The sequence below is a fragment of the Glycine soja genome, chromosome 2 (assembly GCF_004193775.1).
Source record: "Glycine soja cultivar W05 chromosome 2, ASM419377v2, whole genome shotgun sequence".
NCBI lineage: Eukaryota > Viridiplantae > Streptophyta > Magnoliopsida > Fabales > Fabaceae > Glycine > Glycine soja.
Window position 1 is genome coordinate 20,541,075 of NC_041003.1, and position 72,089 is coordinate 20,613,163.

Sequence of the window (72,089 nt, forward strand, 5' to 3'; positions counted from 1 at the left end):
GGCAAACCTTAGTCCACGTAAGCATCCCAATGTGGCAAGTTTGAGTCCAAGTCAGCAATCCTATGTGGCAAGGCAAGGACTGAATTGAAAAATTAGGTTAAAAAGAAATAAAAAATGAAGTAAACCCATTTTCCCTTTCACTGTCTTACTGCTTGTAGGGTTTTTTAACTGTTTGCGGTATGCTCTTCCCTCCCCTGCATTCTCGTGATTGTGAGGGTTCGCGTTTTTTGTCAGGTTGGTGGTTTTTTTGCGTTCATTTTGTTTGCATTGTTTTGGTGGTTTGAGTTGGGGTTTTATATGTTCAAGGGGTTTCATTTGCATTGTCTTCGCGCTTCGTAGGGAGGTTTATGATCCTTTATTATTTTCGTTTATGATGCTTTGTTTTTATAGATGACATTGCATGTTGTTGTGTGATGTGCCTATGTTTGAGTTTGCGGTAGGCTTTTTATTTCCTAATATATGACAATGTTTGTGGTTTCTGATTGTGTAGAATGAATGACAATATAACTTTAGTATTGCACCATGGAGGAAGACTCACTCCACGTGCCAGTGATGGAAAGGTTGAATATATAGGCGGAGAATTTGATGTTTAGGAGGATATATCTGCAGATTGCCTGAATGCATTTATCTTATATGATCTGGTGCAAGCTTGTAAGAAGTATAGCAATATAGGAGAATGTTTTTGGTTGACTGATAAGGACTAAGATTTTAATCATGGGTTAAGGAGTTGTACAACTGATGGAGATATATTACACTTAGTTAGGGATGCTTTTGAAAATGAGAATGAGATAAATGTTTATTTTCATCATGAAGTAGATCCAATTTTAGAAGAAGTCCCACAGATGTTGTACTTGGAATGTGATCCAATTCCAAAAGCTATTGAGAATGAGGATGATTTAGATGATGTACCTGTTGCTGGCCATGAGGAAGGTAAGTTTTAATTCATCTGTACTTGGTCCGACATGGTTACCATAATTAATTAATATGATTAATTTTTACTTGATCACCATTGATGCAGATGTTGGTGTTGGTGAGCATGTTGGTGCTGGAGAGCAGAGAGATGCTGGTGAGCAGAGGGATACTGATGCTGGTGAGCAAAGAGATGGTAGTCAGCAGAGGGATGATGATGCTGGTGAGCAGAGAGATGCTGGTGGTGAAGAGAGAGATGTTGCTGATAGTGAGGAGGAAAAGGAAGTTGACAGTGATGAGTGGTTTATAAATTTCTCTTGTATGATGAATGAAGTTGAAGCTGAAGTTGAGACAAATGGTTATCATTCAGAGGAGCTTAATATCCCCATTAGTAGTGATGATGAAGATGAGGATGTTGAAGTTTATCCTCAATATAGTCAAAGTAGCGGAGTTGGCGAACAAAAGTTGGAATTAGGGATGGAGTTTGGTACTCTAGATGAATTTAAATCTGCCTTGAGGGAGTATGCCATATTGATGGGCAGGGAGTTCAAGTGGAAGAAGAATGATAAACAGAAGGCTAGGGCAAAATGCAAGAAGGCATTTTGTGATGGGGAAATCTACTGTGCAAAGAATGAAGTTAGAAACTCTTTTCAAATAAAGACATTTAAGCATAACCATTATTGTTGCAGAGAAGTGAACAACAAACAAACAAATAGACAATGGGTGGTCAGTAAACTTGAGGGAAAACTCAGAATGCAGCCAACCCTTAAATGTGTTGAAGCTTTGGAATATTTCAAGCAAGAGTTTGGAGTGCACATTGAAGTTACAAAGATGTGGAGAGCCATGAAAGAAGCAAAGCAACTAGTGGAAGGGAATGAGAGGAAACAATATGCCAAAGTATTTGATTATGCACATGAATTGTTGAGGAGCAATCTTGGATCAACAGTTAAGATCAACACAGTGCCAAGTCCAGAAGGTCCACCATAATTTCAGAGGCTATATATTTGTCTTGCTGGCTGTAAGAAGGGGTTTGTTGCTGGATGTAGACCATTCATAGGTCTAGATGGATGTTTCCTAAAGAGTGCATTTGGAGGAAACTTGCTCTCTGCTGTTGGGCTTGATGGCAATAACCACGTCTTTGTTATTGCTTATGCTATTGTGGACATTGAGAACAAAGACAATTGGAAATGGTTTTTAACTTTGTTGCATGAAGATCTTGGGGATTACATACAGAATGGGTGGAATTTCATGTCAGACATGCAAAAGGTATGACATGGTGTGATTTGCAATTGTTATCATAAGTTAGGTATTTAATTGAAGTTAATGACATAAGTTAGGGACTAGTCCAGAAGTATTTACTACTTTGCTGCAATTTTTTAGGGACTTATTCCAGCTTTACAGGAAGTCATGCCTGGTGCACCTCATAGATTCTGTGTCTTGCATCTTTGGAAAAATTTTACAAAGCAATGGAAAAGCAAGGAACTTAAAGGAATTGTGTGGCAATGTGCAAAATCCACTATTGTTGCTGAGTTTGAAGGCCATATGGCCCATTTGAAGACAATCAACTGCCAGGCTTAGGAGTATTTGAATAAATGGCCCAAACAAGCATGGACAAAAGCCCACTTCAGTACAATACCCAAGGTGGACAATATATGCAACAACACTTGTGAGGTATTCAATTCCAGAATTCTGCATTATAGATGCAAGCCTATTATCACTGTTAGTGTTTAGCTCTACTGAGCTTTAAAAGATTGGCTAAGATTTTGTTAAAACATAAGCACTTAGACAATGAAGGAAAGCTGGAGTTGCTGCACATGATGTCCAACGTTATGTCAAGGAATAAGATCGGGCTGCACAATGCACAAGGCAAGATAAAATGTCAAATGAAGAATTGAAGTTGCAGGATCCACGATGTCGGATACAATGTCCTGACATCCTGCCCGAGAATATTGGAGTTGCTGTACAATGCAAGATAAAAGTCAAGTGCAGAAGTGAAGCTGCAGGATCCACGATGTCGGACACGATGTCCTGACATCCGGCCCGATAATACTGGACATATAAATCTGTTATATCTTTAACAGATTATTGTGCAGTTAGCAAGAGATTAGATGATCTATCTTCTGGAACGAATTAAAAGATAATTAAAGTTCGAATTTCAAAGTAGAAGAGTTCGTTCAGGGATTAAAGATTAAAGATTAAAGATTCAAACTAAAAGATCAAAAGTTATCTTTTAGTTCTTTAACTGCAGATTTTTCCAGAAGAAGATAGATCTCCTCCAGCACAAGCCGTTGCAGCCCAGAAACGCAAATTGCTATATAATCATGAAGGCTGCACGAGTTCTGTACCAAGTCCGGGATCGAAGAGTTATTTTGTGAGTTTTGGGACTTGAGTGATTTGTGAGCCACCTTGATGGTACCCTAACATCAAGTGTTGGACCTGTGTGTGTAGAGTTGATCTCTAGTGTGTAGAGTTGATCTCTAGTGTGTAGAGTTGATCTCTAGTGTGTAGAGTTGATCTCTTTTGTTCAGAGTTGATCTCTGGTGTGTCTTTGACTTAATTGTAAACACGGGAGTGTGAGTGAGAGGGAGTGAGCGGAGGTTCTCATATCTAAGAGTGGCTCTTAGGTAGAGATCGCACGGGTAGTGGTTAGGTGAGAAGGTTGTAAACAGGGGCTGTTAGACCTTGAACTAACACTATTGAGAGTGGATTTCCTCCCTGGCTTGGTAGCCCCCAGATGTAGGTGAGGTTGCACCGAACTGGGTTAACAATTCTCTTGTGTTATTTACTTGTTTAATCTGTTCATACGGACGCATCTAATCTGCATGTTCTGAAGCGTGATGTCGTGACATCCGGTACGACATCTGTCCCCTGGTATCAGAATTTCAATTGGTATCAGAGCAGGCACTCGAAATCACAGAGTGAGATCTAGGGAGATAAATTCTGATGAACATGGAGAAAGAAGGAGGACCAGTGAACAGACCACCAATTCTTGATGGAAGCAACTATGAATACTGGAAAGCAAGGATGGTGGCCTTTCTCAAATCACTGGATAGCAGAACCTGGAAAGCTGTCATCAAAGGCTGGGAACATCCCAAGATGCTGGACACAGAAGGAAAGCCCACTGATGAATTGAAGCCAGAAGAAGACTGGACTAAAGAAGAAGACGAATTGGCACTTGGAAACTCCAAAGCCTTGAATGCTCTATTCAATGGAGTTGACAAGAATATCTTCAGACTGATCAACACATGTACAGTGGCCAAAGATGCATGGGAGATCCTGAAAACCACTCATGAAGGAACCTCCAAAGTGAAGATGTCCAGATTGCAACTATTGGCTACAAAATTCGAAAATCTGAAGATGAAGGAGGAAGAGTGTATTCATGACTTCCACATGAACATTCTTGAAATTGCCAATGCTTGCACTGCCTTGGGAGAGAGGATAACAGATGAAAAGCTGGTGAGAAAGATCCTCAGATCCTTGCCTAAGAGATTTGACATGAAAGTCACTGCAATAGAGGAGGCCCAAGACATTTGCAACATGAGAGTGGATGAACTCATTGGTTCCCTTCAAACCTTTGAGCTAGGACTCTCGGATGGGGCTGAAAAGAAGAGCAAGAACTTGGCGTTCGTGTCCAATGATGAAGGAGAAGAAGATGAGTATGACCTGGATACTGATGAAGGTCTGACTAAGGCAGTTGTGCTCCTTGGAAGGCAGTTCAACAAAGTGCTGAACAGAATGGACAGGAGGCAGAAACCACATGTCCAGAACATCCCTTTCGACATCAGGAAAGGTAGCAAATACCAGAAAAGGTCAGATGAAAAGCCCAGTCACAGCAAAGGAATTCAATGCCATGGGTGTGAAGGCTATGGACACATCATAGCTGAATGTCCCACTCATCTCAAGAAGCAGAGGAAAGGACTTTCTGTATGTCGATCTGATACAGAGAGTGAACAAGAAAGTGATTCTGACAGAGATGAGAATGCTCTCACTGGGAGATTTGAAACTGCTGAAGATTCAAGTGATACAGATAGTGAAATCACTTTTGATGAGCTTGCTACATCCTATAGAGAACTATGCATCAGAAGTGAGAAGATTCTTCAGCAAGAAGCACAACTGAAGAAGGTCATTGCAGATCTGGAGGCTGAGAAGGAGGCACATGAAGAGGAGATCTCTGAGCTTAAAGGAGAAGTTGGTTTTCTGAACTCTAAGCTGGAAAACATGACAAAATCAATAAAGATGCTGAATAAAGGCTCAGATACGCTTGATGAGGTGCTGCAGCTTGGAAAGAATGTTGGAAACCAGAGAGGACTTGGATTTAATCCTAAGTCTGCCTGCAGAACAACCATGACAGAATTTGTTCCTGCCAAAAACAGCACTGGAGCCACGATGTCACAACATCAGTCTCGACATCATGGAACGCAGAAGAAAAGGAGCAAAAGAAAGAAGTGGAGGTGTCACTACTGTGGCAAGTATGGTCACATAAAGCCCTTTTGCTATCATCTACATGGCCATCCACATCATGGAACTCAAAGTAGCAACAGCAGAAAGAAGATGATGTGGGTTCCAATACACAAGGCTGTCAGTCTTGTTGTTCATACTTCACTTAGAGCATCAGCTAAGGAAGATTGGTACCTAGATAGCGGCTGTTCCAGACACATGACAGGAGTCAAAGAATTCCTGCTGAACATTGAGCCCTGCTCCACTAGTTATGTGACATTTGGAGATGGCTCTAAAGGAAAGATCATTGGAATGGGAAAGCTAGCTCATGATGGACTTCCTAGTCTGAACAAAGTACTACTGGTGAAGGGACTGACTGCAAACTTGATCAGCATCAGTCAGCTGTGTGATGAAGGATTCAATGTAAACTTCACAAAGTCAGAATGCTTGGTGACAAATGAGAAGAGTGAAGTTCTAATGAAGGGCAGCAGATCAAAGGACAACTGCTACCTATGGACACCTCAAGAAACCAGTTACTCCTCCACATGTCTATCCTCCAAAGAAGATGAAGTCAGAATATGGCATCAAAGATTTGGACATCTGCACTTAAGAGGCATGAAGAAAATCATTGACAAAGGTGCTGTTAGAGGCATCCCCAATCTGAAAATAGAAGAAGGCAGAATCTGTGGTGAATGTCAGATTGGAAAGCAAGTCAAGATGTCCCACCAGAAGCTTCAACATCAGACCACTTCCAGGGTGCTGGAACTACTTCACATGGATTTGAAGGGGCCTATGCAGGTTGAAAGCCTTGGAGGAAAGAGGTATGCCTATGTTGTTGTGGATGATTTCTCCAGATTTACCTGGGTCAACTTTATCAGAGAGAAATCAGAAACCTTTGAAGTATTCAAGGAGTTGAGTCTAAGACTTCAAAGAGAAAAGGACTGTGTCATCAAGAGAATCAGGAGTGACCATGGCAGAGAATTTGAAAACAGCAGGTTCACTGAATTCTGCACATCTGAAGGCATCACTCATGAGTTCTCTGCAGCCATTACACCACAACAGAATGGCATAGTTGAAAGGAAAAACAGGACTTTGCAAGAGGCTGCTCGGGTCATGCTTCATGCCAAAGAACTTCCCTATAATCTCTGGGCTGAAGCCATGAACACAGCATGCTACATCCACAACAGAGTCACACTTAGAAGAGGCACTCCAACCACTCTGTATGAAATCTGGAAAGGGAGGAAGCCAACTGTCAAGCACTTCCACATCCTTGGAAGTCCATGTTACATTTTGGCAGATAGAGAGCAAAGGAGAAAGATGGATCCCAAGAGTGATGCAGGAATATTCCTGGGATACTCTACAAACAGCAGAGCATATAGAGTATTCAACTCCAGAACCAGAACTGTGATGGAATCCATCAATGTGGTTGTTGATGATCTAACTCCAGCAAGAAAGAAGGATGTCGAAGAAGATGTCAGAACATCTGGAGACAATGTAGCAGATGCAGCTAAAAGTGGAGAAAATGCAGAAAACTCTGATCCTGCTACAGATGATTCAAACATCAACCAACCTGACAAGAGACCCTCCATTAGAATCCAGAAGATGCACCCCAAGGAGCTGATTATAGGAGATCCAAACAGAGGAGTCACTACAAGATCAAGGGAGATTGAGATCGTCTCAAACTCATGTTTTGTCTCCAAAATTGAGCCCAAGAATGTGAAAGAGGCACTGACTGATGAGTTCTGGATCAATGCTATGCAAGAAGAATTGGAGCAATTCAAAAGGAATGAAGTCTGGGAGCTAGTTCCGAGACCCGAGGGAACTAATGTGATTGGCACCAAGTGGATCTTCAAGAACAAAACCAATGAAGAAGGTGTCATAACCAGAAACAAGGCCAGACTTGTTGCTCAAGGCTACACTCAGATTGAAGGTGTAGACTTTGATGAGACTTTTGCCCCAGTTGCTAGACTTGAGTCCATCAGACTATTACTTGGTGTAGCTTGCATCCTCAAATTCAAGCTGTACCAGATGGATGTGAAGAGCGCATTTCTGAATGGATACCTGAATGAAGAAGTCTATGTCGAGCAGCCAAAGGGATTTGTAGATCCAGCTCATCCAGATCATGTATACAGGCTCAAGAAGGCTCTCTATGGATTGAAGCAAGCTCCAAGAGCTTGGTATGAAAGGCTAACAGAGTTCCTTACTCAGCAAGGGTATAGGAAGGGAGGAATTGACAAGACTCTCTTTGTCAAACAAGATGCTGATAACTTGATGATTGCACAGATATATGTTGATGACATTGTGTTTGGAGGGATGTCGAATGCGATGCTTCGACATTTTGTTCAACAGATGCAATCTGAATTTGAGATGAGTCTTGTTGGAGAGCTGACTTATTTTCTGGGACTCCAAGTGAAGCAGATGGAAGACTCCATATTCCTCTCACAAAGCAAGTATGCAAAGAACATTGTCAAGAAGTTTGGGATGGAGAATGCCAGTCATAAAAGGACACCTGCACCTACTCACTTGAAGTTGTCAAAGGATGAAGCAGGCACCAGTGTTGATCAAAGTCTGTACAGAAGCATGATAGGGAGCTTACTATATTTAACAGCTAGCAGACCCGACATCACCTATGCAGTAGGTGTTTGTGCAAGATACCAAGCCAATCCTAAGATAAGTCACTTAACTCAAGTAAAGAGAATTCTGAAATATGTAAATGGCACCAGTGACTACGGGATTATGTACTGTCATTGTTCAGATTCAATGCTGGTTGGGTATTGTGATGCTGATTGGGCTGGAAGTGCAGATGACAGAAAAAGCACTTCTGGTGGATGCTTCTATCTGGGCAACAACCTTATTTCATGGTTCAGCAAGAAGCAGAACTGTGTGTCCCTATCTACTGCAGAAGCCGAATATATTGCAGCAGGAAGCAGCTGTTCACAACTAGTTTGGATGAAGCAGATGCTGAAGGAGTACAATGTCGAACAAGATGTCATGACATTGTACTGTGACAACATGAGTGCTATTAATATTTCTAAAAATCCTGTTCAACACAGCAGAACCAAGCACATTGACATTAGACATCACTATATCAGAGATCTTGTTGATGATAAAGTGATCACACTGAAGCATGTTGACACTGAGGAACAAATAGCAGATATTTTCACAAAGGCTTTGGATGCAAATCAGTTTGAAAAACTGAGGGGCAAGCTGGGCATTTGTTTGCTAGAGGAATTATAGCAGCTACTGCAATCTGAACGTGCCCAAACGAATCACTTAACATTAATAGCACGTTCACCACAAAGCAAATTCGACCGTTGCTTCACACGCCCCTCTACATTCTTCATTCAAATTTATATCTGCTTGGCATTCGTGTTTTCTCCAGCATTTCCCAATAGTTTTCTGAGATTTACGAAATCATTCCAAACGCTCTGTTTTTCCATGGCTTCCTCACCAAAAGAAACTTCCGCTCCTGGTTCACCCGCTGTACCATCATCTCCGCACCAGGAACAACCAGAATTCAACATCCAACCCATACAAATAATTCCTGGTCAAGCTTCAGTCCCTGAGAAACTGGTTCCCAGAAGACAACAGGGAGTGAAGATTGCTGAAAACCCTAGCCCTGCAACAAGTCCTAGGGAAGTAGACACGGAGATGGACAAGAAAATCCGCAGTATTGTGAGTAGCATTCTGAAAGATGCTTCTGTGCCTGATGCTGAGAAAGATGTTCCAACATCTTCCACCCCAAGTGTTTCCGTGCCTGATGCTGAAAAAGATGTTCCAACATCCTCCGCTCCAAATGCTGAAGCCCTCCCTTCACCCAGTGAAGAGGAATCAACAGAAGAAGAGGATCAAGCCTCAGAGGAGACTCCTGCACCACGGGCACCAGAAACTGCTCCAGGTGACCTCATTGACCTGGAAGAAGTCGAATCTGATGAAGAACCCATTGCCAACAGGTTGGCACCTGGCATTGCGGAAAGACTTCAAAACAGAAAGGGAAAAACCCCCCTTAAGAGGTCTGGACGAATCAAGACTATGGCACAGAAGAAGAGTACTCCAATCACTCCTGCCACATCCAGAAGAAGCAAGGTTGCTATCCCCTCCAAGAAAAGGAAAGAAATTTCCTCATCCGACTCTGATGATGATGTCGAACTAGATGTCTCGACATCTAAGAGGGCCAAGAAATCTGGAAGAAAGGTGCCTGGAAATGTTCCCGATGCACCATTGGACAACATCTCTTTCCACTCCATTGGCAATGTTGAAAAGTGGAAATATGTGTATCAACGCAGACTTGCGGTTGAAAGAGAACTAGGAAGAGATGCCTTGGATTGCAAGGAGACCATGGACCTTATCAAGGCTGCTGGACTACTGAAGACAGTCACCAAGTTGGGAGACTGTTATGAAGGCCTAGTCAGGGAATTCATTGTCAACATTCCCTCTGACATATCAAACAGAAAAAGTGATGATTATCAAAGAGTGTTTGTCAGAGGAAAGTGTGTTAGATTCTCCCCTGCTGTGATCAACAAATATCTGGGCAGACCTACTGATGGAGTGATAGATATTGATGTTTCTGAGCATCAAATTGCCAAGGAAATCACTGCCAAACGAGTCCAGCATTGGCCAAAGAAAGGGAAGCTTTCAGCAGGGAAGCTAAGTGTGAAGTATGCAATTCTGCACAGGATTGGAGCTGCAAACTGGGTTCCCACCAATCATACTTCCACTGTTGCCACAGGTTTGGGTAAATTTCTGTATGCTGTTGGAACCAAGTCCAAATTTAATTTTGGAAACTATATTTTTGATCAAACTGTTAAGCATTCAGAATCATTTGCTGTCAAATTACCCATTGCCTTCCCTACTGTATTGTGTGGCATTATGTTGAGTCAACATCCAAATATTTTAAACAACATTGACTCTGTAATGAAGAGAGAATCTCCTCTATCCCTGCATTACAAACTGTTTGAGGGGACACATGTCCCAGACATTGTCTCGACATCAGGGAAAGCTGCTGCTTCAGGTGCTGTGATTGCTGAACTCAAGGACACATGCAAGGTGCTGGAAGCAACCATCAAAGCCACCACAGAGAAGAAAATGGAGCTAGAACGGCTGATCAAAAGGCTCTCAGAAAGTGGCATTGATGATGGTGAAGCAGCCGAGGAAGAAGAAGCAGCTGAGCAAGAAGAAGAAGAAGCTGAAGAGGAAGATGCAGCAGAAGAGACAGAATCAGATGATAATGATTCTGAAGCCACCCCATGATCATCAAACCTTTATGTTTTTGCTTTTACTTTTATTAGCTAAAGGGGCATGTCCCTTTGAACAATTGTTTACTATGGGTCTGTAATATTTGCACTTTAATTTCATGCATCCTACTTTTGCCAAATTTATGTCTAAAAAGGGGGAGTAATAGTATTATGCTTGCTATTATGCATGATTTTGAGCAGTAGGATACAATGTATGCAATAGTCGTATTATGCATGATTGATACGATGTATGGCAGTAGGAAACGATGTATGCATGATTTATGATTTTGAGGGGGAGTTGTATGTATACGATTTTGAGGGGGAGACTGCTGCTGATGATGAATGATGTAAGCTGCTAGAAGATGCTGCAGTAAGAGCATGAAGACAGGGGGAGCAGATAGCGGATGTCACATGAGATGTCTCGACATCCTGGAAAAGACTAGTAGCTGATAGAAGATGCTGCAGTAAGCATGGAGACAGGGGGAGCAGAAGCAGAAAGCTGATGTCACGTGAGATGTCTTGACATCCTGGAGAAGACTTGTAGATTTGCAACTTGAAGAATTTCCGCTGTGCTTGATTACTCTGATAATGAAAGTTGCTGATCCCACTTGCATAACTGCTCGTACCTGCTCAGGAAGTGTCTAAGTATGTTTTAGACAAAATTTGCCAAAGGGGGAGATTGTTAGTGTTTAGCTCTACTGAGCTTTAAAAGATTGGCTAAGATTTTGTTAAAACATAAGCACTTAGACAATGAAGGAAAGCTGGAGTTGCTGCACATGATGTCCAACGTTATTTCAAGGAATAAGATCGGGCTGCACAATGCACAAGGCAAGATAAAATGTCAAATGAAGAATTGAAGTTGCAGGATCCACGATGTCGGATACAATGTCCTGACATCCTGCCCGAGAATACTGGAGTTGCTGTACAATGCAAGATAAAAGTCAAGTGCAGAAGTGAAGCTGCAGGATCCACGATGTCGGACACGATGTCCTGACATCCGGCCCGATAATACTGGACATATAAATCTGTTATATCTTTAACAGATTATTGTGCAGTTAGCAAGAGATTAGATGATCTATCTTCTGGAACGAATTAAAAGATAATTAAAGTTCGAATTTCAAAGTAGAAGAGTTCGTTCAGGGATTAAAGATTAAAGATTAAAGATTCAAACTAAAAGATCAAAAGTTATCTTTTAGTTCTTTAACTGCAGATTTTTCCAGAAGAAGATAGATCTCCTCCAGCACAAGCCGTTGCAGCCCAGAAACGCAAATTGCTATATAATCATGAAGGCTGCACGAGTTCTGTACCAAGTCCGGGATCGAAGAGTTATTTTGTGAGTTTTGGGACTTGAGTGATTTGTGAGCCACCTTGATGGTACCCTAACATCAAGTGTTGGACCTGTGTGTGTAGAGTTGATCTCTAGTGTGTAGAGTTGATCTCTAGTGTGTAGAGTTGATCTCTTTTGTTCAGAGTTGATCTCTGGTGTGTCTTTGACTTAATTGTAAACACGGGAGTGTGAGTGAGAGGGAGTGAGCGGAGGTTCTCATATCTAAGAGTGGCTCTTAGGTAGAGATCGCACGGGTAGTGGTTAGGTGAGAAGGTTGTAAACAGGGGCTGTTAGACCTTGAACTAACACTATTGAGAGTGGATTTCCTCCCTGGCTTGGTAGCCCCCAGATGTAGGTGAGGTTGCACCGAACTGGGTTAACAATTCTCTTGTGTTATTTACTTGTTTAATCTGTTCATACGGACGCATCTAATCTGCATGTTCTGAAGCGTGATGTCGTGACATCCGGTACGACATCTGTCCCCTGGTATCAGAATTTCAATCACAATGCTTGAAGAAATTAGAAGTTATATCATGAGAACCATGGCTTCCCGCAAGGTTAAACTTTCTAGAAAGCCTGGACCATTATGTCCAGTGCAGTATAAAAGACTAGAAAAAGAATTTCATTTTGCTAATCAATGGACTCCCATTTGGTGTTGTGATAACATGGGCTTGAGATATGAGGTCCACATGTGGGGGAATAAGGTTGAGGTCAATTTAGCTGAATGGACATGCACTTGTGGAGTATGGCAACTAACAGGTTGTGTTCTTTATAGTTTTTTTTTTCATTCCTAACCTACATGTGTGCTGATTTTACAACTTTGATGTTGGGATGCCATGCTGACATGCCATTGCAACAATAACTCACAAAGGAGGGAAGCCTGAGGACATGTGTCATGAGTAGTTATCAATAGAAGCTTATAATAAGACATACCAGCATTTTATTGAACCACTCCAAGGACCACAATATTGGGCCCAGACACAGTATACACACCCTGTTCCACCACATAAAAGGGTCCAAAGAGGAAGGCCAAAGAAAAATGGAAGGAGATCTGTAGATGAGGACAATGTCACAAGACATAAGCTAAAGAGGAAATTGGCTTAGTTTACATGTGGAAGGTATGGCCAAACCAATCATAACATTAGAAGCTGTAAAAATATTGGAGTTCCTGTTAGGCCAAAGAAATATGTTGCACCATCAACTTCAAATGAGGATGACCACCTATTATCTCAAGATGAACAAGCTTTGAATGAGGCTGAAGAAGCTGCTGCTCATGTTCAAACAGATCCGGTGGAGATTAATTTATCTCAGCCTCATTTGTCACATGATAGTGACATGGAGTTGATGGTAAATATTTGTCACAACAAAGTAGTTTTATCTCAACCTAATTTGTTGCAACACTCCATTTTTATATATTACAATTATTCATGTTTGGCATTTGCATGTAGGTCCCTGCAACTATTGTTCCACCAATAGCAAGGAATAAGCTAACCATAACAAGACCCAAACAAAGGAAGGTTGCTGATAAAGATGATGCAGCATAAAGAAAACTGAAGACCTATTTTTTGTTGCATTTTGAAGGTTGCTGATGAAGAAAACTGAAGAAGCATTTTTTGTTGCATTTTGATATTAGGATGTGTAGTTGTATATTTTGAAAGCTTCACTGGCATGTGAAATGATGTAAACATTATGGCCTACTGAACAATTGCTTCTAACTACCATGCTTTGGGATGCCAAACATTATGTGAAATTGATTTAATGTCATGTTTCTTCTCTTTCTTTTATAAATTATACACTGTGTTGGATTTGGAGTTGGAGTAGGACCACCTAGTTTAGTGATACTTCAATAACTTCAAAAAGTTATACAACAACAAATTATATTTAATAAACTGCAAATTTCAACAACAATTTTCACCAACAAATTTCACCAACAAATTATATTTAATTGAAATGGGTAATTGACAATAGCAACAAATTACTTCCTACTACAAATTCTTCAGCAAAACAACAATTACAATATCAAAAGCTGCTATTACACATTTTACCTAAAATACATTCCCCCTAAAACTAACATTACAATTAAAAGTGAAAAACCTAACAACACAATGTTTGTTAAATTTCTCATTTTCTTCTGCAAAGCTTCAATTTGTAGCCTCAAATCAGCCACTACCATTGTTTCTCTAGAGACAGAAGACGAATTAGAAAGTTGGTTTTCTTCTTCAACCCATTGAAAAAATTGACAGTTATCTGGGTCTGTTTGGGGTAATGCACAAGTATAGAATAACCTTCCTGGGTTCCTCCTTGTTCTTGCAGTTCGAATAGCTTCACGTCTTCCATGGTGGCATTGCCGAATGAAACTACCAGAAAATGCACAACAACTGCCACTTGCAGACATGGAGAAATCAAGTGAACAAGCAGTAGCGACTGAGCCTCAGAGTAGAAGAAGAAGAAGCGACTCAGCGTGGGAAACCAGCAGCTTCGTAAACCTTAATTTATTTGGGGAAGAAGAAGAAGCAACCTTGCGTGAGAGAGAATTCATAGATGCAAACCTCAGTGCCACGTTGGACAGTCTACGTGGCACTGAATTGCCACCTATACACCTCACTAACGCCATCACCTGAGAATTTAACGACAGGGACTATTTTGCAAAACTTATGTAAAGTTAGGGACTATTATGAATTAAAATTTAAGTCAGGGACTAATATGAAAACTGATTACAATCTCAGGGACTAAATTGCCTATTCACTCTATAAAGAAAAGAAAAAGATTTTTTTATATGTAAAAAAATGTATGGAAAGATTTTGTGTGTGTGTAAATAATGTGTGAAAAGAAATTCTTATGTGTGAGTAATGAGTGTATATAAAGAAATTTTTGTATAAACCACGAGTGTATGTTGAAAAACGAAAAAGAAATCTTTGAACAGGAATAGAGTTTGTATATAGGCCGTGTTGATATAAAGAGAAAGAGTTTTTAATGCGTGTGTATACAGAAAAAGTTTGTCATGTATAGGAATGTAGGTGTAAAAAGAAAAGCTTTTCTCATAGATGGCGATGGATGTATAGTTTTTGCAAACGTAAAAAATGAAACAAAAAGAAAAAGAAAGAAAGACCTCGAAGGTCGGCATGTTATGATCATAGGAAGCATAAATCATTCATAGAGAGCAAACATGTCTTTTGGAAACAAGGGACTGATGCTAAGAGTTTATTTTCCGGAATAACCGAGATAAGAATGGATGGATTCATTGAACTGATGAAAGAACATAATATGGAAATATTGGGTCTACTTGTGTAAATCCCAAGCCTTAGTATCACAATGCCATAATCTGGATGCTTGAGTACTCACCTAGCTGTAGCCATGACTAATTTTGCACGTGGTTTCCAAATCATCATTGTTACGCGTGCCCCGTGGAAATAATAAGGAAATTCAACCCGAGACCAACACCTTGACACACGAATTGGTATTGCCCCATATATCAAAATCGGGCTCGCACGATGAAAAGACCATGTTGAGACACAACCTTAAGCTACTTTGAACCTTGGCCCATGAAAAGAATCCTCATCCTTTCCCCCGAAGAAAAGGACAGCAGAATCTCCTCAAGGAAGAGCGAATAACGAATGCTAAAACCCGAATTCCCAATCAAAGATCAGAAAGGAAGAAATGAAAAGAAAGAAAAGAAAAGGAAAAGAAGGTTTCCTGATCAAAGATCAGAAGAAAGTAAAAAGAAAAAAATCGAAGGAAAAACAGAATAATTCCCAATCAATACAGGAAACCAGGAAAGAGAATAAAAGATTTTTTTACCAGATAAATTTTTCGGCAGGGTAAATGACTTCCGACAAAGGGAAACCCATTTTTGAAGTAGTTCTTCCTTTGGGATTGCCATTCAAAGTCGCTCTCGACTGTCGATATCCCGCCCCACATAAACAAAGAGGAAAAGACCGAAACACCTAGCTTCCTCTCCAAAAACACTACCCTCGAGAAAATCCTATTGATCCGTGATCGTGCGTGTGATCTTTTGGTTCGATAGGAAATCATGTGCAAAATAAAGTCATGGTGCAGCTATGGTTTAGGATTAGGGTAAAACACTTACTTGTGTGAGTTTTTATACACTATGAGTGATTTTATTCCCAGTTTCAGTTGACCCGATGTTTCCCCTGAATGTTCATTTAAAAGCTAAATGTTGACATCCTGTCCTTCATTTTCGGTTACATGGAAAATTACCTTTGGCACGAGTATATTGTTTCTCTAAAATATGGTGCTCTCGTGAATGATTTATTTTTCCTTGCTAAAGCATGTTCGCCTTTTAGGTGAAAGAACCCGGTGGACCATTCGGTCTTGCCAACAAATTGAGTCTGGAGCCCCACTGTCATACCCTAATTTCGTCTGGGGACCATTCTTTGGTGGCATGCAACTTTCGTTTGACCACTTTGAGGTACTTAGCACCCATCGTTAGGAAATTCGTGAAGTTCCGTGACATGCTGGAAATCAAAAGAAAGCATCGCTGCACAATTCATGGAGTTCCGTGACATGCCGGAAATCAAAAGAAAGCATCGCTGCACAATTCGTGAGGTTCCGTAACATTCCGGAAGAAAAAAAGAGGGGATGGTTTTGTAATCCATAAAGTTTTGTAACATTACGGAAAGAAAACAAGTATCATTACGTAATTCGTAAGGTTCCGTAACGTTACGGAAAAAGAATCAGCAAAGAAGGGGGGTGAACTTATCAAGATAGGGGTGTAAATAGCAATTCGAATCTAGGCCCTTCTGGAACATTTTGGAAGTTGGATTGCTTAAGGAGGAAGCAACTGGGTGGCAAGCTCCTCCACGTTTTTGAAAAATGGTTTCCGTGGCTTCCGTAATGCTTCCGTAAAATTTCCGAAAATCCTGGGTAAGCATATTCCACTTAACATTGGTGAAAGGGAAGAGAAAAAAGATGAAAATCAAATCCGAAACACTTCCGTAACTTTTCCGTAAAATACGGAATGGGGGGGTGAACTTAGTAATTCGGGTGCGCTTAGAAATCTTCTTCATTAAGTCTCTGGGCGGCAAGCACCTCCCTTTTTTCCTATAAATAGGGGAGAGGGGAGCTGTTTCAAAATGTTCAAGATCCCTTGGCTATGCATTTCGGCTATTTTGGGCAAAAAACACGTTTTCGTGAAGAAATAATCGAGTCGAAGTGCTTTCGTAACGCCTCCGTAAGCGATTCTGTGGAAATTCTTCATCGTTCTTCGTCGTTCTTCACCGTTCTTCGTTCTTTAACGGGTAAGTTTTCGAATCCGAGACTTTCAATTCATTTCTTGTTTTGTCAACTTTCACTTTAATTTCGTTTACTTTCAGTTTTATTTTCTTCCGTTTTTAACGTGCTTTAGTCATTTACTTAAGTCATTTTCTCGCCTAATCAAAAAATAAAATAAATTTCCACCGATCATTTGAATTGTAACATCCGTTAATTTCTGTTAAAATGAAATCCGATCGTTCGGTCATGCCGTAACCACGTTGGAAACCAAAAAGAGGTAAAATAATAATAATAATAAAAAATATCTTTTAGTAAAATAAATCAAAAAAATCAATCGGACGTTTTTCTTTGGGATTTTTCTTTCTTAAATCGAATCGACTAATATCCAAAGTGAAACTAAGGCTAAAATCAATTCATAAACCAAACTTTTGTCATCGCCTAAAAAAGCCATTTTCAAAGGACCAACGCCTTGAAATGGTCTTTTCCACTTTTATTGGTTAAGAGTAGATTTCTAAAAAGCCTAAAATCAATATGTAACTTTGTTACCTCTTTCAAAAATTAAGAAATCATTAATGGTCCAATGTCTTAATGTTTTCTCACTTTTCAAAAGAATCGAAAGATTGTCTAATGGTCCAACGCCTTAAATGACCTTTCATTCAATAAAAACTAAAAAATAACTTAACCAAAACGCTTTGTTCACAAAAGAACTACGTAGGTCTGATTTTCTCATCACAATTGAGGAATACGTAGGAGCAAAGAGAAACGCCCTTGTCGACCACAAAAAGATAAAAACATAAAAAGGCATAAAGAAGACATAAGAACGTAAAAAAGGGAAAAGAATATAAATTGAAGTCATATTTGCACAATTGATTAAAGGCTGTCGTCTCTTGTGACGGACGCGTGGGGTGCTAATACCTTCCCCGTGCGTAAATACAACTCCCAAACCTTTCACTTAAAGTTTGTAGATCACGTCTTTTCCGGTTATTCTGACGTTTTCCTCAAATAAACGTTGGTTGCGACTCCGCGCGTATTCCGTTCTTGGAGCACGCACCCACGACTCACGCGTCGCCCTCCCGCCGAAGGGTAGGTTGCGACACCCACGAATTGATTGCCTAGCGTTATTCGTCTATCCTCCACCCTCAAATCTTATCCGGAGCCCCATGAATTGATTGTCATTCATGCATCCTCCACCATCAAGTCTGGAGCCCCACGAATTGATTGCCTAGCGCTGTTCGTCTATCCTCCACCCTCAAATCTTATTCAGAGCCCCATGAATTGATTGTCATTCATGCATCCTCCACCAGCGAGTCTGGAGCCCCACGAATTGATTGCCTAGCGCTGTTCGTCTATCTTCCACCCTCAAATCTTATTCGGAGCCCCATGAATTAATTGTCATTCATGCATCCTCCACCATCGAGTCTGGAGCCCCACGAATTGATTGCCTAGCGGTGTTCGTCTATCCTCCACCATAAAATCTTATCAGGAGCCCCATGAATTGATTGCCATTCATGCATCCTCCCCCATCGAGTCAGGAGCCTCACGAATTGATTGCCTAGCATTGTTCGTCTATCCTCCACCCTCAAATCTTATCCGGAGCCCCATGAATTGATTGTCATTCATCCATCCTCCACCATCGAGTTTGTAGCCCCACGAATTGATTGCCTAGCATTGTTGTCTATCCTCCACCCTCAAATCTTATCCGGAGCCCCATGAATTGATTGTCATTCATGCATCCTCCACCATCGAGTTTGGAGCCCCACAAATTGATTGCCTAGCGCTGGTCGTCTATCCTCCACCCTCAAATCTTATCCGAAGCCCCATGAATTGATTGTCATTCATGCATCCTCCACCATCGAGTCTGGAGCCCCACGAATTGATTGCCTAGCGCTTTTCGCCTATCCTCCACCCTCAAATCTTATCAGGAGCCCCATGAATTGATTGTCATTCATGCATCCTCCACCATCGAGTCTGAAGCCCCACGAATTGATTGCCTAGCGCTATTCGTCTATCCTCCACCCTCAAATCTTATCCGGAGCCCCATGAATTGATTATCATTCATGCATCCTCTACCATCGAGTCTTGAGCCCCATGAATTGATTGCCTAGCGTTGTTCGTCTATCCTCCACCCTCAAATCTTATCCGGAGCCCCATGAATTGATTGTCATTCATGCATCCTCCACCATCGAGTCTGGAGCCCCACGAATTGGTTGCCTAGTGTTGTTCGTCTATCCTCCACCCTCAAATCTTATCCGGAGCCCCATGAATTAATTGTCATTCATGCATCCTCCACGATCGAGTCCGGAGCCCCACGAATTGATTGCCTAGCGCTGTTTGTGCATCCTCCACCAACGAATCTTACCCAGAGCCCCATGAATTGATTGTCATTCATGCATCCTCCACCATTGAGTTCGGAGCCCCACGAATTGATTGCCTAGCGCTGTTCGTGTATCCTCCACCATCCTATTCGGAGCCCCATGAATTGATTGCCTAGCACTGTTCATGCATCCTCCGTTATCAAGCGCGGTGCCTCCGGTGACTGGAAAATATGGTTTTTTTTGTTGTGCATTTTCCGATCGGTTCCTCCGCCAAACATGTGTATACATATATATTATGTTATTGGTGTTTTTTGTTTGTGTTTGTTTTGTGTTGTGCAGAGAAAGAAGAAGGAGAAACAGGAGTCGTCATAGACTAATCACGGAGAGGGCAAAGAAGGACGAAATCAGTGTTTTATCTTTGCTTTCCTCTTATCTCTGATAAAAGGTAAGTAAAGAGGGGCAACTGTTATACCCTAATTTCGTCTGGGGACTATTGTTTGATGGCATGCAACCTTTGGTTGACCGCTTCGAGGTACTTGGCACCCTTTGTTGCACAATACGTGAAGTTCCAAGACATGCCAGAAATCTAAAGGAAGCATTGTTACGCAATCCGTGAAATTCCGTAACATGTCAAAAATCAAAAGGAAGTATTGTTACGCAATCCGTGAGTTTCTGTAACATTCCGAAAGCTAAAAAAGGAGTAATTACATGACCCGTAAGGTGTCGTAACCTTACGGAAAGAAAACAAGAATCATTACAAAATTCTTAAAGTTTCGTAATGCTACGAAAAAAGAATCACCAAAAAAAGCAAATGGGGGTGTATTTAGTAAAAAAAGGGGTGTAAATAGAGGGCCTTCCAGGATGTTCCTCCAGAAGGCGGTTGCTTCTGGAGGAAGCAACCAGGGTTGCCTGGGCGAGCTGGGTGGCAAGCTCCTCCCCTATTTTCCTATATATAGAGGGAAGAGTGAAGGTGAAAGGGGTTCAACCCTCCTGGTATCTGAGATTCACATAAAATTAGTGACAAAAATTGTTTCCGTGAAGAAAATCCAAGTCGAGGGGTTTCCGTGGGTGATTTCACGAAGATTTTCAACCGTTCTTCATCGTTCATCGTTCGTTCTTCGTCGTTCTTCGGTCTTCAACCGGTAAGTTCCCGAAATCGAACTTTTTAATTCATTCTATGTACCCTTGGTGGTCCCCATTTGTTTCGCGTACTTTTATTTTTATTTCATTTACTTTCCGTACCCCCCTTTTGTCATCGCCTAAAAAAGCCATTTTCAAAGGTCCAACGCCTTGAAATGGTCTTTTCCTCTTTTATTGGTTAAGTGTAAATTTCTAAAAAGCCTAAAATCAATATGTAACTTTGTTACCTCTTTCAAAAAATCATTAATGGTCCAATGCCTTAATGTTTTCTCACTTTTCAAAAGAATCGAAAGATTGTCTAATGGTCCAACGCCTTAAATGACCTTTCATTCAATAAAAACATATCTTGCAAAAAAGGATAAAAAATAACTTAACCAAAACGCTTTGTTCAAAAAAGAACTACGTAGGTCTAATTTTCTCATCACAATTGAGGAATACATAGGAGCAAAGGGAAACGCCCTTGTCAACCACAAAAAGATAAAAACATAAAAAGGCATAAAAAAGACATTAGAACGTAAAAAAGGGAAAAGAATATAAATTGAAGTCATATTTGCACATTTGATTAAAGACTTCCGTCTCTTATGACGGACGCGTGGGGTGCTAATGCCTTCCCCGTGTGTAAATGCAACTCCCGAACCTTTCACTTAGGGTTCATAGATCACGTCTTTTCCGGTTATTCTGACGTTTTCCTCAAATAAACATTGGTGGCGACTCCGCGCGTATTCCTTTCTTGGAACACGCACCCACGAGCCACGCGTCACCCTCTCGCCGAAGGGTAGGTTGCGACAATGCTTAATGATCGTTTATGATTAATTGGTGTATGTGTTGCTTAATCACATAATGAATGCCTTATGTTAAATTTCGCTTATTAATTTAATTAAGGGTTGGATTAAGTGGCTGAATTGATAAAGGATAAACTCTCGTGACCTAGGATAAGAGACTTGCTTGTGAATCAAGGGGAAGCAACGTGTTTTTATTCTGATATTTTCTAACTCACATCTATTCGCTGTTTAATTTACAAAAGCAAACAACCCCCCTCCCCCCCCCCCCCCCAATTCGTTACTATTTTCCTACTATCTGTTATGAACGTTTGGTTGACCATTGCTCGTTGGGAGACGACCTAGGATCACTTCCTAGATACTGCATTTTTAATGTTTATTTGATTCGGGTACGGCCTCGATCAATCATACCTTGAGAGTCTTCTTGAGGTCTTTTCCTATTGTTGATGTTCTGACGCCTCTCGATTCTTCTTTTCTTGACAAATTTTTGAAACTTCTTCACAAAGAGTGAGAAGTCTTCTTCATCATCTAATTCTTCTTCTTCATTTTCTTCTTGCATTGATGAGGAGGCTTTAAGTGCTATACTTCTTTTCTTTTTGTCGGTTTCTTCATTTTGATTAAGACGTTGGAGTTCTATTTCATGTTCCTGCAATTTTCCAAACAAAGTAGCAAGAGACATAGAGGAAAGATCTTTACCTTCAGAAATAGTAGTTACCTTGGGCTGCCATTCCCTACTTAAGCATCTTAAAACTTTATTAATTAGATCTTCATTAGGGAAGACGCAACCGTGAGCCTCGTGTCGCCCTCCTGCCAAAGAGTAGGTCACGACAGTTGGCGACTCCACTAGGGACAATTTTTAAAGTGTTAGGCCTTCTAATCTTGTGCAATATGATGAGTTCCCCTTTTGGTCGGTTTCCCTTTATTTCTCTAATGTTTTATAACTCTTTGATGCTTTTAGTGTGTTTTTAAATGTAGGCATGAGATAGATATTTTTATTCATTTGATGCACACAAACACCAACACTTTTTGCACACATTGTAAGTTGAAAAAGGGCCCTATACTTAGGTCCATGGGAACATAGGAAATGGAGGTGAATCAGTGATCAAGCTAAGTCCCCGATTTGCTTGATGACAGTGAAACCACATCTAGAGTTTTTCTCTTTGATGATATGTTGTTTCTGGTTGCCCCTACCGCCACAATGTTGATTTCAAAGGGAATGATATCTCTAGAAACCATTGAGAGATATAATCGCCTTGGGAGTTAGCACTAAAATCCTTTTAGTGTTGGATCGAGTGGCCTCAGAATAATTAAGAAGGGGGGTTGAATTAATTATTCCTAAACCTTTACTAATTAAAAAATTACTCTTTTAAGGCTTTTACTAAATTGTTAAGAGAATGAGGAGTAGAAGAGAAACTTAACAGAAAGTAAAAGCGGAAATTTAATGCACAACGGAGAGTAAAAGAGTAGGGAAGAAGGAAACAAACACACAAGAGTTTTTATACTAGTTTGGCAACAACCCGTGCCTACATCCAGTCCCCAAGCGACCTGCGGTCCTTGAGATTTCTTTCAACCTTGTAAAAATCCTTTTACAAGCAAAGATCCACAAGGGATGTACCCTCCCTTGTTCTCTTTGAACCTAGTGGATGTACCCTCCACCAAAACTGATCCACAAGAGATGTACCCTCTCTTGTTCTCAGTCAAACCCAAGTAAATGTACCCTCTACTTGTACCACAAAGGATGTACCCTCCAATGTGTTAAGACAAAGATCTCAGGCAGTTAAACCTTTGATACTTTGTGAATGGGGATACAAAAGAATTCTCAGGCGGTTAGTCCTTTGAAAACTTTTGTATAAGGGAAAGGGAAGAATCAAAAGAATTCTCAAACTGTGTCGTTTTGAATTCTTTGACAAGGGAGAAGGGAGACACAATAGAATTCAGGCGGTTAGTCCTTTGTTCTTTTGGAAAAGGGAGAAGAGAGACACAAAAAGAATTCAGGCGGTTAGTCCTTGGCGAATTCTTTTTGGAAAAGGGAGAAGAGAATGAAAAGGATGAATAGCACAAGTTTTCAAGGTTTTGAAACCAGAAAACTTCAGAAAGCTTTTGGTACAAAGAAGAAGAAGAAGAAGTTCAAAGAGATTTCAAGGCTTGTTGAAATGTAAAACAAAGCCTTGCTTTTATAGATTCTCCATGTCTGGTCAAGAAGACCATTCAGAAGAGTTATAACTTTTAGAAAAACTTAAAACCCATTTGAAAAAGTCAAAACCTTTTTGAAGAGTTACATCTTTTGATTTTTTCAGAAACAATCACTGGTAATCGATTACAAAATAAGTGTAATCGATTACACAAAGCTTTTGAGTGAAAGGATGTGACTCTTCACATTTAAATTTGAATTTCAATGTTGAAGGGCACTGGTAATCGATTACTAAAACATTGCAATCGATTACAGCCTTTTGAAAATAATTGGAACGTTGTAAACTCAGTTTGAAAACTTTTTCAAACTCATTTTGCTACTGGTAATCGATTACAACAATATGGTAATCGATTACCAGAGAGTAAAAACTCTTTGGTAAAAGTTTTGTCAAAAAAATCATGTGCTATTCAAAGTTTTGAAAACACTTTTTAATACTTATCTTGATTGAGTCTTTTCTTCATTCTTGAATCTTGATCTTGATTCTTGAGATCTTGAATCTTGAATCTTGATTCTTGATTCTTGATTCTAGGCTTTCTTCTTGAGTCTTGAATTCTTCTTGATTCTTGAACTCTTGACTTATTCTTGATTCACTTGAGATGTTCTTTGATTCACTTGAGTTGTTCTTTGATCTTTGAGCTTTTTGTTCATCACCTTTGTCATCATCTTTTGTTACCATCATCGTTATCATCAAAACACCTTTGAATCACATTCACCATGAAGCCTTGCTTCTACATTTAGTTCCTCCCGTTTGGGTTCCTAAAATAGGGGCACGAAGCGAACACGCTGCATGTTTTGTTTTCCTTAACACTGCCATGCATACCTTCTAAATGTCATGTGCGTCTCTACTGTATGATTGTTTGATAATGTTGCCATGCTTGTGTGTCGCCCTGTTGCACTAAACCATGCGCTTTTGCACGTTTCTGTCTGCATTGCGCCATCAAGCATGCATTGTATTTTGGTCCCGTCATTTTGTTACGGGAAGTCGGAAGGTTCATATTGCCTTTTTAAGTGCATACATGGGGCACTGTGCTGCCAAATGTTGCAAGAAAGAAGAGATAATTTTCTGGGCTCTCGTGTCTGTAAAATACATTTGTGTCATGCACCACATAAGCATCTATTCATGGCATTGCAATGGACATATCATTCCCGCATTTGTTGTTCATCACATTTGTGCATTGAATTTGCATAAATCACTGCATTTCCACACATCTGTATTTAGCATGCTCTTTTGTTCTGACAACTGCATACATTCTATTTTCATCGTTTGCACATCATGTTCACTCATGCATGACCCTTGCATTTTCCTCTGCAAAAAAAGGGGGGGGGACAAAAAAAAAAACAACAAAAGAGAACAGAAAAGTCATACCACTTTCTTAGTTACATGTGTTGGGTACCATGATGATGGCTGTAAACCTACCATGTTGGGATTATACGCCCATTTAAAAAAGAAAAGAGTGAAAATAATGTGAAACCTAATGCATGGTTAACTAGGAAAATGATGGTTCTTCGGGAATCTCAATATCATTTGCGATACATATCATGAGTGTGCCCTAGTCATTCATCTCTATGATGGGTTGTGGAAGTATTACCAATCAAATTTTCCTTCCCTCGGATTATGGTGTTGAACCAAGCACATGCTTTAAGAAAAGGTTCATCATGGCAAAGTCAAGTATGGAAGTAACCGGCTTGCAAAAATTGGAGCAAAAGATGAATCAGGTTACGTCGTTTCTTTGTCTACTGCCAACATATAATTATGCCAATTGAGGGCTATTAATGTCCGTGCGTTATTTCTAGTTTCACTTTGACAAGATGTCATGAACCATGTTGTTTTAAATCTAAATTTGATTCAACCCTATGTGAAATCTGCAATGCATCATTCACATACATTCATGTTTTTCATTGGCTGCATTGCTCATTGCATTTCCTTCATTGAAACCGAACTTTAATCATTGTTATCAAAAGGAAAGAATGCGCTTTACGGCACCCTTACCGAATGCGTGGTAGAGCTAGAGTAATGGGTGAAACAGACAAGGTGCACGAGCGGATAAAGGCCGACTTGGAGGCCATGAAAGAGCAAATGGCCGCAATGATGGAGGCCATGATGGGCATGAAGAAGATAATGGAGGTCAATGCGGCTAGAGTTGCCGCTACTAGTGCCACTGCTAAGGTGGACCTGACTCCCACATCTGGCCTCAACCAAATAAATCATGCCATCTCGGATATGGTAGGGCAGAGAGGCAAAGAATTGGGAAGTACGGGCGGTCCCTATTTTGTGCAAGTTCAAAACAAGTATTCCTTCCCACCTTATGGCTTGGCTCCTAACCATACACCGCCTAATGTTGCACACACTCCCATTGAGGATGTCAACAACTCTGCACCCATACCCATTGAGAGCCAAAAACCCGAAGCTGATCATGCACATGTCTCTCAACCCATGGGGGAGACACATGAAATACCCCACTATAATCTAACCAACTTTGAGTCTCACCTCGGATATGCCACTAAAGGGCAAGCAGTCGGTGGTGTGCCCCTGCCAAACACTTTGGAAGGCCCTCAATTTCTCCCACAACCACAACCCTTGCATTTTGAGGCGGGAAGAATCCCTCTTGCTATGGCGGAGAAGGGAAAGTTGGATCATATAGAGGAAAGGCTTGGAGCCATGGAAGGGGTTGGAAGTTATGCTTTTGCTGACATGGCGGAATTGTGCTTAGTGCCTTACATTGCCATCCCTCTGAAGTTCAAGGTGCTCGACTTCAATAAGTACAAGGGGACTACTTGCCCCAAGAACCACCTGAAGGTGTACTGTAGGAAAATAAGGGCATACACAAAAGATGAAAAGCTGTTGATGCATTTCTTCCAAGAAAGTCTTACTGGGGCAGCTGTCAGCTAGTACACTAATCTAGAACCTTCCCGAGTCCATTCTTGAAAAGACCTAATGGTTGCCTTCATTAGGCAATATCTGTACAATTCTGAAAAAAAGAAAATCTCCGATCAAAGATTGGAGGAAAACAAAGGAAAAAGAAAGATTCTCGATCAAAGATTGGAAGAAAGCAAAAGAAAATATACAGAAAGGTCGTTGGACCAGACAATATCTGAATAATGTATAGAATTGTCACAAGCAAGAAAGAAAAGAAAAACAACCATGACTTGAGACACATGAAGCAGTACCTTTCTTGGTTACCAACCAAATCTTTGTGCCCGCGTCTCTTTCGCATCGTGCCAAAAGAAAACAGAAAAGGAAAAGGCCGAAATGCTCAGAGCCAAACTTCCCACCAAAAACACCATTCCCGAAAAAGTCCTTTTAATCCATGATTGCTCATGTTATCTTTGATTTGATAGGAAATGATTTGCAAAGTCAAGTCATGACATATCTATGGTTCGGAATTAGGATGAAACACTTGCCTGTGTGAGATTTATACACTTTGAGTGGTTTTCCTCTATTTTTGAGTGGACCCAATGTTTCTTCTAAATGATCGTTTAGAAATGAAATGCTTATATCCTAAATCTCATTTGTGGTTATGAAAAAATTTTATCAGCATACTTTCCTTCCCTAATAGACATATTGTTTTTCTTCAAAAATATATGTTGCTCTGATCAGTTGGAGGTTTGTTTCTTTGCTAAAGCATGTTTGCATTTTAGTGAAAGAACACCGAGAATTTAGTCTCTCTTTTCTGTCATCCAGGGACTGCAAGTCCGATGACACACGGAGACAACTTATGGTCATCCGCCACCTTTGTCATCTAGAGACGGCAAGTCCGATGACACGCGGAGACAACATATGGTCATCCGCCACCTTTGTCATCCAAAGATGGCAAGTCCGATGGAACGCATACACAACATATGGTCATCCGCCACCTTTGTCACCCAGCGACGACAAGTCCGATGCCACGTGGAGAGAACATATGGTCATCCGCCACCTTTGTCATCCAGAGACAACAAGTCTGATGACACGTGGAGAAAACATATGGTCATCTGCCACCTTTGTCATTTAGAGACAACAAGTCTGATGACATGCAGAGACGACATATGGCCATCCGCCACCTTTGTCACCCAGCGACGGCTAGTCCGATGACACATGGAGACAACATATGGTCATCTACCACCTTTGTCATCCAGAGACGGAAAGTCCGATGACACGAAGCAACTAAGATGGCCGTCTACACCCTTTGTTGAAGACACAATGTCTATGGACCGAGACTACTTTAGTCTCTCCCTTCGTCATCTAGAGACGGCATGTCTGATGACATGCAGAGACCAATATGTTCATCTACTCCCTTTGTCGAAGACTTGATGTTTATTAACCGAGACTACTTTAGTCTTCCATCTTCATCCAGAGACGGCAAGTTCAATGACACGTAGAGACCAATATGGTCATCTGCTTCCTTTGTCGAAGACTCAATGTCTAACGACCGAGACTACTTTAGTCTCCCTTCGTCATCTAGAGACGGCAAGTCTGATGACACGTAGAGATCAATATGGCCATCTGCTCCCTTTGTCAAAAACAGGACGTCTATCGACCGAGACTACTTTAGTCTCTCCTTTTCTTCATCCAGAGACAATCAAGTTCGATGGCACGCAGAGACATTTCATGATTATCCGCACCTTTGTTATCCAGAGACAATCAAGTCCGATAGCACGTAGAGACAACTCATGGTCATTCACCACCTTCGACATCCAGAGGCTAGCGAGCACATTGACACGTAAAGACCAATATGGTCAAATGCACCCTTTCGTCGAAGATTCAACGTCTATTGATAGAGACTACTTTAGTCTCACCTCATCATCCAGAGACAATCAAGTCCGATGGCACGCGGAGACAAATCATGGTCATCCACACCCTTTTCCTCATCCAGAGACAATCAAGTCCGATGGCACGTGGAGACATTTCATGGTTATCTGCACCTTTGGTATCCAGAGACAATCGAGTCCAATAACACATGGAGACAACTCATGGTCATTCGCCACCTTCGTCATCCAGAGGCAAGCGAGCCTGTTGACATGCAGTTCAATATGGTCATCTACACCCTTTCGTCGAAGATTCAACGTCTATCGATAGAGACTAATTTAGTCTCACCTCGTCATCCAGAGGTAATCAAGTCCAATGACACATGGAGGCAAACTACGGTCATCCGCTGCTTTTGCTATCCAGAGACAATCAAGTTCGATAGCACACAGAGACCAATATGGTCATCTACTCTTTTCATCGAAGACTCATTGTCTATCGACCGAGACTACTTTAGTCTCCATTTCCTCAACCAGAGGCAAGCAAGCATGTTGACGCGCGGAGACATATATGGTCATCTGCTCCCTTTGTCGAAGACTCGTTCTCTATCAATCGAGATTATTTTAGTCTCCCATTTGTTAACCAGAGGCAAGCGAGCCTATTGACGCGCGGAAAAAAATATGGTCATCTGCATCCCTTGTTGATGATTCAGTGTCTATCAACTGGGACTACTTTACTCCCCCGTTTTGCCATCCAGAGATAATCAAGTCCGATGGCGCGCAAAAACTGTAGTGGTCACTTGCTTTTGTTGTTCTGAGACTATCAAAGTCCCCTTTATCATCTAGAGACAAGTGAGTCTAATGGTATCCAAGACGATGATGGTCGTCTGTTTCTAATCATTTGGAGATTTTTATGCAGCCTCTTTTGTCATCCAGAGACAATCAAGTCCGATGACACATGAACACTCTCTTTGTCTATCTGGAAGACAATCAAGTCTGATGGCATGCAAAGACATACATAGTCGTCTGCTTCCCTGGTCAAGAGACTCAATGTCAGTTGACCAAGGCTACTGGAGTCTCCCCTGGTATCCCGAGACAAGCGAGTCTGATAGCATGCGGAGGCCATCACGGTTATCCATTACTTTTATCGCTTTCAAGGCACCAAGGCTTTTGCTGATGCACCTGATGTCTTTTATGCTCTTTCTTTTGACAGGTTTCGGTGATTGAGCTAATGGTCAGTTGGGTGGAAAGGCAGTTCGAACCAAATTAGTGTCTTATCTTTACTTCCATTTTATCTCCAATAAAAGATAAGTAAAGAGGGGCAACTGTCATACCCTAATTTCGTTCAGGGACATTTGTTTACAACCATTTAAATTCTTGTCAGCCGAGTTGAGATGCTTAACACTCTTCGTTGTGTCATTTGTAAAGTTTCACGACGTTTCAGAAGGAAATGAGCAAAATAAAAAAAATGAGGGAGAACTGATCAAACTGGGGGTGTCCTTCAACACTGGGCCCATCAGGGTCCATTAGAAAGCTTCATCAGGAAGCAACCAGCTCGCTTGGGCAAGCTGGGCGACAAGCACCTCTCCTATTTTTGCTATAAAATTAGTGAGGAGAAGAAGAAAGAATGAGAAAATTAAAGCCGAGGAGCTTCCGTAACACTTCCGAGACGTTTCTGTGATCAATCTCGTGGATGTTCTTTGCCATTCTTCGTTTGTTCTTCATCATTTATCGATCTTCAACCGGTTAGTTTTTTATTTTAAAGCTTTGAATTCATTATATGCACCCTTTGGGGTCCATTCGTGCTTTATATGTTTTCATCTTCATTCTTCTACTTACGGTATTCTCTTTCTTCATTTTAGGCGAGTTTTGACCGATCATTTAAGCCGCAACCTCACTTAATTAATGTTTAAATGAATTTCAACCGATCGTTTGTGTTGTAATCTCGTTTAATTGCCTTCAAAATAAAATTCAACCAATCGTTCATGGTGTAACCTTGGTTAATCATCAAAAAGGCAAGTTTCAACCTAACATTTACTTTGAAAATTCTCCTAAAATGAGTTGAGAAATAACCAAGTGAAACCAAGGCTAAAATCAACTCGCAAATCAAGCTTTGTCTGCAAAAAGGTCATTTGAAATCATTTAAAGGTCCAACGCCTTAAACGACTTTTGTTCGGTTAAAATCAATCTTGCTGAAAAAGATAAAAAAAATTTAACCGAAGAACTATGCTATCTACTACGCCAGCAAAGTGTTAAATGATGCACATGTTAGCTATGCTACCACAGAAAAAGAAATGCTACCATAGAAAGATTATCACTGACAATTCCACCAATCTGAACAACAAAATGATTAAAGAGACGTGTGAGGATTTCAAGATCCAACATCACAATTCCATGCCTTGTAGGCCCAAGACGAATGGGGAAGTTGAGGCGGCAAACAAAAACATCAAGAAGATCGTTCTGAAAATGACCGTGTCATACAAGGATTGGACCGAGATGCTCCTTTTCTCGTTGCATGGTTATCAAACCTTAGTACACACGTCAACTGGGGCAACTCCGTTTTCTTTGGTGTATGGAATGGGCCCAAACTCACTTTGATCAGCTGAATCTTATAGAAGGTAAGAGATTGGCTGCCATGAGCCATTGGCGATTATATCAAAGATGGGTGAAGAACGCTTTCGACAAGAAGGTGCACCCATGCAAGTTCAACGAAGGGGATCTTGTCTTGAAGAAGGTATCCTAAGCTCAGAAAGACCATAGGGGAAAATGGACTCTGAATTATGAGGGACCTTTTGTCATGAAGAAAGCATACTCTGGAGGAGCATTGGTGCTTGCCAGCATGGATTATGAAGAATTGTCTTTGCTCGTGAACTCCGATATCGTCAAAAGATATTATGCTTAGTACTTGGGGCAGCTAGAGGAGTCTGTACATAGTTGTTCTCCAAAGACTCATTGGGATCCCCAAAGTCTTCCAACCCTTTGTAAACCTTCATCGCATCATTAATAAACATTGGATTGATGATTTGCATTTGTAACTTTTTGTGTTGTGTCTTTTATTTCATTAAGAGTGCACGCTCCCGATCTTGAATCCCGAGCCATTTGGCTCAATCTATGGGGTGCCGTAAAGCGTTTAAGTAAAATTGAAAATAATAACACTTGTTTAATTGTTGCTTAAACTTCTTAATCATAAGCACGCATGCATGTGCATCTTGTCATCCTACGAACCAGAGGATGAGTAAAAGTCATTTTGAGTGATGGTCGATACCACACCAAAATCAAGACAAGTGTAAATGTAAAGGTGATATCGATGTTTTGCGGTTTGTTTTACATTTTTACTGCAGGGGGGAATTTCCTTTATTCAAAAGCTTAGAGGGAAGGTACGAACAGGTGCTAGGCCCGTAATCCATCAACCGTCATCCCGCGTCCGACTCAAGACGTTAAAGAAGAGCTACTAGGAGGCAGCCTAGTACTTTTAAAAATTTTGTTTTTTATTTATTCATCTATTTTCTTAAGTTATATTTGAATATGCCTATTTTATTTGCAATCCTAGGAAATAAGAAAATATACAAGCATAACAAGGGGATATTTAAATTTTTGAAAAAAAAATGGCTAGGGTTAGCTCGCCTGGGAGAGAATGTCGGGATCAGAAACATAAAAAGGGGTGAGGGGTGAAGCTTTCTTCACCCCAAAATCTTCCCCCCACATTCTAAAAGCACAGCAGCTGCGGAAACCACGAGCCAACAGCCCTAAAGCCTCTGTTTTTTATTTTCTTGCTCTCCTTTTTGCATTTGTGTTCATCCCCACAAGTAAGGGCATCATCCCTTGATTCTTTGGCTCTCCAATGATGAATTTTAGTGCTCTAATTGTCTATATTTGGAAAAATCCATGAGGCAATGTATGTGTGAATTCATGCTTTGATTTGTTGAATTGGGGGACTGTAGGGGATGGCCATAGGCCTATCTTTGATTCTGAAATGATTGGGCATGTCACATTGCCCCCGTTCCCCTTTTTTTTCATGTCTAAGCGTAAGCCCACCAAGTGTTCGGTGAAATGCCTCAATGGCGTTTGCGTGTGGTTTTATGAATTTTAGTTTGTGGAACTAACTTGAGCATATATGGCTGCCATTTTTGAGTGTATGGACACTTTGTAAAGGTTAGAATAGGTGCCAAAAATAGGATTTAGGCCTAGGGACCCGAGTCTTTTGGTTTTGAATGCAAGAAGGCATGAAAATTAGAGCATGTCGGTGAGGTTTCCACTTTAGGCCAGCACTTGGTTTGGGCTGCATCATGATGATTTCTTTACACTTAGATTGTGTGAAAATGTTTTTCACCATGTACATGTATATATAGAAAAGGTAGCGAGGGGCAAATACCTTTCAAATAAAGCATACATATGTTGAATAGGTAGCCAAGTGCTTTGTGAAATGTGTATAAATGTTGATTATAGCACGGAAATGCTTCTCGAAATACAAACATATGACATGAAATCGCCTTTCAAAAATGTGAATAGGTAGCATGAAAATTGCCTTTCAAATGAATGTATATATGCGTGAATATATAGCATGAAGTTGCCTCTCAAGTGTATGTACATCTCTGGGTAGCAAAATACATTGCCAATATGTATATATGTTAGATAGGTAGCAAAAATGCCTTGCCAATATGTATGTATGTTGAGTAAATAGGTAGCAAAATGCGTTGCCAATATGTATGTATGTTGAGTAGATAGCAAAAATGCCTTGCAAAATATGTATGTATGATAGTTTAGCATGTAGCATAAGAAAATTTTCTGCAAACGGAAGGGTGTATCTCAAAATGTTTTTCACCAAGCAAAAATGTGTGTAAATATATGTATATCCTAAAATGACCCAAGCATCGATGTGTAACATTTTTCTCTAAATTCACATTGACATCTGTGTTTTGTTGGAAAGAAGTGTACGCCATTTTTGCTTGATTTGGCTTTTATTGTGATAAATTGTTGTTGCTTGTAAACTAACTTTACAATGTGTCCTCGCAGGAGATGGCTGTGAGAAAGCTCCCCACCAGGAGGTCCAGGAAAGACACCACTGGAGAGGGTTCCAGTGCGGCCCCACAGGCAGATGTGGACTTTGATAGACACAGGTTTCAGAGTGTGGAACACTAACAGCGGTTTGAGGCCATCAAAGGCTGGTTGTTCCTCAAAGAGAGGTGAGTCTAGCTGAGGGACAAAGAGTATGTTGAGATAGTCATGGATTTTTATGCTTATGCCTGGCCTACAGAAGAAGGAGTTAGAGACATGCGCTCTTGGGTAAGGGGCCAGTGGATTACCTTCGACGGGGATGCCATCAACTAGTTTCTAGGGCATCCACTGATCTTGGAGGAAGGCTAGCAGTGCAAGTTTAGCCAGAGGAGGAGTCAGGCCTCAGGCTTCGATAAGGAGGCTATTAGCCAGTTGTTGTGCATGCCGGGGCAGGACTTTGCCCAGACTGCAGTAGGGAGAGGGGTGCAGATCATGCACACCAACATGACCACTCTCATGCAGATCTGGATGACGTTGCTACTTAGCAACATTCTCCCCAGCGACCATAACTTAAACCTCCCCCTGTCGAAGTGTCAACTGGTCTACGCCATCATGACACAGGTGAGTGTACATGTTGCTCGGCTGATCTCTGATGCTACCAACCAGCTTACAAGGATTACACCTCCGAGACACCCAGTGGACCCGGAGAAGTCCAACAGGGCCTTGGGATTTCCTGCTCTGATTACAGGCCTCTGTCAGTTCTATGGAGTGTCGGTCGCCCCCAACAAGCTTATCTGGCCTCCTATTAATAGGGTTTTCATTTAGAAGTAGTGCATGCCCAGGCAGGTGCAGGGTCAGGTGCCGCAACAGTAAGGGCAGGACCATCAGCAGCAGCCAGATGCCAAGGCACCACCGCCACCTCTACAACAATCGCCATCTCTAGAGTCCATCACAGCTCACATGTAGAGGTTGGAACTCTATATGCGGCATGTGGCTGACCATCAGGTGGCCAATCATAGGGGTCAGGTATAGCTGATGAGAGTTTTTACCAATACACCCTGCATCAGTGGAGCCAGGATCCCAGCCTTTACGCGTGGCCTACTCCTGAGCAGTTCGGAGCCACAGTGGCATGGCTTGGACATAGGCCCAATTTTCAGACGGGGGCAAGGCCTGCAGGGACCCCCGGAGAGGAAGGCAGAGCTCAGGAAGATGATGACATGGCCAATGTGATGGACTTCTTCCTTTAAGGAGGCAGAGTCGTATGGTCAGGGTCGTCAAAATTTGTGATTTGTCTTTATTTTACATTATTGCTTTCAGTTCATTTTGTTATTTCCATTGTGATAAAATTGAACTTGGTGTTATTGCTTTTAGTTATTTTGTTATTTCCATTATGATAAAACTGAACTTGGTGTTATTGCTTTTAGTTATCTGTTATCTCATTGTGAGTAATTTTTCCGCTTCTAACATATTGTCATATGTACTTTGCGATGGTTTGTCTGAAACGCCAAAAATAGGGGTCTTGTGTATTTTTATCCGCACGCCTTTTACTCCTTCCGATAAAGCGTAATCTCGGATACCAATTGTGCTCGGGTTGCAAGCCTTTTCTAATCATTTTTTCTTAAAAGAAATTGATTGAAAGAAAAATCCAAATGAAAAAAAAACTAACTAAAAAGCTAACACATTTTAAAAAGAAAATGACCGCTAGTTTTCTTTGCAAAATTCACGAGTCAGAGCATAAAAGAATTTTTGAAAAAATGTGTGTGTGCCTAAAGGGTGAATGTAATGAAAGTTTTTCCTGAATGCCTTAATGGACTCGGATGTGTGCGTAACTTGATAAAAGAACATTTTTTTTGGAAACGTTGGGTTGATTTGAATGGGGGAAAGCAAACCCTAAGCCTTAGTGTTTACATGGCCACAAAACTTTATGTTTGAGTGTTCACATGGATGTGTGCATGATCAGTTTTGAATGAATTTATAATCATCATTATTATATGTGTGTCATGGAAATGATTTAGAGCATTCCCTTGTTCTTGAGCCACTTGCTAAACAAATATACCGACATACACCATGTCCTGCCATTCGTAGGCCTTTTGAGCCAAACCTTCATTTTTTGGCCATAATCTTGACCTCGGATGGAGATTTCCACCCTTACCCTTGGAAGAAAGGAAAGAAGGATCTTCCCAAAAGAAGTTTCTTCTGCCATTGGGTTATAAAGGTGCATCAAAAGATGAAAAAAAAGAAGAAAGTCAACCAATCAATGATTGGAGAAAATCAAAAAGAAAAAAAAATAGAAAATAATGAAAGAAAAAATACGGAAAGGTTCTTTGGACCAAACAATGTTTGAACAATGTGCATATTTGTCTAAAGCAAAAAAATAGTTTGGTTAAAACTTTAGGGATGCATGAAGTAGTCACCTTCTTGGTTACCAACCAAATCTTTGTGTCTGCGCTTGTTCTGCATCGAACCAAAAGAGAAAAGGAAAAAAAACAGAAATGGAAAAGGCCAGAACACCCAAAAGCCAAATTCCCGACCAAAATCCAACTTCCTAAAAAGTCCTGTTGATTCATGATTGCGCATGTTGTCTTTGATTTGATAGGAAATAATTTGCAAAGTCAAGTCATGACATATCTATGGTTCAGAATTAAGATGAAACACTTGCCTGTGTGAGATTTATACACTTTGAGTGATTTTTGTAGACAAAGAATCAAGCTGAATGTTTTGATGATGCCAAAGTTTTCACATGCGTCTCAAAGCTTTATTCAAGACAAAGGAATTAAAGATATTCAAGATGGATGATCAAGACAGTCTCTAGAGTCTTAGAAAGGGTATATTAAATAAGAAGGGAATTCCAATTGAAGTAGCAAAAGGTTTGGCCAAGAATTTTAAGTTAAAAAGTATTTTTCAACAAATTTACTCTCTGGTAATCGATTACCAGAGGATGTAATCGATTACCAGTGGCCAAAACTGATTTACAACAGCTACTAAAATTTGAATTCAAAATTTGCACTGTTTAATCGATTACACATATATGGTAATCGATTACCAGCAGTTTCTGAACATTTTTAATTCAAATTTTAAAGCTTGTAATCGGTTACACACATACTGTAATCGATTACCATAGGAGATTTTCAGAAAATATTCTCAGCAGTCACATCTTTTTGTGTGGTTCTTGAATGGCTATCAAAGACCTATATATGTGACTTGAGACACGAATTTGACAAGATTTTTTCAGAACAAAAAGGTCTTATCCTCTTAGAAAGCAAAATAATTTTATCCTCTTACAAATTCCTTGGCCAAAACTCTTGTGATTCAATAAGGAATTATTTGAGTGCTCAAATTGATCAATCTATCTCTATATAGAGAGATTTCTTCTTCTCTTCTTCTTCATTCTGAAAAAGGAATTAAGAGACCGAGGGTCTCTTGTTGTGAAAGAATTCTAAACACAAAGGAAGGATTCTCCTTGTGTGTTTAAAACTTGTAAAAGGAATTTACAAGATAGTGGAACTCTCAAGCGGGTTGCTTGGAGACTGGACGTAGGCACAAGGGTGTGGCCGAACCAGTATAAATCTGAGTTTGCACTTTTGCTTCCCTTAAACTCCTTTATTTATTATTGTTTTAAATTCATATTCAAATTGTTCTATTTGAATCAACATTTAAGAAATTCATTATTAAGGGAATTTATAACTTGAATAGAAAGTTAAATAGAATTTTTAATTGGGGAAATAATTTGTAATATCTTAATTCAACCCCCCCTTCTTAAGATATCTGAGGCCACTTGTCCAACAATTTTCCTCTATTTCAATTGGACCTAGTGTTTTGTCTAAATGATCATTTAGAAATGAAATGCTAATATCCCAAATCTCATTTGTGGTTATGAGAAATTCTATCAACATGCTTTCATCCCCCAGTAAACACATTGTTTTTCTTAAAAAATATATGTTGCTCTGATCGGTTTGGAGGTTTTGTTTCTTTGCTAAGCATGTCCAAATTTTAATTAAAGAAACTGATACTATTTCAGTCTCTTTTGCCCATCCAGAGACAATCAAGTCTGATGGCATGCAGAGACAAATATGGTCATCTACCCCTTTGGTCGAAGACTTAGTGTCTTTCGACCGAGACTATTGCAGTCTCCCTTTGCTATCCAGAGACAATCGAGTCTGATAACATGCAGAGACAAATATGGTCATCTGCCCCCATTGTTGAAGACTTGATGTCTTTCGACCGAGACTATTGCAGTCTCCTTTTACCATCCAGAGACAAATATGATCATCTGCCCCCTTTTGTCAAAGACTCAATGTCTTTCAACTGAGACTATTGCAGTCTCCTTTTTCTATCCAAAGACAATCGAGTCTGATAGCACACAGAGACAAATATGGTCATCTCCCCCTTTGGTCGAAGACTTAGTGTCTTTTGACCGAGACTATTGCAGTCTCCCTTTGCTATCCAGAGACAATCGAGTCTGATAACATGCAGAGACAAATATGGTCATCTGCCCCCATTGTTGAAGACTTGATGTCTTTCGACCGCGACTATTGTAGTCTCCCTTTACCATCCACAGACAAATATGGTCATCTGCCCCCTTTTGTCAAAGACTCAATGTCTTTTGAGCGAGACTATTGCAGTCTCTCTTTGCTATCCAAAGACAATCGAGTCTGATAGCACACAGAGACAACTATGGTCATCTGCTCCTTTTATCGAAGACTCAATGTCTTTTGACCGACACTATTGTAGTATCCCTTTGCTATCCTGAGACAATCGAGTCTGATAGCATGCAGAGACAAATACGGTCATCTGTCCCCTTTTGTCGAAGACTCGATGTCTTTCGACCTAGACTATTGCAGTCCCCATTTGCTATCAAGAGACAACTGTGTCCGATAGCATGCAGAGACAAATATGGTCATTTGCCCCCTTTGTCGAAGACTCGATGTCTTTTGATCGAGACTATTAGAGTCTCCCTTTTCTACCTAGAGACAATCAAGTCTGATAACATGCAGAGACAGATATGGTCATTTGCCCCCTTTGTCGAAGACTCAATGTATTTCGACCGAGACTATTGTAGTCTCCCTTTACAATCCAGAGACAAATATGCTCATTTGCCCCTTTGGTCGAAGACCCAGTGTCTTTCGTTCGAGACTATTGTAGTTTCCCTTTGCTATCCAGAGACAATGGAGTCTGATAGCACACTGAGACAAATACGAACATCTGCCCTCTTTTTTCGAAGACTCAATGTCTTTCGACCTAGACTATTGCAGTCTCCCTTTGCTATCAAGAGACAATCGAGTTCGATAGCATGTAGAGACAAATATGGTCATCTACCCTCTTTGTCGAAGAATCGATGTCTTTCGACCGAGACTATTGCAGTCTCCCATTACCATCCGAACACAAGCATGTGTGATGGCATGCAGAGACAAATATGGTCATCTGCCCCTTTTGTCGAAGACTTAGTGTCTTTCGTCTGAGACTATTACAGTCTCCCGTTGCTATCCAAAGACAATCAAGTCTGATGGCACGCAGAGACAAATATGGTCATCTGCCCCTTTTGTCGAAGACTCAATATCTTTCGACCGAGACTATTGCAGTCTCCATTTGCTATTCAGAGACAATCGAGTTTGATAATATGCAGAGACAAATATGGTCATCTACCCCCTTTGTCGAAGACTTGATGTCTTTTGACCGAGACTATTGCAGTCTCTCTTTACCATCAAGAGACAAGCAAGTCCGATAGCATGCAGAGATAAATATGGTCATCTGCCCCTTTGGTCGAAGACTCAACGTGTAACGACCCGCCTCGTCGCTACGGTATCCACACTCTAATATTTGATAATTTCAATTTTTTTATAAAAAGATCTCCCTTAGTTTTTGCTTATGAAAATAGAAGTGATTTTCTTACAACATAAATTCATCCAACAACACGCCATTACTTAAGTAAATATGCATAATTACATAGAAAAAATAATTCGGTACATGTCATACACATAACGAAAATTAAATATGTTCATATATATAATTAAAATTCCAGTTTTACATCTTTAACTCAACAAAATAAAACTTAAAACCAACTACGGAGGAGTTGATTACAAAACACAACTCTCTCCCAAAATAACGCCAACGTCATCACATCGGCTCGGCGGCTCCTCACCAGAATATTACTCCCTACACCCTGCCACTGTCATTCTGCTCCCACGAACAAGGTTCATGATCATCACAGGTATCAACCACACGATACAAAATTGCAAGGGTGAGTTTACTATAAAAGAACCAATACCAATTCCAAATAACCACAATTAGCAAGGACCATAGGCAAACATGATAAGCATACGCAACAATCATTATTCAACACTCATATCCAACAAATATTCATCATTCGCATCCAACAATTACTCATCATCCATCCATGGACCCAATCAAGACTGCACAAAATGATGCATGCACCTGACTCGACACTTAGATGCAATGTGGTACGTACCAACAACAACCAAATCTTAGGAAATAGCCTAAGCGTGTCTACACGACACTCTCACTTAGGGAACTGTGCTGAGTTTGTCAAGCCCACCCGGTTGTGCACGTAACAGCCCCCCTCCCATAGGTGATCAGCCTGGGAGCCCAAAGGTGTTCCCTACCAGGTGACAGCCCCCTAGTACAAAGTACACTTGGCCACAGTTACTCTATTTCCTGTGTCGTATGAGCTATGATCACGGCCAAAAGTAAGTGCCAACGACCATGGACCAATTAAAGCGCCTAAGCATCCCCTCAGAAATGCTTAGATTCTTTAACCACACTAGTTACCCACGTCTGGTGATATGAACCCTCATGGCACAAGGGCTGACTTAGGATCGTCTAGGATTAAACCTTGATGGAAAATGCGGAAATTGGTTAAGGAAAGGATGGAAAATAAGGTGGTTAATTTCGTGGGTCTTAATAAGGTGGTTTCTGGCATAAAATGGATGAATGGGATGGTAAAACGTAGGTTAAGTGGTGGCTGGACAGAAATATAGAAATGGTAATAACGGAAGCTACAGGGCTCCAAATGAGGTGATTCCAAAACGATGTGAAAGTTCTCGTTTTGAAATTCAATTTAGGCTCAAGAATCACTTAATTTGAGTGCGTAAAATGGGAGTTATGGCCACGAGATAATTCTGGGCAGAGGTGGATTTTCTGGAATTGTGGTTTGAAAGAACAAGGGTGAAGATGAAAGGAAGGAAAGAATCACTCTTTCCAGCGAGGGCAACACACAAAAGTTGTGAAAGTCCTTTGATACAGCCAAGGTGTTCTTGAATCACTCAAGAATTTAGGAGAATCACTCTCACTAAGATAAAAGAGATAAACTCTAATTTTCTGAATAAAACTCAACTTGTCTTTATTGATAAAATGGTTCAGCTTATATAGAAGCTTTACAGCAGATTTTAGTAATGACCCACTAACCTAGAATTAAAATAACTTAATGCCATTAACCTAGGGAATTAAAAAAAACTTAATGGCTGAGTGTAACTGAAATTGTGGCAACCAAAAGTCACCCCTAACAGCCAACAAGTCAGCCACCATTTGGTCTTCCAAAAGGCTGATGCCTAGGTTGCCAATTGGGCCCTTATTACAACTTGAACTAAACCTAACTAAAGTCCTTTTAGTTGATTAGCCCAAAACATATTTTTGGTCAGCCAACTTTACAAGGATTGGGCCATTATTTAGACAAACTAAACACTCTAAAATTGAGACAAAGTGGTGCCATTTAGTCCTCCTCCATTTGGGCCATGATACAACTCACAACCTTGGACTTTTCTCCTTGAAACTTGGGCTTGTATTCAAATAGTATGGACAGCACTTCTTGAAGAGCTTCCTTGGCTTTCCTTGCTCTAGCCCTTGTCATAGGCCCTCCAAGTCCTTCAAGTGGATCCTTGCCCTTGCTCTTGGTCATGTCCTCATCATCTGGGCCATCCGACAAGGTCAGTGCACTCTACCCCCCATGACATACACTCCATACGACATATGTTCGTGGCCAAAAGCTAGTGCCAAAGACCCTGGAAGGTTAGTGCATAGTGCCCCCCATGAACATACAAAACATCCAACGTATGAACGTGGCCAAAAGCTAGTGTCAAACACCCTGGAAGGTCAGTGGACAGTGGCCCCCACAAACATACACAACATGCACATGCCAATGCATTTCCAACATCAATCAACATTCCATTTCCATGTCATTCACAACATAAATATCATCTCATCTCAATGACGTTATCAACAATAACAGCAACCTTATTTCATATTCACATATTCATCAATAATAACAATTCACGTTGACATGGTCTTTATTAACAACGTCATCTCAAATCAATATCATCATAATTATCATTATCATCACATATCAATTAAAATTTTTGATAGCAACATCAACAATAAATCGCATTTTGCACACACACACACACACACACACACAAACATATATATATATATATATATATATATATATATATATATATATATATATATATATATATATTGCATCCCATTAGTTAAAACGCAATTTTCTTTGAAGAAAAATCAGCATGCAACAAGGACAGGCAGATATCCTCATAGGTAGGTTCTTTGACCCTAGCTATGGTGTTAAAACGGTAAATTTTATAATAAAATCCCCTCACCTATCGTGAGCTACCCCGCGGATTCCTCGTCGCGTCACTTGAAGATTCCTTTTTGTCCTTGCTCGTCGATTCCACACAAGCCTCTACCATGCCAAAACGAAGGAGACTTAGTATCGATTTCAAAAAACAAAGCTAGTAACAGTGCTCTGGGTCAAACACCCACATCACTACATGAAAGAGCTGAGAGCATTTCGGGTTTTACAAAGGAACATCATTTGGAAATTCCGACCACGCCAATGTGACCGGGGTTCAGTGTAGGTTACGAAAATAACATGCATTTCATGAAAGGATAACATTTACAAAGTCTCTTTCTCTAAGGTTTTTCAAAGGAAGCATAAGACATGCAATGGCGGTTCCAAAGTCAGAAAAGATGCAAAGACAAGATGAAACTAACAAGAAACAAGAGTAGAACCATGGTTACCTCGAAAGAAAACGAAAGGTCGAATTAGGGTTTCGTTCTCTACCAAAACTGCAAGCCAAGTTGGAAGATTCCGCTTCGGTTGAAGGGTTCCTCTCGGTATGGGGTTTCAATGGAGAACAACGATGGTTTGTGGTGGCTAATGGTGGCTGTGGGTGATGGAGAAAGTGCTTGGGACTTTATAAATGGCTTTGGAAGAAAGAAAGAAGAAGAAATGACGTTTATCCTAAGCTACACGAAAGCAAAGGCTGAAGTGCTTAAATAAGAGATGCTCTCGGGAACGGAAGCTTCTAGCACACTACAGACATCTTCTCTACGCTCCCAATGGTCAGATCATGCACAATTGTCTTGTGAAGTTGCAGACCAAATTTGGAGAAGATCCAACGGTTAACGAAGGCTGGGCAACATTTTTACCGAGGCAGCTTCATGTAGCTTTCTCTAGAAGCTTCATTAAGAGGCTTCCTCCAGAAGCTTCCTCGTGGCTTCTTTGAAAAGATTTCTCAAGAGGCTTCTTTGAGAAGCTAGATCCTTATCTATCCACACCCCTCTATTAACTAAATTAACCTCCTTAAAAATAATTACGGATAAAAATAATACAACAAATAATCAAACATCAAGCATAATTACTAATAATATATATATATATATATATATATATATATATATATATATATATATATATATAGGTGTTACACAATGTCTCTAGTCTAAGACTATTGCAGTCTCCCTTTGCTATCCTGAGACAATCGAGTCCGATAGCATGTAGAGACAAATATGGTCATCTGTCCCCTTTTGCCGAACACTCAATGTCTTTCGACCTAGACTATTGCAGTCTCCCATTACTATCAAGAAACAATTGAGTTCGATAGCATGTAGAGAAAAATATGGTCATCTACCCTCTTTGTCGACAAATCGATGTCTTTCGACCGAGACTATTGCAGTCTCCCATTACCATCCAAAGATAATCATGTCCGATGGCATGCAGAGATAAATATGGTCATCTACCCCTTTGATCGAAGGCTCAGTGTCTTTCATCTAAGACTCTTACAGTTTCCATTTGCTATCCAAAGACAATCAAGTCTCATGGCACGCAGAGACAAATATGGTCATCTGCCCCTTTTGTCGAAGACTCAATGTCTTTCGACCGAGACTATTGCAGTCTCCCTTTGCTATCTAGAGACAATCGAGTCTGGTAACATGCAGAGACAAATATGGTCATCTGCCCTCTTTGTCGAAGACTCGATGTGTTTTGACTGAGACTTTTGCAGTCTCCCTTTTCTATCCAGAGACAATCGAGTCCAACAGCATGCAAAGACAAATATGGTCATCTGCCCCCTTTTGTCGAAGACTCAATGTCTTTCGACCGAGACTATTGTAGTCTCCCTTTTCCATCAAGAGACAAGCAAGTACGATGGAATGCAGAGAAAAACATGGTCATCTGCCCCTTTTGTCGATGATGCAATCCTACCCCCCAAGGGTATTGGATAGAAGACTCCAAGAGGATTCGAATACAGCTACTAAAGAAGGCACTAGGGTTCTCGTGAACCTTAGGGTATGATGTAAGCTCCATTGGAGCTTGTAGGCCTAGGATCTTCTTCATCAATGGATTCCTTTGCTTCTTGGAAGATGAATGACAGCGGAATGAAGAAAGGAAGACAGAGAGGAGACGCCACTTCAAGGAGAAGATGAGTCTAGAAGAAGCTCACCACCATAGGAGGCCATGGGTAAGAGCTTGGAGGAAGAAGGAGATGAATGAAGGGAAAGGAAGAGAAGAGCACGAAATTTTATGCTCTAAATGAGCTTAGAAATCTGAAGTTTATTATTCAAATGATCAAAGTTGAAAAAATGCACACACAAGGCCTCTATTTATAGCCTAAGTGTCACACAAAATTGGAGGGAAATTTGAATTTCAATTCAAATTTCACTTAAATTTGAAATTGAATTTGTGGAGCCAAAATTTCACTAATTATGATTAGTGAATTTTAGCTATGGTTCAGCCCACTAAATTCAAGATCAAGTCCACGATTCTCCACTAGGTATGCTTAGGTGGCATGAGCCATGTAAAGCATGAAGCACATGCACAAAGTGTGACTATATGATGTGGCAATGAGGTGTAGCAAGCAAATGCTCACCTCCCCCTCTAAAATTTAATTGGATTGGGCTTCTCCCAATTCAATTAAATTTATTTTCCAACACACACATCAAATATTCACTTAATGCATGTGAAATTACAAAACTATCCCTAATACAAAAACTAGTCTAGGTGCCCTAAAATACAAGGGCCGAAAAATCCTACATTTCTAGGGTACCTTACCTACATTATGGAGCCCTAAATACAAGGCCCAAAATATAATGAAACCTTAATCTAATATGTACTAAGATAAGTGGGCTCATACTTCGCCCATGAGCCCAAAATCTGCCCTAAGGCTCATGAGAACCCTAGGGCCTTCTCTTGCATCTTTGGCTCAATCTTCTTGAAGTCTTCTATCCAATGCCCTTGCGAGGTAGGATTGCATCAGTCCCTCCCCCTTGAAAAGGATTTGACCTCAAATCCTGAGGTTCTTGAAACTCTGGGCTTTTTTCCTTAACACTTGTAAAAAGAATAAAAACATATATATTAGTGGTGTTTGGTATATTGAAGTAAGATAAGGTCTGAAAACCCATTTCCAGGGCATCTTCCCATGAAGGAACATGGTTCCTCACCAACTCAATGAGTGGTGCTACAAGTACAGAAAAATTTGGGACAAACCTTTTGTAAAAGTTTGTTAAGTTATGGAAGTCCCAAATTTTTCTTATACTTGGTGGAGTGGGCCACTCAGGAATGACCTTTATTCTCTTAGGGTTCATGGGAACCCCTTGATCACTATTTAAAAAATTAAGAAAAGTAATGCAATAAAACATACCGTTTTCTGTATTTTCTTATTGATTATTCCTACCAAAAAGTATGACAAACCTAAGGTGTCCCATTTGAGTACCTGAGTTTGTATTGAAACTAAAAATAAGAACAAACCTACCTAATGGGTCCTTATGTGCACACACCATGAAGATGTTAGGTGCACGAGTGATTTTACAAAAGAGGGTTGCACCACTCAAAACATTCATCATACCACCTATTTTAGGGACTTGGTGCCTAATAATACCTATTTTGGGCACCAACAAAGCACAAGGATTTAAGCTCTTGCAAACCAAACCCTCATCCAACAACTTCTTTACTTGAGGAATAAACTCAAGCCCAAGAGGTGTGGCAATGCTAGCAAGTGTCTTTTTACAAAAGCGAAAATGTGGAGGTTGTCTAAGAGGGAAAGTTTCTTTAATGTTTGTCTTTATTGTAAAATGAGTTTCCTTCTTAGCTAACCTCTTGGAGGAGACACTTACCTCCTTACACTTCTCTTTAACCACTAATGGTTGTCCTTCTTCTTGGGGGTAGATTTCTTCACTAGATTCTTCCCCTTTTGCTTTTTCACTTTCACTAGAGGAAGGTGAAGTAGTAGCCTTATCTTGGCTACTATAAATTTCTTAGTCCCTCATAATCATGGTTTTTGTGGTGGGGCATTGAGAAGTAATGTGTCCTCTTATAATACATTTAAAGCACTTTATAGAGCTAGTTTTCTCTTGCATACTAGCCTTAGGGGGTTGTTTTTCTATTGTCTTTCCCTTATCATCTTTGGGCTTAGAAGATGCTGCCCCTAAGATGCCTAGACCTTGGTCTTTCTTTGGATAAGAATGAGATCCATAAGATTTTAAAGTAGATTTTCTTTTAAGTTTTTGCTCAATCCTTATTTCCCAATCTAAGTAAGCCTCTACATTGTCCTTCCCATGGAAGTATGGGAGGTTAATGTTAGCCTCTTGAGGCTTTCTTTCATTTTCTCTCATATGGGAGTGAGGTCTAAGATGTGACCTATGCCTTCCTTCATAATAGTCACGAAGTTCTTCACTTAGGCTCTTGCAAGAGTTATGACTACTATAGGAGGCATGTTTTTCTTTTCTTAACTCTTTTAGTATTTCCCTTCTTTCTTCTTCCCTTATTTTCTCTTTTTCATGTTGACTTATTTATTTCGCTCTTTTTTTTTCCTTTTTCTTTTCTCTCTTGTTTTTCTTTCCACAACTTAAGGGATCTCAACTCATCTAATATCATATACAAGGGGTCCTTAGGAGTAAAACCCTTACCATTAATACTAGATGAAGAATCAAGACTCATGGTGGTTTCTAAGTTGTGGTTCTTTCTTGTTGGGGGTTTGAAAACAAAAGGTAAAAGAAACTATGGTTGAAATTAGCCAAAATAAACACTAAAAGAGTTGTGAAAGATAAGGTAAAAACTAATTGGTAAAAGGCAAGCTATCTAGGCGGTTTAACAATGGAAGGTAAAGGAAATAAGCTATGAAAGTAAGCAAGAAATGTAAACTAGGCGAATCCTAAGAGTGTTTGGATGACCACATTTAAGGTTCCCAACAAAACACTCACTATCCTAAGGGAAAATTGCCTAAAATTGTTACACACAAATGGAAGTAGGGTGACCTATTCGAGGCTCCCAACTTACTTCCAATGAAAGGCCTTTTGTTACAAAATTTGAAAGCAAAGCAAATTGGCAATTACAAAATTACAAAAAAAGTCCTGAATTGTGGTGGCTGAATCTTTGGTGTTTCACTCAATTCGGAGTGCTTCTTAGTCCAATAGCTCTTAAGGTGGTTGGCCCCTTGCTTCTTGACTCAAATTCTTCAAGGTATGGCACCATTCCTCCTTTCCAATTCCCTATATGGCAACTCACAAGCAAGGAAACAAAGAGACAAGCAATAACCAAAGACAAAAAAAAAATGAAATGAAAGTTAAACCAATAGAGTTTTAACAAGACAAATTTTCAAGGATTATTCAACAATTAAAGCAATGAAAAGCACAGAAAAGCAAGCTAGGACTCAAAGAGAAACCTGCAATGGCTCTAGAGTAGAGTAGAAAAAACTAAAAAGAAAAAAAACTCAAGAAACCTCTAGTTTTGGCACTTGTTTTCACAATAATTTTCAATTGAAGTTTCAGAACTATGATTGGTATAAAATAGGCACCAATTATAGAACAAATTTTGAGCCAAAACAACAAGCACACTTCCCTTTCACTTTTTTTTTTCCTTGACGCAGAATTTTCTGCCAACTTGTGTTATTTTTTTTATTTTTTCCTTTAATCCAAATCGCTTGGTTCTTTTTTTATAATTTTGGTCCAAATGTCTAGAAAATTCAGTAAAATTTCAGCTCAAAAAACATAGAGACCAATTCCCAGTAATTTATAGAAGTCCGTATGTTCAAGCTGCCAGCACCAGCGATTTCAACCTAGAAATCAAGAGTAGTGTTTATGTTGCTTAAGGCTTGGATAGTTACAATTTGTGTTTGCTTATGCTCAATTATCTTGAATAACACAATTCAAGAGAGCTTAAGACTTATTTTGATTCACAAATCCAGCCACAACTCAGCACCACAACTCAACTTCATCATAGGCATCATGTAGGAAACTTAGAAAACAAAAAAAAGTTCAAGAACAAGACTACTTCTAGGAATTGATTTAGAACATGTTATGAACTAAATAACATGCATGAATTAGACTCAAAATTCAAAAGATAGGCTAAGAATGACAAGAATACATGAACAAATGTATCTAGAATTCAATAAAAAAAAATAAAAATTCAACACAAACTTAGAACATAATGTGACAATTACTATGACTAAACATGACTCTAAGACAACATGGATTAAGTGATTTACACTTAGATTTTTGTGCTTTTTTTTAATCAATATTTTGAAAGTACATTTAGATCTAAGGTTCAGCACAAGAATATTATGAATGAAAAATGATAGAACCTAAAATCAACACAAAAACAAGATTCAAGAGTAGATCTACAAAATTTGAACCATAGAAATGCAAGAACAAGTGTAGATCTAAGATTTAATCGGTTTATTTTTTTGAATCTACTCTAAACAGCACCAAACCACAAGAAAATGGAGGATATACATGGAGAATAAGATGAAGAACAAGGAATTAAACAAAATTCACCGAACAAAAAGATAGAGGAAGCAAAAGAACATCACCTAGATGAAGATGCTCTTGATACCACATGATGTAAGCTCCATTGGAGCTTGTAGGCCTAGGATCTTCTTCATCAATGGATTCCTTTGCTTCTTGGAAGATGAATGGCAGAAGAATGAAGAAAGGAAGAGAGAGAGGAGATGCCACTTCAAGGAGAAGATGAGTCTAGAAGAAGCTCACCACCATAGGAGGCCATGGATAAGAGGTTGGAGGAAGAAGGAGATGAATGAAGGGAGAGGAAGAGAAGAGCACGAAATTTTGTGCTCTAAATGAGCTTTGAAATCTGAAGTTTAATATTCAAATGATCAAAGTTGAAAAAAATGCACACACAAGGCCTCTATTTATAGCCTAAGTGTCACACAAAATTGGAGGGAAATTTGAATTTCAATTCAAATTTCACTTGAATTTGAAATTGAATTTGTGGAGCCAAACTTTGAGGCCAAAATTTCACTAATTATGATTAGTGAATTTTAGTTATGGTTCAGCCCACTAATCCAAGATCAATTCCATGATTCTCCACTAAGTGTGCTTAGGTGTCATGAGGCATGTAAAGCATGAAGGACATGCACAAAGTGTGACTATATGATGTGGCAATAGGGTGTAGTAAGCAAATGCTCACCTCCCCCTGTAAAATTTAATTGGATTGGGCTTCTACCAATTCAATTAAAATTATTTCCAACCACACACATCAAATATTCACTTAGTGCATGTGAAATTACAAAACTACCCCTAATACAAAAACTAGTCTAGGTGCCATAAAATACAAGGGCTGAAAAATCCTACATTTTTGGGATACCTTACCTACATTATGGAGCCCTTAATACAAGGCCCAAAAATAATGAAACCTTAATCTAATACGTTCTAAGATAAGTGGGCTCATACTTAGCCCATGAGTCCGAAATCTACCCTAAGGCTCATGAGAACCCTAGGGCCTTCTCTTGCATCTCTGGCTCAATCTTCTTGGAGTCTTCTATCCAATGCCCTTACGGGGTAGGATTGCATCAGGGTAGATTTTTGAGCCCATGGGTCAAGGTTTGATCCACTCTTCTTTGTAAATATTAGAATAGGTTTTTTCGTCTTTTGGGCCTTGTATTTTGGCTATTCTAGTAGTATAGGGTTTTAGCCTTGTATTTCAGGGCATTTTGAGTAGTCTTTGAAGTAGGGACTTTTTCTTATTTTCTTGTATTTTTGGAATGGGGGTGAACTTAGCTATTATAGGGGGTGTATAGCTAAGATCTAGCTTTTCATCGCAAGGAGGTGAGCTTAGCTATTAGAGAGGTGTGTGTAGCTAAGCTCTAGCTTCTTTAGGAATTTTATCAAGAAAGCTTCCCAAGGAAGCTACCTAGTCTATAAATAGAAGCTTGTGTAACACTTGTTGTAACTTTGATTAATGAAAGTCTTTTGAGACACACTTCAAAGCATTCTTGGTGGTGAAGCTCCTTCTTATCCTCTTCAAGCTTCTTATCCAAGGCACATTCTTGGTGGTGAAGCTCCTTCTTCCATGGCTTATTCTCTAGTAGATGGTGTCTCTCCTCTCCTCTTCTCCTTTGCCTTCCGCTGCATCTCCATGGTGGAAAATCACCATTGAAGGACCTCATTGAAGCTCAAAGATCCAGCCTCCATAGAAGCTCCACAGGCTAGCTTCCATCAAGTGGTAATCAGAGCACAAGAGCTTCTAGTATGTGCTCCCTAAACCTCCATCAATTTTTTTCTTTACCTTCTCTTCCATTGTTGTTTCTTCATTTTTCTCCATGTATCTCCTCACATTTCTTGTGCGAAATGTTTTTAACATGATTCTTTAGAGTTTCCACCGATTAAACTTGCTGTAGAAGCTAGATTTGATTTTCTATGGTTCAAATTTCTTGTTCTTGTTCTTGAACCATGAATTGTGTTAAGTTTAGGTTCCTTTGAGTTTTGTCTTGTTATTTTTTGTGGCTGAAACCTAAACCATAAAATTCTTACAAAAACATTAAAGTAGAAGAAAACCTCAAAATTCTAGAGTGACTTTTTCACCTATTGTAGATTTGTCATAGAAGTCATGTCTAGTCATGAAACTTGTCACATAAGATTTCTTATGTTGTGCTAAATTTTATTTTTCTTGTTTCTTTTTCTAACTCATTTGTTCATGAGTGTATGAAATTATTTTAGCCTATTATTTGATTTGAGTTAAATCTTGCATGTTAATTAGTCCTTAACATGTTCATGCCAAATTCTGAGAGAGTCTTTGATTGTGAACCTTTTCTTGAACTTTTAGGTTTCCTTATGATTGTGTCTATTGTGAATTTGAGTTGTGGTAAACAAGCCTAGTGAGTTCAACATACATAGGAAGGTTGAAATTAAGCCCAAGGCAATCAATATTCCATGCTAAATAAAAAAATTTGAAGTATGAAATCGCTGGTGCTGGCAGCTTGGACATACGAAATTGTAAAAATTATTGAGAATTGGTCACTGCGAATTTTGAGATGAAATTTTTACTAAATTTTCTAGACATCTGAAAAAAGTTATAAAAAAGAAATAGGTGATTTGAATAAAAGGAAAAAATAATAAAAATCACACAAGTTGGCAGAAAAATCAGTATCCAGAAAAAAAGAAAGGTGAAAGGGAAGTGTGCTTGTTGTTTTGGCTCAAAATTTATTCTATAATTGGTGCCTATTTTATACCAATCTTAGTTCTGAAATTTCAATTGAAAATTAGTGTGAAAAAAGTGTCAAAACTAGAGTTTTGTTGAGTCTTTTTCTTAGTTTTTTTTACTCTACTCTAGAGCCATTCTAAGTTTCTCTTTGAGTCCTAGCTTGCTTCTATGTCCTTTTCATTGCTTTAATTGTTGAATAATCCTTGAAAAATTGTCTTGTTAAAACTCCATTGGTTTAGCTTTCATTTCATTGTTTGGTCTTTGGTTATTGCTTGTCTCTTTGTTTCCTTGTTTGTGAGTTGCCATATAGGGAATTGGAAAGGAGGATTGGGGCCATCCCTTGAAGAATTTGAGTCAAGAAGCAAGGGGCCCAACCACCTTAAGAGCTATTGGACTAAGAAGCACTCCAAATTAAGTGAATCACCAAATGGAGAACAACCACCAAAATTGAGGACCTTTTTATAATTTTGTAATTGACAATTTACTTACCTTCATTGCTTTCAAATTTTGTAAGAAAAGGCCTTTCATTGGAAGTAAGTTGGGAGCCTCCAATAGGTCACCCTACTTCCATTTGTGTGTAATAATTTTAGGCAATTTTCCCTTAGGATTGTGAGTGTTTTGTTGGGAACCTTAAATGTGGTTATCCAAACACTCTTAGGATTCACCTAGTTTACATTTCTTGCTTACTTTCATAGCTTATTTCATTTACCTTCCATTGTCAAACCGCCTAGATAGCTTGTCTTTTACCAATTAGTTTTTACCTTATCTTTCACACCTTTTTTTGTGTTTATTTTGGCCTGTTTCAACCATAGTTTCTTTTACCTTTTGTTTTCAAACCCCCAACAAGAAAGAACCACAACTTGGAAACCAACATGAGTCTTTATTCATCATCTAGTGTTAATGGTGAGGGTTCTACTCCTAAGGACCCCTTGTATAAGATATTAGATGAGTTAAGATCCCTTAAGTTGTGGAAACCAAAACAAGAGAGAAAAGAAAAAGGAAAGAAAAGAGTGAAAGAAATAAGTCAAGATGAAAAAGAGAAAATAAGGGAAGAAGAAAGAAGGAAAATACTAAAAGAGTTAAGAATAGAAAAACATGCCTTCTATAGTAGTGATAACTCTTGCAAGAGCCTAACTGAAGAACTTCGTGACTATTATGAAGGAAGGCATAGGTCACATCTTAGACCTCACTCCTATAGGAGAGAAAAGGAAAGAAAGCCTCAAGAGGCTAACATTAACCTCCCACACTTCCATGGGAAGGACAATGTAGAGCCTAACTTAGATTGGGAAATAAGGGTAGAGCAACAACTTAAAAAGAAGTCTACTTCAAAATCTAATGGCTCTCACTCTTATCCAAAGAAAGACCAAGGCCAAGGCATCCTAGGGGTGACACCTTCTAAGACCAAAGATGATAAGGGGAAGACAATAGAAAAGCAACCCCTTAAGGCTAGTATGTAAGAGAAGACTAGCTCCATGAAGTGCTTTAAATGTCTTGGAAGAGGACACATTACTTCTCAATGCCCCACCAAGAAAACTATGATTATGAGGGGCCAAGACATTTATAGTAGCCAAGATGAGGCTACTACTTCACCTTCCTTTAGTGAAAGTGAAGAAGCAAAAAGGGGAAGAATCTAGGGAAGAAATCTACCCCCAAAAAGAAGGACAACCTTTAATGGTTAAGGAGGAGTGTAAGGAGGTAACTGTCTCCTCCAAGAGGTTAGCTAAGAAGGAAATTCATTTTGAAATTAAGAAAAATATTAAAGAAACTTCCCCTCTTAGACAACCTCCACATCTTTTCCTTTGTAAAAAGACACTTGTTAGAACTGCCACACATCTTGGGCTTGAGGTTATTCCTAAAGTAAAGGAGTTATTGGATGAGGGTTTAGTTCGTAAGAGCTTAAATCCTTGTGCTTTGTTGGTGCGCAAAATAGGTATCAATAGGCACCAAATCCCTAAAATAAGTGATATGATGAATGTTTTGAGTGTTGCAACCCTTTTTTGTAAAATCATTCATGCACCCAACATCTTCATGATTCATGTACATAGGGACTCGTTAGGTAGGTTTGTTCTTATTTTTGGTTTTAATACAAACTTAGGTGCTGATATGGGACACCTTAGGTTTGTCGTATTTTTTTGTAGGAATAATCAACATGAAAATATAGAAAAAGGTACGCTTTATTGCATTACATTCCTTAATTTTTTAAATAGTGATTAAGGGGTTCCCACGGACCCTAACAGAATAAAGGTCATTCCTGATTGGCCCACTCCAGCAAGTATAAGGGAAATCTAGGGCTGCCATGACTTAACAAACAAACTTTTACAAAAGGTTTGTCCCATATTTTTCAATGCTTGTAGCACCACTCATTGAGGTTGTGAGGAACCATGTTCCCTCATGGGAAGATGTCCATGAAAGGGGTTTTCAGACCTTACCCTACTCTAACATACCGAACACCACTAACACATATGTTTTTATTCTTTTTACAGGTGTCGAGGGAAGGAACCAAGAGTATGAAGAACCTCGGGATTTGAGGCCAAACCCTTTCCAAGGTGCACGGGATGATGCAATCCTACCCCCCAAGGGTATTGGATAGAAGACTCCAAGAGGATTGGCTAGAGCTACAAAAGAAGGCCCTAGGGTTCTCATGAACCTTAGGGTAGAGTTTTGAGCCCATGGGTCAAGGTTTGATCCACTCTTCTTTGTAAATATTAAAATAGGTTTTTTCTTCTTTTAGGCCTTGTATTTTGGCCATTCTAGTAGTATAGGGTTTTAGCCTTGTATTTCAGGACATTTTGAGTAGTCTTTGTAGTAGGGACTTTTTTTTATTTTCATGTATTTTTGGAATAGGGGTGAACTTAGCTATTATAGGGGGTGTGTAGCTAAGCTCTAGCTTTTCATCTTAAGGAGGTGAGCTTAGCTATTAGAGAGGTGTGAGTAGCTAAGCTCTAGCTTCTTTAGGAATCTTCTCAAGGAAGCTTCTCAAGGAGGTGAGCTTAGTTATTAGAGGGGTGTGTGTAGCTATGCTCTAGCTTCTCAAGGAAGTTTTCTCAATGAAGCTTCTCAAGGAAGTTTTCTCCAGAAAGCTTCTCATGGAAGCTACCTAGTCTATAAATAAAAGCATGTGTAACACTTGTTGTAACTTTGATGAATGAAAGTCTTATGAGACACACTTCAAAGTTCCACTTCTCTCCGACTTTTATTCCTTCAATTTCATGCTCCCGCCTTCTCTCTTTCTTTTCCTCCATTAAAGCATCCTCTTCAAGCTTCATATCCAAGGCACATTCTTGGTGGTGAAGCTCCTTCATCCATGGCTTATTCCCAAGTAGATGGTGACTCCCCTCTCCTCTTCTCCTTTGCCTTCCGCTGCATCTCCATGGTGGAAAATCACCATTGAAGGACCTCATTGAAGCTCAAAGATCTGGCCTCCATAGAAGCTACACAAGCAAGCTTCCATCAGTCAAAGACTCAGTGTCTCTTGTCCGAGGCTATTGCAGTCTCCCTCTGCTATCCAGAGACAATCGAGTCCAATAGCACGAAGAGAAAAATATGGTAATCTACCCCCTTTTGTTTAAGACGCGATGTCTTTCGACCAAGACTATTGTAGTATCCCTTAACCATCAAGAGACAAGCACGTCCGATGGCATGCAGAGACAAATATGGTCATCTGCCCCCTTTTGTCGAAGACTCAATGTCTTTCGACCGAGACTATTGTAATCTACCTTTACCCTCCATAGACAAGAAAGTCAGATGGCATGCAGATACAAATATGGTCATCTGTCCATTTGGTCGAAGACTCAGTGTCTTTCGTCCGAGACTGTTAAAGTCTCCCTTTGCTATCCAGAGACAATCGAGTCTGATGGCACGCAAAGGGAAATATGGTCATCTACCCCCTTTTGTCGAAGACTCAACTTCTTTCGACTGACAAAATTGCAGTCTCCCTTTGTTATCCAGAGACAATCGAGTTTGATAGCATGCAGAGACAAATATGGTCATCTGCCCCCTTTGTCGAAGACTCAATGTGTTTCGACCGAAACTATTGAAGTCCCTCTTTACCATCTAGAGACAAACCTGTCCGATGGCATGCAGAGACAAATATGGTCATTCGCCCCTTTGGACAAAGACTCAGTGTCTTTTGACCAAGACCATTGTAGTATCCCTTTGCATCCAAAGACAATCAAGTCTGATAGCACGCAGAGACAAATATGGTCATTTGTCCCCTTTAGTCGAATACTCAATGAATTTTGACCGAGGCTATTGTAGTCTCCCTTCACCATCTAGAGACTCAGTGTCTCTTGTCCGAGGCTATTGCAGTCTCCCTCTGCAATCCAGAGACAATCGAGTCCAATAGCACGCAGAGACAAATATGGTCATCTGCCCCCTTTTGTCGAAGACTCAATGTCTTTCGATCGAGACTATTGCAGTCTACCTTCGCTATCGAGATACAATAGAGTCTGATAGCATGCAGAGACAAATATGGTCATCTGCCCTCATTTGTCAAAGACTCAATGTCTTTCGACTGAGACTATTGCAGTCTCCCGTTACCGTTCAGAGACAAGCAAGACTGATAGCATGTAGATACAAATACAGTCATCTGCTTCTTTGGTCGAAGACCTAGTGTCTTTCATCCGGGACTATTGTAGTCTCCCTATACCATCAAGAGACAACCAAGTCCGATGGAATGCAGACACTAATATGGTCATCTGCCCCTTTTGTCAAAAACTCAGTGTCTCTTGTCCAAGGCTATTGCAGTCTCCCTCTGCTATCTAGAGACAATCGATTCCAATAGCATGTAGAGACAAATATGGTCATCTGCCCCCTTTTGTCGAAGACTCAATGTCTTTCAACTGAGACTAGTGCAGTCTCCCTTTGCTATCCAAAGACAATCGAGTCCGATAGCACGCAGAGACAAATATGGTCATCTACCCCTTTAGTCAAAGACTTAATGTCTTTCGATCGAGACTATTGTTGTCTCGCTTTTCTATCCTAAGACAATCGAGTCTTCACTAATATGCCTCCTTTTGTTGAAGAGTCAATGTCTTTTGACCTAGACTATTGCAGTCTCCCTTTGCTATCAAGAGACAATCGAGTCTAATAGCATGTAGAGATAAATATGGTCATTTGCCCTCTTTGTAGAAGACTCAACGTCTTTCGACCGAGACTATTACAGTCTCCCATTACCATCCAAAGACATGCATGTTAGATAGAATGCACAGACAAATATGGTCATCTACCCTTTTGGTCGAAGACTCAGCGTCTTTCGTCCGAGACTATTATAGTCTCCCTTTGCTATCCAAAGACAATCAAATCTGATGGCACACAGAGACAAATATGCTCATCTGTCCCTTTTGTCGAAGACTCAATGTCTTACGACCGAGACTATTGCAGTCTCCCTCAGCTATCAAGAGATAATCGAGTCCAATAGCACACAAAGACAAATATGGTCAACAACCCCCTTTTGTCGAAGACTCAATGTCCTTCGACCGAGACTATTGCAGTCTCCCTTTGCTATCAAGAGATAATCGTGTTGGATCAAGTGGCCTAAGAATAATTAAGAAACGGGGTTGAATTAATTATTCCTAAACCTTTACTAATTAAAAATTTACTCTTCTAAGGCTTTCACTAAATTGTGAAGAGAATGAGGAGTAGAAGAGAAACTTAACAGAAAGTAAAAGCGAAAATTAAATGCACAACGGAAAGTAAAAGAGTAGGGAAGAAGGACACAAACACACAAGAGTTTTTATACTGGTTCGGCAACAACCCGTGCCTACATCCAGTCCCCAAGCGACCTGCGGTCCTTGAGATTTCTTTCAACCTTGTAAAAATTCTTTTACAAGCAAAGATCCACAAGGGATGTACCCTCCCTTGTTCTCTTTGAAACCCTAGTGGATGTACCCTCCACTAGCACTGATCCACAAGAGATGTACCCTGTCTTGTTCTCAGTCAAACCCAAGTAGATGTACCCTCTACTTATACCACAAAGGATGTACCCTCCAATGTGTTAAGACAAAGATCTCAGGCTGTTAAACCTTTGATACTTTGTGAATGGGGATACAAAAGAATTCTCAGGCGGTTAGTCCTTTGAAAACTTTTGTATAAGGGAAAGGGAAGAATCAAAAGAATTCTCAGACTGTGTCGTTTTGAATTCTTTGACAAGGGAGAAGGGAGACACAAAAGAATTCAGGCAGTTAGTCCTTTGTTCTTTTGGAAATGGGAGAAGAGAGACACAAAAAGAATTCAGGCGGTTAGTCCTTGGCGAATTCTTTTTGGCAAAGGGAGAAGAGAATGAAAAGATGAATAGCACAAGTTTTCAAGGTTTAAAAAACCATAAAACTTCAGAAAGCTTTTGGTACAAAGAAGAAGAAGAAGTTCAAAGAGATTCAAGGCTTGTAAAGGATTGATTGAATAAGTGTAAAAAGTGTATTGAAAAGAAAATCAAAGCCTTGCATTTATAGACTCTTCATGTCTGGCCAAGAGGACCATTTAGAAGAGTTATAACTTTTAGAAAAACTTAAAACCAATTTGAAAAAGTCAAAAACCTTTTGAAGAGTTATATCTTTTGATTTATTCAAAAACAATCACTGGTAATCGATTACCAAATCAGTGTAATCGATTACACAAGGCTTTTAGGTGAAAGGATGTGACTCTTCACATTTGAATTTGAATTTCAACGTTCAAAGGCACTGGTAATCGATTACCAAAACATTGTAATCAATTACAGATTTTTGAAATTAATTAGAACGTTGTAAATTCAATTTGAAAACTTTTTCAAAACAATTTTGCTATTGGTAATCGATTACAACAATCTGGTAATCGATTACCAGAGAGTAAAACCTCTTTGGTAAACATGTTTTGAGAAAAATCATGTTCTACTCAATTTTTGAGAAAAACATTTTACACTTATCTTGATTAAGCCTTCTCTTGATTCTTGAATCTTGATCTTGATTTTTGAAATCTTGAACCCTGAATCTTGATTCTTGACTCCTAACTTTCTTCTTGAGTCTTGAATTCTTCTTGATTCTTATCTTGAACTCTTGAATTGTTCTTGATTTACTTGAGTTGTTCTTTGATTGATCTTTGATTCACTTGAGTTGTTCTTTGATTGGTCTTTGAGCTTTTTGTTATCATCATTGTTATCATCAAAACACCTTTGAATCACCTTTGATTCACCATGAAGCTTTGCTTCTACAATCTCCCCCTTTTTGATGATGATAACTTTTGAAATCAAGAAACACACACACTTTTTCCTAGTCGATCACTCACATAAATTCTCCCCCTTTGTTTTTGAATTTATGCTTATCTTAAAAATAAGTTGATTACTCATGTGAATTCTTGATTTAATCCCATTTCTCTTCCCCTTTGGCATCAACAAAAAGCCAAAGTGCGTATCAAACTTAAGGTATACAAATATAACTTGAACATCCATACTTAATATTCATGAAAAAATATCAACCAAATCATGAAGCAAGAAGCAAGAACCATGAAAACCATGAAGCAACAACCATGAATAGATTAATTATAAACTCCACATAGTCAAATAACATACTTAATATTGGTCCAACCATACCATGCAAATAAGAAAATAGTAAATTGTTCAAATACCATAATAATATAGAGATTTATTTTGATAAGTCACTAACATCTATTAGTCCTAATTCTCTTTTAATGTCATAGAAGGTATCTTTACTTTGTGGTTTTGTAAAGATGTCTGCAAGTTGATTTTTTGTATCTACAAACTCTAAAACAACATCACCTTTTAAAACACGATCTCTAATAAAATGATGTATAATTTCTATATGCTTGGTTCTAGAGTGAAGAACTGGATTTTTAGATATGTTTATGGCACTTGTGTTGTCACATTTTATGGGAATGTGATCTAATACTATTGCATAGTCAGATAGTAGTTGCTTCATCCACAAAATCTGCTTCGGCTGTGGATAATGCTACACTATTTTGTTTCTTACTATTCCAAGAAACAAGTGCAAACCCTATGAATTGACATGTACCACTAGTACTTTTCCTATCTGTTTTTGATCCAGCAAAATTTGAATATGAGTATCCTACTAGGTTGCATAAAGAATTGTTAGGGTACTGTCGCAACCTACCCTTCGGCGGGAGGGCGACGTGTGACTCACGGGATGCGTGTTCCACGAAAGGAATACGCGCGGAGTCGCCACCAACGTTTTATTTGAGGAAAACGTCGGAAAAACCGGAAAAGACGCGATCTACAAAATTTTAAGTGAAAGGCTCGGAAGTTGTATTTACGCACGGGGAAGGTATTAGCACCCCACACGTCCGTCACAAGGGACGACAACCTTTAATCGAATGTGCAAACATGACTTTGATTTTTAAGTTCCCTTTTATGTCCTTATATCCTTTATATATTTTTTTCTATTTTTGTGGTCGACAAGGGTGTTTCCCTTTGCTCCTACGTATTCCTCAATTGTGATGGGGAAATCAGACCTACGTAGTTCTTTCGGAACAAAGTGTTTGGTTAACTTGTTTTTTATCTTTTTTGCAAAGTATGTTTTTATTGAACAAAAGGTCATTTAAGGTGTTGGACCATTAAACGGTCTTTTGATTTTGAAAGATGAGAAACGTTAAGGCGTTGGACCATTAACGATCTCTTGTTTTTGAAAGGAGAGAAACGTTTAAGGCATTGGACCATTAACGATCTCTTGGGGTGGTCGACAAAAGCGTGGCTTTTGCTCCTACGTATCCTCAATTGCGATGAGGAAATCAGACCTACGTAGTTCTTGCAAAAGCGGTAAAGTTAGATGTTGATTTTATGCTTTTGAACGGTCCATGTTAACCGATAAAAGCAAAGAGGACCGTTTAAGGCATTGGACCTTAAAACGGTTTTTAGTGATTTTTTGGACAAAACTTGATTTGTGAGTTGATTTTAGTCTTAGTTTCACTTTAGTTATTAATCAATTAATTCAAGGAAACTTCCAAAGAAAAACGTCCGATTGATTTTTTTGATTATTTTATTCGAAGATATTTTGATTATTTTATTATTATTTTACTTTTTTTGGTTTAACCGAGGTTATAGCGTGAACGATCGGTTAGATTTCGTTTTAAAAGTGATTAAATGAGATTACAACACAAATGATCGGTTGAAATTCATTTTATCATTTATTAGGTGAGAAAACGGCTTAAATAAACGGTAAAAGCGCGTTAAAGACGGAAGAAAAGAAATCGAAAATGAACGAAATAAAGATGAAAGCATAAAAAAACAAGAAATGAATTGAAAGTCTCGGATTCGAAAACTTACCCGTTGAAGAACGAAGAACGGATGAAGAACGGTGAAGAACGGACGAAAACCTTCACGGATTTGCTTACGAAAACCTCTCGGAAGCGTTACGGAAGCACCTCGGCTAGGATTTTCTTCACGGAAAATTTTTTTTTCACCCAAAACAGCTGAAATACATAGCCAGGGGGCTCAGGGATCCTTAGAACAGCCCCCTTCAGCCTATTTATAGGAAAAAGGGGGAGGAGGTTGCCGCCCAGCTCGCCCAGGCGAGCTGGGTTGTTTCCTCCAGAAGCAACCCAGCTTCAAAAAACACTCTGGAAGGCCCAATTCAAAATTTCAAAATTTCTATTTGCACCCCCCCCCCCAATTTTGATAAGTTCACCGCCCTTCTTTCATAATTTACGGAAAAGTTACGGAAGCCTTACGGAAGCATATAGGACTTGATTTTCTTCTTTTTTTCTCTTCTGTCTCACCCGTATTAAGTTAATTATGCTTATTTAGGGTTATGGGAATTTTACGGAAGCATTACGGGTCTCCCGGAAGCCCCGGAATCCCATTTTTCAACAAAACGGGGGGTGTGGTGGCCACCAAGCTCGCCCAGGCGAGCTAGCTTGCTTCAACCTTAAGCAAGAAATTGCCCAGAAACCTCTAGAAGGGCCCAGATTCGAAAATTACTATTTGCACCCCCATTTTACTAAATACACCCCCATTGGCTTTTTTTTGGTGATTTTCTTTTCGTAAAGTTACGGAAACTTACAAATTTCGTAACGATACTTGTTTTCTTTCCGTAATATTACGGAACATTGCGGATTACATAATCATCCCTTTTTTGACTTATAGAATGTTACGGAACCTCACGAATTGTGCAACGATGCTTCCTTTTTGATTTCTGGTGTGTCACGGAACCTTACGGATTGTGCATCAATACTTTCTTTTGATTTTCGGCACGTCACGGAACTTCACAAATTGCCTAATGAGGGGTGCCAAGCACCTCAAAATAATCAAACACAAGTTGCATGCCACCAAGCAAAGGTCCCCGGACGAAATTAGGGTATGACAGTTGCCCCTCTTTACTTGTCTTTTATTGGAGATAAAAGGGAAGTAAAGATAAGACACTAATTTTGTTCCTCTCGGTTGACGAGAGTCGCGGGTGACCATAAAATCTCCGCATGCAAATGACTTGTTGTTCCCGGGGGAACAAAGGGTGCAGAAGATGATGTTAGTCTCTGCGTGCTATCAGGCTTTTCGTCTTACAGACAGCAAAAGAATGTTTATACGGATAACCACTCGGGTATTTCCCCCTGTCAGCGTGACTCAAAAGTCAGTATGACAGATCTTGTGAGCGCGAAAGATGACGTAAATCTCCGCGTGTCAACGGGCTTGTCGGCCGCGATTGACGAAGGGTGTGGCGTCCCTAAATTAATGACTGGTTTAATAGTAATAATTTAGATAACAAAAACCATGGTAAATTTATTTTTTCTTCTTTTTCTTTTTCATTTCTTTCTCTTTTTACCATAGCTAGGTTTAGAAGGAAAATCCTCTCTACAGAGTCCTGAATGGCCAATTCACAACTCTATTCGGAGTCATTTCTTTCTTACCGCTCATAATCTCTAAACTATTTTGTTGTTTCAAAAGGAAGAATGTACCAGCCATTACTTTAGGTCGTCACATGAAAATAAAAGAATAAAATACTGTCGATAAACTCTTTTACAAATAAAGTTGCTAATGCTTTCTTTTCTAATAACAAGATCGATCATAAATGCATTCATCATTTAAAGCTGTCCAAAATATGGGAGTTTTACAAAATACATAGTGTCATCCAGAGCAAAGGTGTCCACAGTGTTGGCTTCAGCCACATGTATACAATCATCAAATTCCTATACATCAGGTCTACCCATACAAAAACAAAAGAGTAAACCTAACAGTCAGTCCTAGATACACCCACCCTCAAAAAGTATATAAAGCTAATCCGAAGAGCTGTCCACTAGGATGAAGAGCCTCCGCTGATCGCCATCTCCCCCGGGCCACTATCCTCCGTAGAATCTGCCTCAGATGCCGACATGACTTCCTCGGAAGAATCCACCTCAAGAAGTGGATCCTCATCACCCTCTAGAAAGTCAAGAGCATCTACAGCAGGCTCAGGAGGTAGCTCCTCAAGATCCTCCTCAGGGTCTTCCTCGGATGACGTTACCTCGATCACTTGGACGGGCTCCACTAGACGATAGGGTGTAGGCGTGGGTAGTATCCACTCTACAGTGCGCTGAAGCGTACGCGCCGGTTCATCTGGATGCACCAAAGAAGTAGTCGTGAATCGAATCGTGCCCTGAAATCGGCACTTCGCGTTGCCTTCGAGGGTCCCCCAAGCTCCCTCTAGGCACTCCATCTCTACTCGATCATGGATTAGCTGCGCCGCCATCACGATCTACAAGAAAGAAAAGAAAGGGGTAGACTCTTTCACGAAGAATCTAACTGCACCACATACAATTCGTCGCATAACCACTACATGCAAGTAAAAAGGGTATCTTAAGGCTTTTCATCTCTGGTAATCGATCACACAGACTTGGTAATCGATTACCAGAGGCTAAACTCGAATTACACAGCCTCAGAACATGAAATATGCAAAAATGCACTGTGTAATCGATTACACATACCTGGTAATCGATTACCAGTGACCCATTCCTCTGTGTAATCGATTACACAGACTGGTAATCGATTACCAGAGGCTCCCTTAGCTTCCTGACTTCATTTTCAAGCCTGGTAATCGATTACACCCCTTGGTAATCGATTACCAGAGACCATCTTAGCCTCCTGTCTTCATTTTTAAACCTTGTAATCGATTACCCACCCTTGGTAATCGATTACCAGAGACCATATCTCACATATCAATCAAGTTTCACAGCTGGCCAGCCACCACAAGCCTCCTTGCTTTGTGGTCTTTGTTCCTTTTATCTGTTGACTGCCAGGAGCTCGCCTGTTTAGGTACATCACAGGTTCTCACTGACCGACTATGCCCGGGTTGGGTCGAGATTGGTCAAGCTTGGTTTTGGGCAATAGCACCCCACCTGATGTCCCCAAGGTCTCCTGACCCCCGCGACATATCTCCAGGTACCACTCTGTGGTCAACGAATAAAAGCAGGAAGTTTCACCCTTCTACACTTCCTCATCTCAAGCTTGTAGGATTATGGGGTACCCATCACATGTGGTACTAGGTGGTGATCGAGCGATGGTGCACAACAAGTTTTCCACATCCACAACGCGCGCATAAACCCACCATCCCCTGTTGCCCACCTCCAACTGAGCTCACGTACTCCCACGTAGCCCATATCCTCGTTTCTCTCAACACCGGGTCCCCATCAATCCTCTCAAGCTTCCCCAACATCCAAGTAAAACAACATTCAAACAGCACAAACTATCACAGCCAAGAAAAACAGAGCAAAGGCAGAAAACTCTGCCAAAACACCAACCAAAATCACAGCTTTTCTCACTTAAAGACCCCAGTAACAATTCCTTCGATCCAATTCGTTGACCGTTGGATCGACTCCAAAATTTTACTGGAAGTCTCTAGTACATAAGCCTACATTTTGATCGTTGGGATCTACTAGCAAACACCCAGAACTCATTCTGCACTGCTCTTTCCACAAGCAGCAAATGCATAACATTTTTCTGCACTTGTGCAAAATTCTGCTGCACAATTTCACAGCAAAAATCTGCACAAAGTGCAGATTTCGAAAACCACAATTCCCCTCATCCAATCTTGCCCAAATCAAATCCTACCAGTCCCAAATCATGTATCAATCATGTCTAAACCAAAGTCAAGCTTCAGACCACAGTAACACAAAATCTAGGTGTCCAACACCCCTCAATTCAATGGGTTTTCTAGGTTTGAAAAGTGAAATTGAGAATGAGACAAATTTGAAGCAAACTCTCACCTCACACAAGTCTATAACATCAATTTAAACTTGTTCAAACTGGATTTACGCTTAAAATCTCACCGAATCAAAATTTGACTCTTCCACACCCAAATTTGCCCTAGAAATGGCTCTTGGTTCACTTTGGTCATTTGTTTTTCTCTCTAGCACAGTCCAAGCTTTCTCATAAGTCCTAAATGACATTTCAAGCTAGGATTAACTCACTCTAACCTCTAAATACTACCAATTCCAGATTTGGCCTTCCAGCCCTCAAAAATTCACTCTTTTTCCACTCATAACACCACATTTTCACTTTCTGACCCTAGGTTAATTCTACCATTCATCTCTAACAGTTTTCCATAAGCAATTTCAGTACATGAACATCACAAGCATCCTCATAAAAACCCTAAAACAGAATGGGTATGTTTAACTCATCCAAACATGGCAATTTCAACAAGCTTTCAACAAGAGTCTTCACAAATAACTATCATGAAGCAGAAAACTAACAAAACTACCCATCATATCTCCCAAAACCCCATACCCACGAAAATCAAAGGAGAAAGAACTCCACCCAAACCTGAAATTTCGAAGTCCCACTCGTAGACACGCACTGCACGACTCCGGAAATGCCCTCCTTTCGCGATTTGGAGCAGAAATGGGCACCAAAGGTTGAAGCTTTGTTGGGAAACAATGGTGGAGGAAGAAAAGAAGAAGAAGGCTGCGTGAGAGAGAGGGAGAGCTTCTGAATTTTTCTGTTTTGCTGAGTGAGGAGAGAGAAAAGCTTTTTTTTTTTGTTTTTAAATAAAGGGTTTTATCTTTTTCTATTGTTTTATTTAAGCTATGCCACATGTCTCCATTTGAGTGGAGCAAAAAGGGTCCACTTTCCCTTTTGATTGCGACCCATACTCAGCCACAAAAGTGAGAAAAACCTGACCTTTGAAACGCTAAAACCTTGCCTCGATTTGCATGTCGTTTCTCCGGTTCCAGTTCCTCGCGTTTCTCTGTGTCCGTCGGGGCCAGTTTTCGAAAGTAAGCAATATATATATATATCAAAATGCTCAGAATAAAACCCCGAGCGTGGTTCAGAGGTTGGTTTCGTTAAATTTTAAGTCGCACGCAAAACGATGATTTTTAGACTAATTACTTAAGAATTAACCCATAACCTCCCAGTTATGGATTTCTCTTCCTTAATTAGCCTAACCCGCGTATCTTGCCCCCACTATTCCTATTTCTATCAAGAACATATATGCATATACACTGAATAATACTTATATATATATATAATCATTCAAAATACATCGTTTCCAAAAATTCCGGGTAGAAATTTCCAGGATGTTACAAAGGGCGCAGAAGACGACGTTAGTCTCTGCGTGCTATCAGGCTTTTCGTCTTACAGATAGCAAAAAAGAATGTTTATACGGATAACCACTCGGGTATTTCCGCCCGTCAGCGTGACTCAAAAGTCAGTATGACAGATCTTGTGAGCGCGGAAGATGACGTAAATCTCCGCGTGTCAACGGTCTTGTCGGCCGCGATTGATGAAGGGCACAGAAGACGACGTTAGTCTCTGCGTGCTATTAGGCTTTTCGTCTTACAGATAGCAAAAAAGAATGTTTATACGGATAACCACTCGGGTATTTCCTCCCGTCAGCGTGACTCAAAAGTCAGTATGACAAATCTTGTGAGCGCGGAAGATGACGTAAATCTCCGCGTGTCAACGGGCTTGTCGGCCGCGATTGACGAAGGGCGCAGAAGACGACGTTAGTCTCTGCGTGCTATCAGGCTTTTCGTCTTACAGACAGCAAAAAAGAATGTTTATACGGATAACCACTCGGGTATCTCCGCCCGTCAGTGTGACTCAAATGTCAGTATGACAGATCTTGTGAGCGTGGAAGATGACGTAAATCTTCGCGTGTCAACGGGCTTGTCAGCCGCGATTGACGAAGGGCGCAGAAGACGACGTTAGTCTCTGCGTGCTATCAGGCTTTTCGTCTTACAGACAACAAAGAAGTTTTGAAAGTGCAGACAACCACTTGGGTATCTCTGCATGTCACGTGACTCCAGTGTCAGCATGACAGAACTTGTGAAGGTGGCCGACAAAAGCGAGGCTCTTGCTCCTACGTATCCTCCAATGAGGAACTCAGACCTACGTAGTTCTTGATAACTTGTGAGACTTGAAAAAGTCTCCACTAGAAGATGCTGACATCTCCGGAAAGGGCGCAGATGACCACATTGGCCTCTGCTCATCAATCACACATGGGGTCACTGAATGACGAGGTGCGGATAACTGTAAGGTGTCTCCGCGGGCTACCAGCTCTTGGGTCATGGTAACAAAAAGTGGTGTGGTCGACAAAAGCAAGACTTTTGCTCCTACGTATCCTCAAATGAGGAACTCAGACCTACGTAGTTCTGGATAACTTGTGAGACTAGAAATAGTCTCAATGTTTTCTTCACTAAAATGCGAACATGCTTTAGTAAAGGGCAAAAACTTCCAACTGATCAGAGCAACATATGCTTTTTTGGACAAAAACAATGTGTCTATAGGGGAAAGAGAGTATGCCGATGAAACTTTCCCATAACCACAAATGAGATTTTGGATGTTTAGCATTTCGTTTCTAAATGACCATTTAGAGGAAACACTGGGTTCAACAAAAATAGAAGAAAATCACTCAGAGTGTATCAACCTCGCACAGGTAAGTGTTTCATCCTAATTCCGAACCACAGATATGTCACGACTTGACTTTGCGAATTATTTCCTATCAAATCAAAGATTACATGCGTGATCATGGATCAATAGGACTTCCCTTGGAAATGGGTTCTTTTGGTGGGTTTTTCGGCTTTTGATTTTTTTTGGCTTTTTCCTTTTCTGTTCTTGTTTGACGTGAGGCGAACAAGTCACCGACGCACAGGTTTTTGGTTGGTAATCAAAGGGAGAAGACCACTTTAGGTCATGGTTTCCTTTCCTTCCTTTTGTTCATTTGGTGACAATTCTGTATTGTTCAGATATTGTCTGGTCCAAAGACCTTTCTGCACATTTCTTCTGGTTTCTTTCGATCCTTGATCAGGAGCTTTCTTTCCTTCCTTTTTTACTTTCTCCCATTCTTTGGTTGGGAATTTTCTTTCTTTTCTTTTCGCTTTCTCCCACTCTTTGATTGGGAATTTCCTTTCCTTTTTTTTTGCTTTCTCTTTGATTGTAAATTTTCCTTCTCTTCTTTTTTTGCTTTCTCTTTGATTGGAAATTTTCCTTCTCTTATTTTTTGCTTTCGAGGGTAAGGATTGACATTCTCACCCTGGGTCAAGGTTTATGGTGAGTTAGGATTTTGGCTCAAGGCTTGTAGAATGGCTAGACATGATACATGTCAGGGTTTGGTTTGGTTCAAGGATAAAAAGGGATGCCCCACATTATTTCCATGACACAAATGCAAAAATGATGATTTGGAAACTTTATGCAAAACTGGTCATGCATGCACCTATGTGGACACTCAAGTGTCAAATTTTTATGGTCATGTGATGCTAGGGCTCAGGATTCATTTCCCCTATTTTAGTCAACCCAATGTTTCCAAAATATGTTCTTTTATCCATTTGTGCATTCATTCGAGTCCATTTTAGGCGTCCGGGAAAATTTTCACAGCGTTCACCCTTCAGGTGTACACACATTTTTTCAAAAACTAGCTATGATCAGCAAATATTTTCAAAGAAAAGTTGGAAGTCATCTCTTTTCAAAAGCATGTTGTTTTTTAGCTAGACAACTTTTATTTTTATTTTTTATTAGTTTTTCTTCTTATTCTTTTCTTGCTCGCTCTCTCTTTGCTCTCTCTTTTTTTCATGAGGTATTTTGCTACCTAACCATACGTATATTTTGTGAGGTATTTTGCCATATACATGCGTGTCAAGGTATCTTGCTACCTAAACATATATATGTTTTGTGAGATATTTTTGCTATATACATGCATATCCAAGGTATCTTGCTACCTAAACATACATATATATTTTTTTGTGAAGTATTTTTGCTACATACATGCATATTCAAGGTATCTTTCTACCTAAACATACATATATATATTTTGTGAAGTATTTTTTGTTTACATACATGCGTATCTAAGGTATCTTTCTACCTAAACATACATATATATATTTTGTGAAGTGTTCTTTTTTTGTTTACATACATGCATATCTAAGGTATCTTTCTACCCAAACATACATATATATATTTTGTGATGTGTTTTTTTTTGTTTACATACATGCACATCTAAGGTATCTTTCTACCTAAACATACATATATATATTTTGTGAAGTGTTTTTTTTTGTTTACATACATGCACATCTAAGGTATCTTTCTACCTAAACATACATATATATATTTTGTGAGGTATGACTACCTTCCGAGCTTGCGCTTGTTTTATTTAAATTCCCAGGATCATGAGCAACTAGGTGCGTCCTACTATAAAAAGTGATCAAATAACAAGCATAGATTCAAAAGGTACTAGGTTGCCTCCTAGTAGCGCTTCTTTAACGTCTTGAGCTGGACGCCTTATGACTTGTCGGTCACTGACCTAGTACTTTGCTTACCTTTGGCTTTGGACTTGGTCGCCTATTGGTCGGCCATGTGGTGTAGGCAATACTCAAACCTTTTTGTGGATGAGCAGAGGTGAACTCTAGAGGTGGTGGTAGTGCGTCTATTGCCCGCTACCGGCCATCCCAATGCTACTGCGGTGTCTTGCCCTGCGCCCGTCTGGGGGCGTAGTACTTCTTGATGAAAGCCCGGTTAATGCGGGGCCTAATGACCTTGTTGGGGCGACGGGCACTCCGTAGAACTGACAGAGGCCCGTAATCAGAGCTGGAAACCCCAGGACCCAATCGGACTTCTTTGGGTCCACCGGGTGTCCTGCGGGCGCGATCCCTACAAACAATAGATGACATCAAAAATCAGTTTGGACCATATGCATACTTACCTATGTCGGGATGGCATGACCTTGCTGGGGGGGTACGGGCACCCTGTAGGACTGATAGAGGCCCGTAACCAGAGCTGGAAACCCCAGGGCCCTATTGGACTTTTCCGGGTCCACTGGGTGTCTTGTGGGTGCGATCCCTGCAAACAATAGATGGTATCAGAAATTAGTTGAACCATATGCATACTTACCCATGTCGGGACGACACAGACCAACTGATACTTTTGCAGGGGGAGATTGGCATTGCGGTCGCTGGGCAGAATATTGCTAAGTAGCAATGTCATCTATATCTATGTAAGAGTGGTCATGTTGGTGCGCATGATCCGCACTCGTCTCTTTGCAGCGGCACGGGTGAAATCTTGCCCCGGTATGCATAGTAGCAGTGTGATAGCCTCCCTCTCTGGTTGTGCTCGCACAGTTGGCCCTCCTCCAATATCAGGGGGTGGCCCAGGAACCGTTAAAAGGAAACTACTGGCCCCTTAACCGGGAGTGCAAGTCTCGGTTAAGCATATAAGGGCAGAGGACCTTAAATTCTCTTAAGGTGTGGATGTGGAGCACACTGAAAATGAGGACACGTAGCCCTCTAAAGGTGAGGGCGTGCAGCCCTCTCAAGGCGAGGATGTGTAGTCCTTTAGAGGTGAGGGCGTGCAGCCCTCTGATGGCGAGGACGTGTAGTCCTCTCAAGGTGAGGGCGTGCATCCCTCTGTTGGCGAGGACGTGTAGTCCTTTCAAGGTGAGGGCGTGCAGCCCTCTGTTGGTGAGGACGTGTAGTCGTCTAAAGGTGAGGGCGTGTAGCCCTACGAAGGTGAGGACATGCAGTCCTCTGATGGCGAGGGCGTGTAGCCCTCTGAAGGTAAGGACGTGTAGTCCTCTGAAGGTGAGGGTAACTAGTACCCAAGGCGAGGGTGGGTAGCCCTCTCAAGGCGAGGACGTGTAGTCCTCTGGAGGTGAGGGCGTGCAGCCCTCTGATGGTGAGGACGTGTAGTCCTCTCAAGGCGAGGACGTGTAGTCCTCTGAAGGTGAGGGTAACTAGTACCCAAGGTGAAGGCGTGTAGCCCTCTCAAGGCGAGGACATGTAGTCCTCTGGAGGTGAGGCCGTGCAGCCCTCTGATGGTGAGGACGTGTAGTCCTCTCAAGGAGAGGACGTGTAGTCCTCTCAGGGTGAGGACGTGCAGTCCTCTGAAGGCGAGGATGTGTAGTCCTCTAAAGGCGATAGGTACAAGTACCCAAGGGTCCACCCTTATGAGAAAGCAAGAGATCGACTCATCGAGAGGGCCGGTCATCCCAAATCCATAAGATTTGGACATTAGATGTACGAAACCTATGCAGTTAAAATGATTTTTAGGGATGCAAATGCATGCAACCTTTATCGTGAAATTTGGTAAAAGTGGACCTCATATGAAACAATGCAATGTAATGGAAAGTTGTACAATGTTCATGACATTCTTTCCCTATTTTGTGATTTTGATTTTGATTTGATTTTTTTTGGAAAACACAAATTGACTGTCCTTTTGAAAGAGGTGATAGTCCATGCAACCTTATCCTATCTTTTGCAAATCTCTCCGAGAACTCCCTCAGAGTGTGTGTTCTGTTTGATTTAGTCACTTGACCATTTTGGAGTGACGGCAATGGAGTCGTTTGATGTTTGATCAATCCATTGAAATCCTAGGGTTTGTCCCCCTTTTTTTGTTAAAAACATCGATGGGTGAGAACTTTTGATCGGCCCCTATGTTCACTTGAGGCTCATGCACGGTGCCCCTCATTGCCCCAGTGTAAGGCTTTGAGGTACCAATCGTTGTCTTTCGTCATGACCTTGTAGGAGGGAACCTATTGGGTGAGAACTTCTAATCTGCCCCTAGGTTCACTTGAGGCTCATGCACGATGCCCCTCATTGTCCCAGTGTAAGGCTTTGAGGTACCAATCGTTGTCTTGTTTTCATAGCCTCGTAGTGAGGAAGAATGAAAGAAGCAGTTTATTCTTGCAAAAAGAATTTTCCAAGAACGAGAAATAGTTGAAGGATTTTTTGATGGATTAAGTCAAATGACTCCTATGTAGAAGCAAGATGTTTTGATGTTTTGATGATGCCAAAGGATCAAGTGCTTCCAAGTTTTATTCAAGACAAGAATCCAAGAATCCAAGAAAATCAAGATATATGATCAAGTTGATCTCTAGAATCTTAGGAAGAAGTTTCCAAAGCAAAAGGTTTGGCCAAAGACTTCTATCTAAATCAATTTAAATTGAGATTTACTCTCTGGTAATCAATTACCAACAGCTGAAAATGTTTATAACAGTCACTAGAAATTTGAATTCAAAATTTATAATGTGTAATCGATTACACATGGATGGTAATTGATTACCAGTAGTTTATTCAAATTTTAAAGCCTGTAATCGATTTCACAAGTCTTGTAATCGATTACCAGAGGAGATTTTCAGAAAATAATTTCCTAGAGTCACATCTATTCAAATGGTTTATGAATGGCCATCAAAGGTGACTTGGAAACACGAATTTAAAGAGAGTTTTCATTGCCCAAAAAGTTTTATCCTCTCAAAAGATTAAGAGTTTTTCTGAATGAAATGTCTTATCCTCTCAAAAAGATTCCTTGGTCAACCACTTGCATATTCAATAAGGAATTTTGATTGATCTTTATTGTACAATCTATCTCTTTTAAGAGAGATTTCTTCTTCTTATTTCTGAAAAGGGATTAAGAGATCGTGGGTCTCTTGTTGTAGAGGATTCCTGAACACAAGGGAAGGGTTGTCCCTGTGTGGTTCAGACTTTGTAAAAGGAGTTTTACAAAGAGAGTGGAAAATCTCAAGTGGGTTGCTTGAGGAGTAGACGTAGGCGCGGGAAGTGGCCGAACCAGTATAAATCAAGTTTGCATTCCTCTCTTCCTTTAAACTTCTTTTATTTATTGCTATTTATCTTTTGCTTTAAAGAAGTTTATTTTGAATTGTCTT